The 56,935-nt window shown below is 59.4% G+C and overlaps 1 protein-coding gene across 1 annotated transcript; it reads right to left on the bottom strand.

The window, feature by feature from the left end:
- Positions 1–2,104: 2,104 nt before the first annotated feature.
- On the bottom strand, positions 2,105–31,372 carry ARHGEF40 (Rho guanine nucleotide exchange factor 40). Its single transcript, XM_065414834.1, has 23 exons — positions 31,337–31,372; positions 30,791–30,988; positions 28,809–29,945; positions 27,488–28,634; positions 26,247–26,364; positions 25,689–25,794; positions 25,115–25,192; positions 24,646–24,762; positions 24,325–24,423; positions 20,084–20,211; positions 19,349–19,475; positions 18,848–18,976; positions 13,048–13,200; positions 11,789–12,552; positions 11,150–11,390; positions 10,777–10,863; positions 7,955–8,188; positions 7,100–7,270; positions 6,511–6,688; positions 4,497–4,601; positions 3,983–4,213; positions 3,504–3,607; positions 2,105–2,200 (listed from the first exon to the last, which is right to left on the bottom strand). The coding sequence occupies exons 1-23, from the start codon at positions 31,370–31,372 to the stop codon at positions 2,105–2,107; spliced, it is 5,784 nt and encodes a 1,927-aa protein (XP_065270906.1).
- Positions 31,373–56,935: the final 25,563 nt, after the last annotated feature.

Genomic DNA, 56,935 nt, shown 5'->3' with positions numbered 1-56,935 from the left:
GCTGCCGGCACGGCTTTATTAATAAGCAGGATATAAATGGCCGGGAGTCTGTACAGTGACCGGCTTCCTGGCTCTAACTGCAGCCACCCCAGCCCCTACTCCCCACAGTCAGGGGGAGGCCTCAGTGCCAGGTCCTGAGGGCATGAGGCAGCAGCCTTCCAGTCCACCTCTGGCTCCTAGGCCTGGCCCCACAGGCTCCTGCTTCCCTGGCAGCCGCAGCCCCCACTCCTGCCGGCCCAGCTCCCTCAGTCAATATATTGTATATTATATACTCCTTAGTACTTGTATAAAGCTCCAGCCCAAAGAACTGAATCCCCATGATGCTCCAGTCTGTCAGGCAGAGAATTTCCCACAATGCTCGAGTCCCCCAGCACAGAATGTCCAATGATGCTCCAGTATCCCCAGGAGGGAATGTCCCAGGATGCTCGAGTCCACCAAGCACAGAATTTCCCATGATCCTCCAGTTGCTCCCAGCACAGTGTCTCACAATGCTCCAGTCCACCAGCCACTGAATTTCCCACAGTTCTCCAATCTCCCCAGCAGGGAATGTCCTATGATGCTCCAGTCTGCCACACAAAGACTTCCCATGATGCTCCTGCCCCCGGCTGATGGGGCTGGGCCACCCCAGTGCCCTTGTGGCTGCCTTGCAGTAACCCTGGTGGCTGCGGCTGCTCCGGGAGGGGAGTGGAAGAGGCACACACAGGTGTGCACGGGTGCGGGTCAACCCAGGAGCACAAACGGACATGTGCAGGCTGGCCTGTGGGTGCAAAAGGGGCCCATGCGTGTGCACATGTTGCGGGATCATTTCATGGGCAGACATGGCTGAGTGACACAGGGATCTCAGCACACTGCTCCATGCAGTGGGTGTGCATGTGCGTGTGGATGAGTCATTACATGTACAGGTACAGCTGGGGAGACAGGGCTCAGTGTGGTTGTATGGAGAGGTCATTACACGTGGAGGCATGGCTGGGTGACAGGAATCAGTGTGTGCATGGACATGTGCACGTGAAGGGGTCGTTGCTCATGGAGGCACGACTGGGTGAGACAGGGATCAGTGTGGGCATGGGCACGTGAAGGGCCCACTGCACATGGAGTCAAGTGTGGGTGAGACAGGGATCAGTCTGTGCGTGGGCGTGTGCATGTGAAGGGTTGTGGCACGTGGAGGCACTGCTGGGTGAGACAGGGATCAGTGTGGTTGTATGGAGAGATCATTACATGGGCAGGCACGGCTGGGTGAGACAGGGATCAGTGTGGGCATGGGCACGTGAAGGGCCCACTGCACATGGAGTCAAGTGTGGGTGAGACAGGGATCAGTCTGTGCGTGGGCGTGTGCATGTGAAGGGTTGTGGCACGTGGAGGCACTGCTGGGTGAGACAGGGATCAGTTTGGTTGTATGGAGAGATCATTACATGGGCAGGCACGGCTGGGTGAGACAGGGATCAGTGTGTCCGTGGGCACGTGAAGGGACCATTGCACATGGCAGCATGGCTGGGTGAGGCAGGGATCAGTGTGTGCGTGGGCACGTGAAGGGGATGTGGCACATGGAGGCATGGCTGGGTGAGACAGGGATCAGTGTGTGTGTGGGCGTGTGCACGTGAAGGGGTCGTAGCACGTGGAGGCACGCCTGGGTGAGACAGGGATCAGTATGCACATGAGTGGCAATCCTCATGGGGGCTCTGCTCTGCACGTGCGCGTAGGGCTCGGTGAGTGCGGGGCCAGAGGTGGGGACACTCGGGGTCCATGAGAGGGGGGACCTCATGCTATTCAGGTGCTGGTGCAGTCCCAGGCCGGACTCAGGGTGCAGCTCTCACTGCCCCTCTAGCCCCATGCCAGCCCTGCTGCTCTGACGCCCAGGCCAGATGGGTTTCCTGCCCACACCATCACTGTCCTTCCCCTCCCAGGCCATGGGGTGCTGTGCCCTCCACTGATACCCATCCCCCAGCCCGCATGGTAGCGACAGGGCCCTAGTAGTCCCATGAACGGTGAGGGGAGGACCCGTGGGGCAGTGGCTGGGGGTTGTCTGGTAGCTCCATGCAGTGGGTGGGGAGGGGAGGATCCGTGGGAAAAAGCCTGTGGGGTGCGGTGCCAGGGGTCTGCCAGGGGCTCAGACTGTCCTATTCCTGGTGGCCCCAGGGCTCCGATCCTGCCCCACGCGGCCACGCGAGGCAAACAGCTTCCTGTGCAGGCTCCAGACCCAGCTCTGGGGGAGAGAGAGAGCGGGGTGAGTGCCGGGGGAGGGGCGGACAGACACACGGGGAGGGGCGGACGGACAGCGACAGTGGGGGGCAGACGGACACAACGGGGACACGGGGGGGCAGACGGACACAGAGTGGGGGAGGGGGACTAGACAGACGGACAGAGGCAGTGTGGGAGGGGTGGGCGCCCCGCCCATGTGCTGAAGCAGGGCAGACGGACACACAGACTGACGGGCGCCCGGGGGGCGTCCCAGCCGCTGTACCTCGGTGCCAGGGTCAGAGCGGGGTCGCCAGGTCGGGGGGGGCGTGGCCGTCTCTCTGGCAAACAAATAAAACACCATTTGTGAGGGTGCCAGGGTCACTGCGGGGAGGGGGAGGGAATGGGGCTGGGAACGTGAAGCGGGGGGCAGGGTTGGAGCTGGGGGGTCTCAGGGGGAAGAGACCTTGGAGTGGAGCTGGGAGTGGGAAGGAGAGGGGGTATCTGTGGGCCAGTGTGGAGGGTGGAGCTAGGGGCAAGGGCATGGGCGTCAGGGCAGGGGTGGGAAGGCTGGGGGGTGCCCTGGTCCCATGTGGGGGACACAGATGGTGGCAGAAAAGAGCAGCCTGGTCCTGAAATGGCAAGTCCTGGGGCAGCCCCTCCTAGGAGCCAGCAGGCCTGGGGCCCCGCAGTGCCCATGTTTGGGGCGGGGCAGGGCAGGGCAGGGCTGGAGGGGGGGAACAGTAACCGGCCTGGAGCCCCGCAGTGCCCTGCCTACAGTGCTGTCCATCCCTGGCCACTTACCAGGCAAGACAGTAATGCCCCCCCCTCCCGTTATGTCGTCCGTTCCCCCTCACACTCCTGTGAATTCAAAGGCTCCCAGGAAAGATGCCAGCCCCTCCCAGACAGAACAGACAGACAGACAGAGAGAGACAGCCCACCAGGCAGACGCACAGCCAGACAGCCTGACACAGATAGAGAGACAGCCCGCCCACCAGCCACCCATGCAGACAGACACACAGAAAGCCAGAGACAGCCAGCTACGCACAGACAGACGTACAGACAGACAGAGACAGCCAGCCCACCAGCCAGCCCTGCACAGACAGACAGAGCCAGAGAGACACACATACACAGCCAGTAACATCCATGACTGATGGACGGACAGACGGCCGTCCGGACCCCGCTCTGTAGGACAGCCCCCACCCTGGGCAGCTCTGAGTGGGAAAAGTGAGGTGACAGCTGAGCCCCCTGGAGCCCCGAGAGCTGAGATGGGGATAGAGACAAAGACATACGCCTGCCCCACAGCCCCTGCTCTTCCCCCCTGTACTCACCGGCCGGCGCTGCACTGGGGCAGAGCCCCCTGGCGACTCTGCCCCCCTGGGGGACGGCTCCCCCAGAGCCGGAGCAGCTCCTGAGCCAGCGGCTGTCTCGGACGCTGCAAGAGAACCGGGGTGGGGGGTGAGGCCCCGGGACCCATGCCTGTGCCCGCCCACACGCATTGCTGGGCATCACCACAGTGACTGGGCTACAGACCATGGAGCCATGTGTCAACAACAGGGACCAGTGTTGCCCCAGCAGCCTCAGTGCGGGGGAGAGGCAGAGACCCCCCACGCGTCTACCACAAAGCCAGTCCACCACGCACTGGCCCCACAGAGCCCCAAACCCAGCTGCCTCTTTGAAGCAGCCACGCCTCCCTGAATGCCAGGTGCCAGCCATGTGTACCCTCCCCATGGAGCCAGCTGTGCCCCCACGGTTCCACTGAGCTCCCCAGAGACACCACCCCCGCAACCCCCCCGTCTTGTGGGCTCACCGCGGGGGATGTGCTTGACGTCCAGCTCCCACTCCTCCTCCTCCAGGTGCCCTGGCAGCGAGCAGGCCCCGGGGGAGCGCCCTGCCGCAGGGGGAACAGGGCTGGCATCGCAGAACAGGCCCAGGGGGGCAGGGCCGGGGCGGGGGGACGACGTGGCAGCCGGCGGGGAGCATGGGGCCCCGGCCCAGGGGCTGAAGGAAGAGAGAGCCACCGAGGCACGGGTGCGGGCGGCTGCAGAGAGAGGGGATGAGAAAGCACCAGGGAGAGACCCCCTGGGCCCACAAAGGAGACACCTCTCTACCCCCAGAGAGACAGACTGCTCCCAACCCTGCCCCCAGAGAGACAGCCTAAGGACCCCTCCCCTCCCCACCCCAGGAGACCCCCATCGCCCCTGCTGCTCCCAGAGCCCCCCCCCGAGAGACTCCCTGCCATGCCCTCAAGCCCCCCCCAAAGTGACTCTGCCATGCTGACAGCCCCGCACCCCACGGCACCCCTGCGACTCAGCCCCCCTCACCTCTGCCTGTGAGCAGGCTGCTCAGCAGGGCCTGGCTGGGGCCCTGGATGCTGACAAAGGGCTTGTCCCCGATGCCCATGGAGACCATCTCCTGCGTGCGCAGTTCTGGGCAGGACACAGAGAGAGATGTCACAACGGGGCCACGTGCCCCAATCTCATCCTGCTGGGGCCACTCTCCATCCCATCCCCTTCCTTCCCCACCCCATCACAACAGGGCCCACCCCCCATTCCCATCCCGCCGGGGCCACTCCCTCCATCCCATCCCCCTCCTCCTTCCCCACCCCATCACAATGGGGCCCACCCCCCAATCCCATCCCGCCGGGGCCACTCCCTCCATCCCATCCCCCTCCTCTCATCCCACCAGCAGCCACACCCTCCATCCCATCCCCCTCCTCCCATCCCACCAGCAGCCACACCCTCCATCCCATCCCCTTCCTCCTTCCCCACCCCATCTCAATGGGGCCCACCCCCCAAATCCCATCCTGCCAGGGCCACTTCCTCCGTCCCGTCCTCCTCCTTCCTCCCCACCCTGTGACATTGCACCCCATAATGCTTTATGGAAATATGCTTATGAATGTAAATATGACATAACTGGAATATGTTTTATGCTACATATGCCATGTAACATATCTTTGCAAAGGTTATGTTCTACTGAATGTATTCATCCTATTGGTATTCATGTATCATTTTTATATCTGAAGTTACGAGTGTTGGCTCTATGCTTGTGTTTGCTGTAGAAAGCACCTAAGGCAGATTTGGTCAACATAGCGTGAAGGGGTTATTTAAGTAATTGGGAGTACTTGGCCAACAATGGACCTTGGTAGACGCCAATCCACATCTGAGCTTTCCTGGGAACATTCGGGCTAACATGGCGTCGGCCTATAAAGAATGAAGTCATGCATGGACATGTGACTTGCCCATGTAACTCCAAAACTCCATCTTGTAGCTGTAATTCTACACGGGGGAGAGAGGGTTTCCACCCACAAGAGGGAGGCTATATAAGCCCCTGGGAAACCCCTCCATTTTGTCTTCAGCTGGCTCAAGAGATAGCCTCTCCACCCCAAAGGATGCCTGAAAGAAACTCGAACAAAGGCCAGTAACTACAGGGATGTGAGTGATTTCTGGACCCAGAATAGAAGGAGGCTAGTCTGTCAAAGAAGCTTATTGGAACATCTCTGAGGGTGAGATTTACCTGCATTCAGTTTCCTATTATATTAGGCTTAGACATGCGTGTTTTATTTTATTTTGTTTGGTAATTCACTTTGTTCTGTCTGTTATTACTTGAAACAACTTAAATCCTTTTTGTATTTAATAAAATCATTTTTACTTATTAATTAACCCAGAGTAAGAATTAATACCGGGGGGGGGGGGGGCAAACAGCTGTGCATATCTCTCTATCAGTGTTCTAGAGGGCGAACAATTTATGAGTTTACCCTGTATAAGCTTTATCCAGGGTAAAACGGATTTATTTGGGGTTTGGACCCCATTGGGAGCTGGGTATCTGAGTGCTGGAAACAGGAACACTTCTTAAGCTGTTTTCAGTTAAGCCTGCAGCTTGTGGGGGACGTGGGTCAGACTTGGATCTATGTTTGCAGCAGGCTGGTGTGTCTGGCTCAAACAAGGCAGGGCACTGAAGTCCCAAGCTGGCAGGGAAAACGGGCTTAGAGGTAGTCTAGGCACATGAGATGACCCCTTTGGGACTGCCACCTGAGCAGGGCCCATGCCCCCCATCCTCTCCCCTGCCTTGTCACAAGGTCCACATGTGTCCCCATGCGTTACACCAAGAGCCATGTCCCCCCACCAATCCCATCCCCTCATCTTGCCACGCTGCTGTCCGTGTCCTCTTGCTTCCCCCAACCCATCACAATGAGGGCTACCCTTTCCCCCCATCCTGACACGCCAGGGCCCATGTACTCACCCCACCACCTCATCCCTCACGCCCCATCTCACTGCAGCCCCAGATCTCGTCCTATCTGTTCCCCCCATTCCTGCCCACCATACCACCCCCGCCTACCCTTGCTGAGCGTGGCCTGCCTCCACAGCAGCTGGGCCACGGCACTGGTCCATTTGTGCTTCACCTCGGGTGAGGAGGCCTGCAGCGTGTAGGCCTCACGCAGCTTGCGACGCCGGAACCAGAGCTCGAATCGCAGCCCGCTCTCCCCAATATTCTCCGTCAGCCCCATATCTGCTGTCTGGGGGGCGGACAGCATGGCCAGGAGGTGAGACACACCTTGAAGGCCTGTTTGCAGTGCAGAGGGGGACCCATGGGGGAGGTAGTGCTAGGGGAGGAATCCTATGGGGCAGGGGAGGTGGTCCCCTGGGGCAGGGTGGGATGAGCCAGCACACCTTGAAAGCCTGTTTGCAGCGGGGGTGGATCCCCTGGAGTGGAGCAGGGTGGGATAGGGCAGGGATCCCATGGGGCAGGGCAGAACAGGGGGAACAAGGCAGGGGGAGGGGATCCCATGGGGCGGGGCAGAGCAGGGGGAACAAGGCAGGGGCAGGAGATCCCATGGGGTGGGGCGGGGGGAACAAGGCAGGGGCAGGAGATCCCATGGGGCAGGGCAAGGCAGGGGCAGGAGATCCCACGGGGGAAGGTGGCGCACCTTGTAGGCTTGCTTGTAGACGTAGACGTCCAAGCCGCCCTCGGTGCCCTTGCGCTTGCTGAAGAGCAACAGCTGCTCGAAGAGGAAGACGTGTCGATGGCACTTGCGGCGCCCACGCAGCACGGTGAACTCGTCCCGGTGCAGCAGCTGCCCCTGCACCTTCAGCTCCAGCTGCAGGGAGAGGAGACACCACGGGCAATGGGCAACCTCCCCCGGGCCAGGCTCGCCACCTCCCAGGGACAGAGCAGTGAATGCTGGGAGAGCCCCCGGCCGCTCCCTCGGGTAGGGATGGAGCAGTGCATGCTGGGAAAGCCCCTGGCTGCCCCTTCCCCATTAGGGATGGAGCAGTGCATCCTGGGAGAGCCCCTGGCACTCCTTTGGGGAAGGGACAGAGCAGTGTATGCTGGGAGAGCCCCTGGCCACCCGCTCAGGTAGGGACGGAGCAGTGCATGTTGGGAGAGCCCTCCCCTCACTTAGGGATGGAGCAGTGCATGCTGAGCGAGCCCCTGGGGTCCCGTCCCACCCAGGACCAGGGCCGGCTCCAGCATTTCTGCCGCCCCAAGCAAAAAAAAAAAAAAAAAAGCCGCGATCGCGATCGGCAGCGGCAATTGGAAAAAAAAAAAAAAAGCCGCAATGGGCGGCGGCAGTTCAGCGGCAGTTCCTTCGCTCCTAGAGGGAGTGAGGGACCTGCCGCCCCCGAATTGCCGCAGGTGCTGCCCCTCTCCCTTGGCCGCCCCAAGCACCTGCTTGTTAAGCTGGTGCCTGGAGCCGGCCCTGCCCAGGACACAGCAGTGCATGTTGGGATGGCCCCTGGGCAGAGCAGTGCATGCTGGGATGGACCTTGCCTACACTCACCTCACAGCCCCGAATCTGCTCCATGGCCAGCAGGTTCCTGCCGTGCTGCACCTGGGACTCCAGCAGCTGCTGCGCTGCCCGCAAGGCCTCGCGCTCCGGCGCCTGCTCCAGGTCCGTCTCCTGCAGCAGCTCCTCCAGAAAGCGCCCATAGCGCTCCAGCTGCTCCAGGGGCCTCTGCAGGGTACTTGCCAGCGCCGTGTCCTCCCAGGGACCTTCTAGGCTGCTGTGTGCTGTCTGGGGGGAGGAGAGGAGCTGAACATGGAGCCCACAAGCCGGGCTACTGCACCATCACTGGGGCTTCCAGATCCCAACAGCTGCCCAGACCAAGGAACGGAACCCACAAATCCTAGCTCCCCGACCCCAGCTCTAACCACTAGACCCCACTCCCTTCCCAGAGCTGAGGATAAGGACATAAGAAGGGTCACACTGGGTCAAACCAATGGTCCCTCTAGCCCAGTATCCTGTCTTCTAACAGGCGCCAGTAACAGGTGCTTCAGAAGGAATGAACAGAACAGGGTAGTTATTGAGTGATCCATCACGTCACCCAGTCCCAGCTACTGGCAGTCAGAGGTTTAGGGACACTGAGAGCATGGGGTTGCATCCCTGACCACCGTGGCTAATAGTCATTGATAGACAAGTTCATGGAGGATAGGCCCTATTCTTTTTTAAACCCAGCTATATTTAGGCCTTCACAACATCCCCTGGCAACAAGTTCCACAGGTTGACTATGCGCAGTGGGAATAATTACTCTCTTGTTTGTTTGTCTGAAACCTGCTGCCTATTAATTTCATCAGGTGACCCCTAGTTCTTGTGTTATGTGAAGGAGTAAATAACACTTTCTCCACACCATTCGTGATTTTATAGACCTCAATCATATCCCCTCTTAGTCATCTCTCTTCTAAACTGAACATTACCAGTCTTTCTAATCTCTTCTCATATGGAAGTTGTTCATTACCTCTAGTCATTTTTGTTGCACTTCTCTGTACCTTTTCCAATTCCAATATATCTTTTTTGACATGGGGCAACCAGAACTGCATGCAGTATTCAAGATGTGGGCGTACCATGGATTTATATAGTAGCATTATGATATCATATTTTCTATCCCTTTCCTAATGGTTCCTAACATTCTGTTCGCTTTTTTGACTGCGGCTGCACACTGAGTGGATGTTTTCAGAGAACTATCCACAATGACTCCCAAGATCTCTTTCTTGAGTGGTAACACCTAATTTAGACCCCATCATTTTGTATGTATAGTTAGGATTATGTTTTCGAATGTGCATTACTTTGCATTTATCAACATTGAATTTCATCTGCCATTTTGTTGCCCAGTGACCCAGTTTTGTGAGAGCCCTTTGTAACTCTTCACAGTCAGTGTTAGACTTAGCTATCTTGAGTAGTTCTGTATCGTCTGCAAATTTTGGCACCTCACTATTTACCCTTTTTTCCAGATCATTTATGAATATGTTGAACAGCCCTGATCCCAGTATAGATCCTCGGGGAACCCCGCTATTTACCTCTCTCCACAGTGAAAACTGAACATTTATTCCTATCCTTTGTTTCCTGTCTTTTAACCAGTTATTGATCCATAAGAGGACCTTCCCTCTTGGGTGAATACCAGCTGGTCCTGGTGACTTATTGTTGTTTAATTTATCAATTTGTTCCAAAACTGAACTGCTACAGGCTGGAGACCGACTGGCTAAGCGGCAGTTCCACAGAAAGGGACCTGGGGATTACAGTGGACAAAAAGCTGGATATGAGTCAACAGTGTGCCCTTGTTGCCAAGAAGGCTAATGGCATATTGGGCTGCATTAGTAGGAGCATTGCCAGCAGATCAAGGGAAGTGATTATTCCCCTGTATTCGGCATTGGTGAAGCTACATCTGGAGAATTGCATCCAGTTTTGGGCCCCCCACTACAGGAAAGATGTGGACAAATTGGAGAGAGTCCAGCGGAGGGCAATGAAAATGATTAGAGGGCTGGAGCACATGACTTATGAGGAGAGGCTGAGGGAACTGGGCTTATTTAGTCTGCAGAAGAGAAAAGAGTGAGGGGGGATTTGATAGCAGACTTCAACTACCTGAAGGGGGGTTACAAAGAGGATGGAGCTCAGCTGTTCTCATTGGTGGCAGATGACAGAACAAGGGGCAATGGTCTCAAGTTGCAGTGGGAGAGGTCTAGGTTGGATATTAGGAAAAACTATTTCACTAGGAGGGTGGTGAAGCACTGGAATGGGTTCCCTAGGGAGGTGGTGGAATCTCCATCCTTAGAGGTTTTAAAGGCCTGTCTTGACAAAGCCCTGGCTGGGATGATTTATTTGGGGTTGGTCCTCTTTGAGCAGGCGATTGGACTAGATGACCTCGTGAGGTCTCTTCCAACCCTAATCTTCTATGATTCTATGAAAACCTCCTTTACTCACACCTCAACCTGGGACAGTTCCTCAGATTGGTCACCTACAAAGAATGGCTCAGGTGTGAGAATCTTCCTCACATGCTTTGCAGTGAAGACCAATGCAAAGGATTTGTTTAGCTTTTCTGAAACCTCATCTGCCTTGAGTGCTCCTTTAGCACCTCAATCGTCCATTGACTGTTTGGCAGGCTTCCTGCTTCTGATGTACTTAAAAAAAGATTTGCTGTTCGTTTGTGTGTCTTTTACTAGTTGCTCTTCAAATTCCTTTTTGGCCTGTCCAATTACACTTTTACATTTGACGTGATAGAACCCAAGAGTCCTGAACTCCCAGCCCTGCCTTGCCTAACCACTAAACCCCACTCCCCTCCCAGAGCTCTGAGCTTCTCCATGGGTACATGCAAGCAGCACAGACAGTACCTTGTTGGCAGCTTGCTGAGAGGCCAGTGCTGCATCGAGCTTCTGCCGGTTCTTCACGTAGAGGGCATAGAGACTGAACTGGTCCGCCTGGCGCAGAGAGTGACGGGGGAATTAAAGCCAACTTCAGCGTCACCACCTCCCCACAGCACAGAGGACACGGGGAGACGCAGAAGGGCAGGGCCAATGCAATTAGAGCAGCATCCCAGGGCAGATGGGCTATGGGCTCCTGCAGGGGTCTGCTGGCATCTCCTGGGGAGATGACAGGGGTGCCAGTGAGCAGCACTCACGCCTTGGTGTGGGGAGGTGGCTGGGAGAGGGGAGTTCTGGGGGGAGAGTGGGGGTCCCCAGATGGGTCACGGGGCTGGACACTCACATATCGCAGGAAGCAGCCCCCTGCACGGAGGGGGTGGCTGGCGCAGCCCTGCAGCTCCTTCAGGAAGTAGGTGCGGTGGAAGCCCAGCAGCCGGTCACGGGTGCCCTCCAAGGCACTGCACTCGCGTTTCAGCTCGGGGGGTAGCTCCTGGCACCCCGACTCCAGGGGCAGCAACTCAGCCAGGCAGCCCAGATACTTCTGCTCCGAGGCGATCAGCTCTGCCACCAGCCGCTGCTGGGCGCTGGGCAGGAGAGGGGATGGGCATCAGCGAGGGGCCCTGTGCCCTACCCTGTGGGTGCTGACGAGCCTCCCGCCCTGGGGCTCCCCTACGTGCCGCCCATGGGTCACCCAGCTCAGTGCTCCCCTCAATCCCATGGGCATCGACAGCCCTCCCATGGGTACTGATGGGCCTTGCACCCCAGGCCCTCCCACACCCTCACAGGTGCCAACAGGCCCTCCACCCCATGGGCACCAACAGGTGGTGCCAGAGCACACTTCTCTCAGACTGGGCAATGGGTCCCAATGTATGGGGTACTCGGGTCCCAGTGCGTATGTGGGGTGGCAGTCATGGGAGGGGGCAGTGCCCAGAACCCCAGGGTCCTGGTCTGGTGCAAATACCCCTCCTCCAGAGAAACTCACCCCAGGCGGCGTTTCCGCTCAGTGCTGGGCGTGCCCCCCCATGGCGCCTCGGCTCTCTGGGCGCTGCTGCGAACCAGCATCACGTGCTCCCGGGGCGAGCAGGTCCTGTCCACTACCTCCTGGCTGCTCACTTCCAGCCCGCGAATGAGGACGCTGGGGCGGGGAGGGCCAGGCTCGCTCAGTGCCCTCTGCGTGCTGGGGGGACCCTTTGCAGGAGCCTGGCAGGGAGGCAGTGTGCCCAGAGGCAGCGTGGGTGCCTGGAAGAAGGCAGAGGTGGGGGTGCTGGTGGGAGGGGGGCTCCATTCTTCGTCGCTATTCTCCATGGGGCCCCTGGGGGACGCTAGTGAGTGGCAAGAGGGCACCTCACACAGGCCAGGGGAGAGGCTGCCGGGCGGGGGCAGCAGGCAGCTCATGCTGCGGGAGGAGCCCAGGCCAGTGCCCAGGCCCCTCACTGGGCGCTGCGGTGAGCAGGAGGCGCTGGTGCTGTCAGCCCGGCGCCGGGGTGGGGGTCCAGCCTGCAATGCCACCTCCAGCCGCCGCTGCAGGAGGCGCCCCAGCTCCTGGCAGCGGGCCCGGCAGCGCCCCAACTCCCGCAGCGCCCAGGGACTCTGCACCGCCAGCCCACGCATCTCCTGGAAGATGCTGTCCGAGATCTCGCCATGCTGCTGGCAGTACCGGCCCAGCGTCCCCAGCACCACCTCCGGCCCTGCGCCGTCCTCAATGGCCGACAGGCGCCGGACACCCTCCAGGGCCCAGTCCTGAGCCTACAAGAGAGCGGGAGAGACGAGGTCAGAATGACGTAGGCCAGGGGGGCAGGAAGCTGGTGCTGGGGGGGCAGGAAGCTGGTGCCGGGGGGGGGGGGCAGGGCACCAGAGTCAGAGTGATGCAGGCCATGGGGGGATGGGGAGATGGGGAGTCGGGGCCGTGGGGCCAGGGGCGACGGGGACGGGAGATGGGGACGGGGACGGGGACGGGGACGGGAGGGGGAGCCCTGTAATGGAAATGGGCAGGAATGACAAACGGACCCAGGAAATCACCCCCCCTCCAATGTGTGACGCTGCCCTGGGGGCATCCACACCCACCTCTGGCATGGATAGCGGGGCGGGGCGGGGCGGGGCGGGGCTGGGCTGCCTCTGATGTGGGTTCGGCTCCCCATGCCAGGAACACCCCCTGGGCTGAACTAAGCTGGATGCTAAAGGGGAAAGGAGGGATGGGGCAGGCACAGACAGACAGAGGGGGCACGCCTGAGCGGCTGGCACCTGCTGCAGGAAGCGGTGCAGCCGCAGGGCATTGTGCATGGTGTGCGCACAGCTCTCCAGCCGGCGCTCGAAGCTCTCCAGCTGCTGCCTCTCAGCTGCCAGGTCCCCATCACCAACCAGATGCAGAGCCTCATGCCCCCGGGCCAGCCATTCCTGGTAGAGAGAGGAGGAGACCGGGCAGTGCTGTCCCGCCTACACTCCAGACCCCCGCCAGCACAGAGTGCCCCACGGAGCTGATGCACCACACACACAACCCCCACCCACTCCCATATGGAGCACCCCATAGAGCACATATCCCCCCAGTATAGAGCACCCCGCAGACCCAATGCACACCCCACAGCATAGAGCCAACGCTCTCCCACTCTCAGTATAGTGCATCCTGCAGTGTCAATGCACCCCCTCACCCCCATATGGAGCACCCCGCAGAGCCCATGTCCCCCCACTATAGAGCCCCCTACAGACCCAATGCACACCCCACAGCATAGAGCCAACGCCCATCCAGCCTCAGTAAGGCTAGGTCTACACTGCAGCGGGGGTCCGACCTAAGATACGCAACTTCAGCTACGTGAATACCGTAGCTGAAGTTGCGTATTTTAGGTCGGCTTACCTAGCGGTGAGGACGCGGGAAAGTCGACCGCTGCCGCCGCCTCCGCTGCCGCCTCCTGCCGAGGTGGATTTCCGGAGTCGACGGCAGAGCGATCAGGGATCGATTTTACCGCGTCTTCACTAGACGCGGTAAGTCGATCCCCGAAAAACCGATTGCTACCCGCCGGATCGGCGGGTAGTGAAGACAAAGCCTAAGACATTGCCTGCAGAGCAGATATCCCCTCAGTACAGAGCGCCCGGCAGAGACACCATTTCCCACCCCAATACAGGGAGCCCCACAGACCCAAATACACACCCCACAGCATAGAGCAGGGGTCGGCAACCTTTCAGAAGTGGTGGGCCGAGTCTTCATTTATTCACTCTGATTTAAGGTTTCGCATGCCAGTAATACATTTTAACGTTTTTAGAAGGTCTCTTTCTATAAGTCTATAATATATAACTAAACTATTGTGGTATGTAAAGTAAATAAGGTTTTTAAAATGTTTAAGAAGCTTAATTTAAAATTAAATTAAAATGCAGAGCCCCCCGGACCGGTGGCCAGGACCCGGGCAGCGTGAGTGCCACTGAAAATCAGCTCGTGTGCCACCTTTGGCACGCGTGCCATAGGTTGCCTACCTCTGGCATAGAGCAACAGGAGAGCCAATGCCCACCCACCCTCAGTATGTCACACCCTGCAGACCCGATGTCCCCCAAATACGATGTGCCCCACAGAGCCGACGCACACACACCCCCACCATCAGTACAGCGTGCCCCGCAGAGTCAATGTGCCCCCACTACCCTCAGTATGGCGCGCCCCGCAGAGCCAACGTGCCCCCCCACCCTGAGTATGTCACACCCTGCAGACCCAATGTCCCCCAAATACGATGTGCCCCACAGAGCCGACGCACCCCCCCCCACCATCAGTAGAGCGCGCCCCACAGAGCCAACGCGCCCCCCATCCTCAGTATGGCGTGCCCCGCAGAGCCGACGCACCCCCCTCCCACCATCAGTAGAGCGCGCCCCACAGAGCCAACGCGCCCCCCATCCTCAGTATGGCGTGCCCCGCAGAGCCGACGCACCCCACCCCCACCATCAGTACAGCACGCCCCGCAGAGCCAATGTGCCCCCACACCTCAGTATGGCGCGGCCCTCAGAGCCAATGTGCCCCACTACCCTCAGTATGGAGCGCCCTGCAGAGCCAATGTGCCCCCCCACCCTCAGTATGTCACACCCTGCAGAGCCGATGTCCCCCAAATACGATGTGCCCCGCAGAGCCGACGCACCCCCCCCACCATCAGTAGAGCGCGCCCCACAGAGCCAACGTGCCCCCCCACCTCAGTATGGCGCGCCCCTCAGAGCCGACGCACCCCACCCCCACCATCAGTACAGCACGCCCCGCAGAGCCAATGTGCCCCCACAACTCAGTATGGCGCGGCCCTCAGAGCCAATGTGCCCCACTACCCTCAGTATGGAGCGCCCTGCAGAGCCAACACGCCCCCCCACCCTCAGTATGGCGCGCCCCTCAGAGCCAATGTGCCCCCCCACCCTCAGTATGTCACACCCTGCAGAGCCGATGTCCCCCAAATACGATGTGCCCCGCAGAGCCGACGCACCCCCCCACCATTAGTAGAGCGCGCCCCACAGAGCCAACGTGCCCCCCCACCTCAGTATGGCGCGCCCCTCAGAGCCGACGCACCCCCACCCCCACCATCAGTACAGCACGCCCCGCAGAGCCAATGTGCCCCCACACCTCAGTATGGCACGGCCCTCAGAGCCAATGTGCCCCACTACCCTCAGTATGGAGCGCCCTGCAGAGCCAACACGCCCCCCCACCCTCAGTATGGCGCGCCCCTCAGAGCCAATGTGCCCCCCCACCCTCAGTATGTCACACCCTGCAGAGCCGATGTCCCCCAAATACGATGTGCCCCGCAGAGCCGACGCACCCCCCCCACCATCAGTACTGCGCGCCCCGCAGAGCCAACGTGCCCCCCCACCTCAGTATGGCGCGCCCCTCAGAGCCAACGTGCCCCACTACCCTCAGTATGGAGCGCGCCTCAGAGCCAACGTGCCCCCCCACTCTCATTACGACACGCCCCGCAGAGCCGACACACCCCCCCACCATCAGTAGAACGCGCCCCACAGAGCCAGCGCGCCCCCCACCCTCACTATGGCGCGCCCCGCAGAGCCGACGCAACCCCCCCCCACCATCAGTATGGCGCGCCCCGCAGAGCCAACATGCCCCCCCACCTCAGTATGGCGTGCCCCTCAGAGCCAACGTGCCCCACTACCCTCAGTATGGAGCGCCCCTCAGAGCCAACGCGCCCCCCCACTCTAATTACGACGCGCCCCGAAGAGCCGACGCAATCCCCCAACCCTCATTTTGATGCGCCCTGCAGAGCTGATGCAATCTCCCCCCCCCCCCCCCCCCAGTATGGCGTGCCCCACAGCGCTGACGCCGCCAACATTCAATACATTGCACCCTGCAGATGCAACATGCCCTCCCTCATTACAGTGTGTCCCATACACCCAGCATACCCCAACTTTGGTACGGCGCATCCCACAGAGCCAATGTGGCCCCCCACTCTCAGTATGACGCGTCCCACAGAACCAATGCACCTCTCTCACAGAGTGTTCCGCAGACCCCACGTGCCACCCCTCAATGCAGCGTTCCCTGAAAAGCCAACGCTCCACCCCAATACAATGCACCCTGCAGAGCCAGTATCCCACCACCCTCAGTTTGGGGCACCCTGCAGACCCAACATACCCCCCCCCAATATGGCGTGCCCCGCAGATCCCATGTGGCCCTCCTCAGGATGGCGTACCCTGCACAACCCATGCAGTCTCCCCTCATTACAGTACATCCCATACAGCCAACACGCTGTCTCCCTTGATAAAGCATGCCCCACAGAGACAAGGTAGCCCCCCAACCTCAGCATGGTGCGTCCCGCAGAGCCGATGCAGCCCCCCCCATCTTCACTATGGCACACCCTGCAGAGCTACTGGACTCCCCTACCCTCAATACAGCTCACGCCAGAGAACCAACGCAAGCCCCACCCTCAATATGGCACGCCCCACAGAGCCGACGCAACCCCCCCACCCTCAGTATGGTGCGCCCCGCAGAGCCAACGTGCCCCTCACCCTCCCACCCTCAGTATAGTGCACCCCGCAGAGCCAATGCGCCCTCCCACCCTCAGTATGGCGCGCCCCTCAGAGCCAACGCGCCCCCCACCCTCAGTATGGCGCGCCCCTCAGAGCCAACGCGCCCCCCACTCTCAGTATGGCGCGCCCCCTAGAGCCAACGCAACCCCCCACCCTCAGTATGGCGCGCCCCCTAGAGCCAACGCAACCCCCCACCCTCAGTATGGCGCGCCCCTCAGAGCCAACGTGCCCCCCCACCCTCAGTATGGCGCGCCCCTCAGAGCCAACGCGCCCCCCACTCTCAGTATGGCGCGCCCCCTAGAGCCAACGCAACCCCCCACCCTCAGTATGGCGCGCCCCTCAGAGCCAACGTGCCCCCCCACCCTCAGTATGGCGCGCCCCTCAGAGCCAACGTGCCCCCCCACCCTCAGTATGGCGCGCCCCGCAGAGCCAACGTGCCCCCCCACTCTCAGTATAGTGCGCCCCTCAGAGCCAACGCGCCCCCCACTCTCAGTATGGCGCGCCCCCTAGAGCCAACGCAACCCCCCACCCTCAGTATGGCGCGCCCCTCAGAGCCAACGTGCCCTCCCACCCTCAGTATGGCGCGCCCCTCAGAGCCAACGTGCCCCCCCACCCTCAGTATGGCGCGCCCCTCAGAGCCAACGTGCCCCCCCACCCTCAGTATGGCGCGCCCCTCAGAGCCAACACGCCCCCCACCCTCAGTATGGCGCGCCCCTCAGAGCCAACGTGCCCCCCCACCCTCAGTATGGCGCGCCCCTCAGAGCCAACGTTCCCCCCACCCACAGTATGGCGCGCCCCTCAGATCCAACGTGCCTCCCACCCTCCCACCTCAGTATAGTGCACCTCTCAGAGCCACGCAATCCCCCCACTCTCAGTATGGCGCACCTCCTAGAGCCAACATAGCCCCCCACCCTCAGTATGGCGCGCCCCCTAGAGTCAACACGCTCCGCGCCCCTCAGAGCCAATGTGCCCCCCCACCCTCAGTATAGCGCGCCCCTCAGAGCCAACACGCCCCCCACCCTCCCACCTCAGTATAGTGCACCCCTCAGAGCCACGCAATCCCCCCACTCTCAGTATGGCGCACCTCCTAGAGCCAACATAACCCCCCACCCTCAGTATGGCGCGCCCCACAGAGCCAACACGCCCCCCACGCTCAGTATGGCGCGCCCCTCGGAGTGAACACACTCCGCCACCCTCAGTATGGTGCGCCCCTCAGAGCCAACGCAACCCCCCACCCTCAGTATGGTGCGCCCCACAGAGCCAACACGCCCCCCACGCTCAGTATGGCGCGCCCCTCGGAGTGAACACGCTCCGCCACCCTCAGTATGGTGCGCCCCTCAGAGCCAACGCAACCCCCCACCCTCAGTATGGTGCGCCCCACAGAGCCAACACGCCCCCCACGCTCAGTATGGTGCGCCCCTCGGAGTGAACACGCTCCGCCACCGTCAGTATAGCGCGCCCCTCAGTGCCAACACCCCCCCACCCTCAATATGGTGTACCCCACAGAGCTGATGCATTCCCCACACACCCTAAGTGTAGGACACCCTGCAGAGCCTACACTCCCTCACCCTCAGTATTGCGCACCCTGCAGAGCCAATGTGCCCCCCCAAGTATGGCATGCCCGGCAGACTGACCACACCCACCCCTCAGTATGGCGCGCCCTACAGAGCCAGTACAGCCCCCTACCCTGAGTATGGCACGTCCTGCAGAACCAATGCCCCCCGCTCAGTATGGCACGTCCTGCAGAGCAAACGCCCACCCTCTCAGTACGGAGCACCCCGCAGAGCCACTGCCCCCCCAGTACAGAGCATGCCGCAGAGTCTATGCCCCCCAGTGCAGACCACCCACGGAGTCTATGCCAGCCCCCCAGTACAGAGCACCCCGCAGAGCTGGCACCCCCCGATATGTAGTGCCCCACAGAACCAGGCAGTGCCCTCCCAGTATGCACCCACACTCTTCTCCTCAGGGTCCCAGCCCCCCATTCCTCCAACATGTGGGTGTGTCCCTGCAGATCCCTCCCTGCAGCCCTCAAGTGGGGGAGGGATGTGTGTGTCACCTTGGCGAGGGTGTGAAAAGCCTCAAACTTCGCCAGCGTCTCCTCCACGGCCAACACCGAATCCCCCACCTCCATGGGGGTGAATCCTGCCAGCGCCTGCTCCCCACGGTCAGCCAGCCAGCCCACCGCCTGCCAGGACAGAGGGTGAGAGCAACAAGAACGGGCAGGGGGGCAGGCATGTGGGGGTCAGCACCCCAGGCATGGTGGGGGAGAGGACATGGGGGCTGCTAGACTGCTGGACGCGGGAGTTGGGAGGGGATCTGGGGGAGGGGGGACAGAACCCCAGGCACAGGGGTGGCAGAGGGCAGGGAAGGTTTTGGTGCCAGATAGGGAGGGGCACGTGGGGCAGGCATGGGGTAGATGAGGCATGTGGGGGCAGCATGCAGCAGGTACGGGGGCTGTCAGTGCTCTGGGCGTGGAGGAAGGTGAAACACACAGCAGCACAGTGGGGGGGGGCAGTGAGGGGGGAAGGTCACCGTGGAGGTAACAGAGGGGTACTACCTGTGTCATCTGCCGGCGGCCCCTCTCCTGCTCCAGCTGCCCCAGGCGCCGATTGCTGAGCTGCACCAGCCTATGAATGGCATCGTCCACCTCCTGATACAAGCTGGCAGCCCTCACGGCCTGGGCACTGGGGACGGGAAAGGACATCAGCCCCTGCCCCACGTGCCACCCCTCGTGCCATACTGCCGCCCCTCGCGCCATACCGTTGCCCCATGCACCGTTCCCCCAGCCCCACGTGCTGCCCCTCGTGCCGTACTGCTGCCCCACGCGCCGCACCGCTGCCCCACACGCCGCCCCTCGCGCCATACTGCTGCCCCACACGCCGCCCCCCCAACCCCATGCGCTGCCCCCCCACTGCCAACCCCACACTTGCCCAGCCACCCCCATGCTGTCAACTCCATCTAGCCACCGCCCTGCCCCGCCAGCCCCCCACACTGTGGCCTGGGGACAGCAAATAGCATGTCACTCCCTGCCTCTCACATCACCACGCCACCAACCTCGTCACCCGCCCCCCCCCCGCTCCGCCAGGCCACAGGGTATGGGGCAGCTTCCCAGGCCAGCATGTGCATAAAGGGGGCAGAGACCACCTCTCCCAACTACAACAGGCGAACTCCGGCACAGGGGCCACCCCCCAGCATAGGTTGCAGGGACACCCCGCGTGTAGGCCCCGATCTCCTCCCACTGTTAGGCCTGGTGTCCCCTCCCCTCCCGTGTGGAATGTGGGACAGGTGTCACCTGCAGGTCTCTGGTGGGGGCAGTTGAGCCAGCAGGGACCCCCCGCTGCTCTGCAACTCCAGCAGCCGTGGGTCTGATAGCAGCTTCTGCATGGCATCCTTGTGCCCGGAGATCCGCACAGAGAGCGCCTGCGGGCACATAACAGTGAGCAATACAACACCCTCCCTGCACAGCCAGCCTGGCCCGGCCCAAACCCTCCAGCCCAGACAGCGCCTGGCCCAGAGCCACCCGAACAGCCGGTCCAGTCCAGAGCCCCCCGAACAGCCAGCCCAGAGCCCCCTGCCCAGCCAGCCCAGAGCCCCACAAACAGCCAGTCCAGCCCAGAGCCCCTGCCCAGCCACCATGGCCCTGTCCAGAGCCCCCCTGAACAGCCCAGGCCAAAGCCCCCCGAATAGCCACCCTGGCCCAGAGGCCCCTGCTTTGATGACCAAGCCTAGAGCCCCCTACCCAGCTGGCCCAGCCCAGAGCCTCCGCAGGAAGCTCAAGGGGGCCCTGCGGGGGCAGGAGAGTCACAGGGGAGAGCCAGGGAGGCCTGGAGGGCTGCATGGGAATACAGGGTGGCAGGAGACCTGTAGGGGGAGGGGAGGACAGTTGTAGCGGGGCTGGGGAACAGGGGAGACATGGGAAGTGCTAGGCAGAGATGGTCTCCACCTAACGAAGAGAGGGAAGAGCATCTTCGCAAGCAGGCTGGCTAACCTAGTGAGGAGGGCTTTAAACTAGGTTCACTGTGGGAAGGAGACCAAAGCCCTGAGGTAAGTGGGGAAGTGGGATCCCGGGAGGAAGCGCAAGCAGGAGAGTGCAAGAGGGGACGACTCCTGCCTCATACTGAGAAAGCAGGATGATCAGCGAGTTATCTTAAGTGCCTATACACAAATGCAAGAAGCCTGGGAAACAAGCAGGGAGAACTGGAAGTCCTGGCACAGTCAAGGAATTATGATGTGATTGGAATAACAGAGACTTGGTGGGATAACTCATATGACTGGAGTACTGTCATGGATGAATATAAACTGTTCAGGAAGGACAGGCAGGGCAGAAAAGGTGGGGGCATTGCATTGTATGTAAGAAAGCAGTATGACTGCTCAGAGCTCCAGTATGAAACTGCAGAAAAACCTGAGAGTCTCTGGATTAAGTTTAGAAGTGTGAGCAACAAGGGTGATGTCATGGTGGGAGTCTGCTATAGACCACCAGACCAGGGGGATGAGGTGGACGAGGCTTTCTTCCGGCAACTAACAGAAGTTACTAGATCACAGGCCCTGGTTCTCATGGGAGACTTCAATCACCCTGATATCTGCTGGGAGAGCAATACAGCAGTTCACAGACAATCCAGGAAGTTTTTGGAAAGTGTAGGGGACAATTTCTTGGTGCAAGTGCTGGAGGAACCAACTAGGAGCAGAGCTCTTCTTGACCTGCTGCTCACAAACAGGGAAGAATTAGTAGGGGAAGCAAAAGTGGATGGGAACCTGGGAGGCAGTGACTATGAGATGGTTGAATTCAGGATCCTGACACAAGGAAGAAAGGAGAGCAGCAGAATACAGACACTGGACTTCAGAAAAGCAGACTTTGACTCCCTCAGGGAACTGATGGGCAGGATCCCCTGGGAGAATAACATGAGGGGCAAAGGAGTCCAGGAGAGCTGGCTGTATTTTAAAGAATACTTATTGAGGTTGCAGGAACAAACCATCCCGATGTATAGAAAGAATAGTAAATATGGCAGGCGACCAGCTTGGCTTAACAGTGAAATCCTTGCTGATCTTAAACACAAAAAAGAAGCTTACAAGAAGTGGAAGATTGGACAAATGACCAGGGAGGAGTATAAAAATATTGCTCAGGCATGCAGGAGTGAAATCAGGAAGGCCAAATCACACTTGGAGTTGCAGCTAGCAAGAGATGTTAAGAGTAACATGAAGGATTTCTTCAGGTATGTTAGCAACAAGAAGAAAGTCAAGGAAAGTGTGGGCCCCTTACTGAATGAGGGAGGCAACCTAGTGACAGAGGATGTGGAAAAAGCTAATGTACTCAGTGCTTTTTTTCCTCTGTCTTCACGAACAAAGTCAGCTCCCAGACTACTGCACTGGGCAGCACAGCATGGGGAGGAGGTGACCAGCCCTTTGTGGGAAAAGAAGTGCTTCAGACTATTTAGAAAAGCTGGACGAGCACAAATCCATGGGGCTGGATGCACTGCATCGGAGGGTGCTAAAGGAGTTGGCAGATGTGATTGCAGAGCCGTTGGCCATTATCTTTGAAAACTCATGGCGATCAGGGGAGGTCCCGGATGACTGGAAAGTGCCCATCTTTAAAAAAAGGGAAGGAGGAGGATCCGGGGAACTACAGGCCGGTCAGCCTCACCTCAGTCCCTGGAAAAATCATGGAGCAGGTCCTCAAGGAATCAATTCTGAAGCACTTAGAGGAGAGGAAAGTTATCAGGAACAGTCAGCATGGATTCACCAAGGGCAAGTCATGCCTGACTAACCTAATTGCCTTCTATGACGAGATAACTGGCTCCGTGGATGAGGGGAAAGCAGTGGACATATTATTCCTTGACTTTAGCAAAGCTTTTGATACAGTCTCCCACAGTATTCTTGCCGGCAAGTTAAAGAAGTATGGGCTGGATGAATGGACTATAAGGTGGATAGAAAGCTGGCTAGATCATCGGGCTCAACGGGTAGTGATCAATGGCTTGATGTCTAGTTGGCAGCCGGTATCAAGCGGAGTGCCCCAAGGGTCGGTCCTAGGGCCAGTTTTGTTCAATATCTTCATTAATGATCTGGAGGATGGCGTGGACTGCACTCTCAGCAAGTTTGCATATGACACTAAACTGGGAGAAGCGGTAGATACGCTGGAGGGTAGGGATAGGATACAGAGGGACCTAGACAAATTAGAGGATTGGACCAAAAGAAACCTGATGAGGTTCAACAAGGACAAGTGCAGAGTCCTGCACTTAGGACGGAAGAATCCCATGCACTGCTACAGACTAGGGACCAAATGGCTAGGCAGCAGTTCTGCAGAAAAGGACCTAGGGGTTACAGTGGACGAGAAGCTGGATATGAGTCAACAGTGTGCCCTTGTTGCCAAGAAGGCTAATGGCATTTTGGGCTGTATAAGTAGGGGCATTGCCAGCAGATTGAGGGACGTGATCATTCAACTCTATTTGACATTGGTGAGGCCTCATCTGGAGTACTGTGTCCAGTTTTGGGCCCCACACTACAAGAAGGATGTGGGAAAACTGGAAAGAGTCCAGCAGGCAACAAAAATGATTAGGGGGCTGGAGCACATGACTTATGAGGAGAGCCTGAGGGAACTGGGATTGTTTAGTCTGCAGAAGAGAAGAATGAGCGGGGATTTGATAGCTGCTTTCAACTACCTGAAGGGGGTTTCAAAGAGGATGGAGCTAGGCTGTTCTCAGTGGTACAGATGACAGAACAAGGAGTAATTGTCTCAAGTTGCAGTGGGGAAGGTTTAGGTTGGATATTAGGAAACACTTTTTCACTAGGAGGGTGGTGAAGCACTGGAATGGGTTACCTAAGGAGGTAGTGGAATCTCCATCCTTAGAGGTTTTTAAGGTCAGGCTTGACAAAGCCCTGGCTGGGATGATTTAGTTGGGGATTGGTCCTGCTTTCAGCAGGGGGTTGGACTAGATGACCTCCTTGTCACGGAGTGTGGGGGGACACAAGGCCCTGCACCCCCAGCTTCCTGCGATTCACCATGACTCTCAGCCAGCCAGTAAAGCAGAAGGTTTATTTAGACGAAAGGAACACAGTCCAAGACAGGTCTTGCAGGCACACACAACAGGATCCCCCCCAGTTAGGTCCATCTTGGGGTCCCAGGGCCCCACAGCCCCCTTGGGAGGTCAGAGCCCTGTCTGCCTCCCAGCCATTCCACCAGCCAGCTCCTGAAACTCTCCCTTCAGCGACCCCTCCCACAGCCTTTGTTCAGTTTCCTGGGCAAAGGTGTCACCTGGCCTCTAACCCCTTCCTGGGTTCTCACGTTACATGCTCTGGTGTCTTCCCTCAAGGCCAGTCTCCCATCCCCCAATGCAGACTGTCCTAGCCAACCTCCCCTGCCTTCCCAGCCAACACTCCCCACTCAGCATTCAAAGACCACATTAAGAACAGTCCCAGTTCGTCACACTCCTGAGATCCCTTCCAACCCTGATATTCTATGATTCTATGAAGGCCAAGGGGCACCGAGCTGCAAGGGGACCGGGGTGTGGGGGTGGTGAGCTGCATGGGGGTGTCACGTACCTCGTCACTCTCGGCCAATTCTGATGCCTCCAACTCGGCACTGGCCACTTGCACCGACTGGATCACGCCCTGGCAGAGCCCGCAGAGCTGCTCCAGCGCCTGCAGGGAGAGACATCGGGCAGCGAGGGGGACACAGACCCCTGGAAGAGATGGTGGGAAGGGGGCCTGGGGTTCAGCCAGGGGTACTGCGGGGGGGAATGTGCCACCCCTGGTTATGTGGGAGGTTGTGTGACACAGTTTGCTGCAGGAGGCGGGGGTTGTGGAGGTGTTGGGGTGCTGCAGGGGTGCTGGAGGGCTATGGGGGTCACTCCTAGCTCTCACCTGGCACATCTCCACCCACTGGGTCTGTGAGTGCTGCAGGGTCCCGCCCAGAGTCGGCTGCAGCTGCTCCGGGTCCACGAACTGAGGCAGGTCGCCTGGGGAGAGCACGAGTGCCTCCTGGGGAAAGGAGCAGGGAGTCACCAAGCAGGGAACCCCCACTGCCTCCCCCAGCTAGGGGAAAACCTGCCACCCCATTATCCCCTCCCTTCCCTGACAGGGAACCCCCTTCCATTATCCCCCCCCACACCCTCCCACCTGCACCTGCCAGGCAGGAAACCCCTCCCATTATCTTCCCCCCTCCCAGAAGGGAATCCCCCACACACCCTCCCAGCTGCTCCTTCCAGGCAGGAAACCCCTCCCATTATCTTCCCCCCTCCCGGCCGGGAATCTCCCCCACACCCCCTCCCAGCACTCTCACTCTAGTTCAGGTGCTGTCAGTCCTTCCTACCCCACCCCTGACGCCCCCTACCTGAGTGAGGGGCAGCTCCTCGCGGCCCTCCAGTGGGGCCAGCACCAGCAGGCGGCTCACAGGAGCTGGTGAAGCCTCCTGCAAGGCAAGAAGAAATCAGGCTGTCACCCCAGTGCCCAGAGCAGGGGGATGGGGGGGGGGGCAGGCAGGGGGCAAAGGTGTTCCTTGGAGTCCTTGCAGGGCTGGCAGCAGGGTGGGGAGGGGCCATGCATAGACGGTGCAGGCAGTGAGGGGAGCTTTGCACCATGAGGGGGGGAGGAGTTATTGTGGGGCAAGGAGCAGCATGGGGCCATGTGGGGGGCAGTGCAGGCTGTAGGCAGGGAGCCATGCGCTGTGGGGCAGGGCAGGAGGAGCAGCATGGTACCATGTGGGAGGCAAGCAAGGGGTGGGGAGGGGTCATTGCAGGGGAAGCTGGGTGGCTGTGTTGGGTGCTTGCAGGATTGGCAGCCGTGCAGGAGGTGGTGAGGCAGGGCTGGGCTCCGCAGGGGGGAGAACCAGAGAACTGTTAGAGGGGGTAGGAAGGGGGCTGTGCAGGTGGGGGTGGCAATGCTGGGGGGTCTGTCTGGGGCGGTACCTGCAGCTCCTGCAGGGCTGGCAGCAGTGCAGGGGGGTGGGGGGACAGAGCCCCCCCTTGCCGCAGATCCAGCAGCACGGTCAGCCCCAGCTCCTGCTGCTCCTTCCTACAGGGGAGAGGACAGTGAGGGGTTAATGGGGTGACAGTTCTCACCCCCCGGTAGGGGATGGGGCGAGGTGTGCAGCATGGTGCAGTTGTGGGGGTGTATGGGGGACAATGTGGGGTTGGTGTTGGGAGCATGGGGGTTTATGTAGGGAGGACGGTGTGAGAAGTGGGGATGAGGCTGTGGGGGAAGGAGGAGTGCGGGCTGTGCGGAAGGAGCTAGTGTGGGGGAAGACGTGAAAAGTGGGGGGGATGTATGTGGGAGGACTGGGGTCTCCCCATTGGTGTTACCTGAGCAGCGAATGCAGGAATTGCAGGGCCTGGCTCAGCTCCCCCTGCGCCGGGAGGGATTGGCATAGGGATGGGGAGGGTCGGCAGGGATCCATGGGGGAGGTGGTGTAGGGATGTGGGGGGATGGATGTGGGAGGACTGGGGTCTCCCTGGTGCTGGCATTACCTGAGCAGCGAATGCAGGTACCGCAAGGCCTGGCTCAGTTCCCCCTGGGCTGGGGCCGGCTCCCCTGGGGGCTGGGGGGTGACGGTCAGTAAGGCCCTTCCCATCCGGTCTACTCCGCCTGCAGGGACGAGGCAGGGTGAAGGAGGCCGTGAGCCTGGGCAGGGCCCATGACACACACCCCCCCCCCACAGGAGCAGGCAGAGGGAGGACAGCTGTGGGGCAGCCCTAGGGCGGTGGGAGTCAGCAGTTCTATTCTGTGCTCCCAGAAGCTGGGCCAAGCAGGAGGAGTGGCTGCTTGGGGTCTTCCCTGCGCTTGGTGTGAGCTAGCAGGTGGCAGAAGGGGAGTCTCTCTCCCCGCCACCCCGCAAAGGGGAGCAGAGGATCCCAGAGGAAAACGCTCCTCCATGATCCCTACAGGACCCTTCCTCGCTGTACTGCACTCTCCCCACCCCCCAGCAGGAGCCCCCATTCCCCCCCCCGCCCTTGCTCTGTTCCCCTGCGGTGCCAGGCACTCTAGCTCTGCCCCTTGGGAGATGCCCAGCTGTAGAAAACCCCTGCCCCAGACAGCCAGGCCACTGCACTGAACCCAGGAGCAGCCTTTCCCTCAGGCAGCCACGGCCTCCTTCCCATGCCACGGCTCTCCACGAGGCCGCCAGCCCCATACCACGTGGGGCACTGGGCAGAGGGGCACACAGGGCTCGCATGCTCTGTTCAATTGCCCCAGTAGCTGAGGGCCGAGCCCTGGCTCTGCCCCCTGCCCCATGGGCTGCCCCCACATTACCATATCTGCCTGTAAAGGAGGGCCTGAGGCCAGGCTGCCTGGGAAGGGAATGGAAACAATGAACAAGAAGCACGAGGGTGCAACTCAGGAGCCCCAGCCAAGGGTCTCCGGGCCCCTTGGGCACATTCTGCCCAAGAGCAAAGCAGCTCTAGACCCCAGGACCTCCTAGTTCCCAGCCAGCGCCCTCTCTGCTGGGCCACAGTCCAGTCGGCCAGCAGCCCTGCATCAGCGCTGGGCTTTCCTTGGCCTGGCCGGCTCCAGGACGCCGAGCTTGTCCAGGCAGCTCCCTCAGCGCACTTAGGCCGACAGGGCACCAGGCCCAAGCGGAGGAGGGGCGTGGCCCGCATTAAGGCGACAGGAGGGACAGGAGGGTGGGGGTACTGCTACACCAGGCTCCGGGGTGCCAGCCCTCCCCCGTCCACGTGCCTAGCCGCTAACCAGCATAGGCCCGGGCACTCACCTGTCAGTTGAAAGATGCCTGAGCGCAAAAGCTCCCAGTCTACATCTTGCCCCACAGGGGCTGAGGTGGGGGGTAGGGATTCCACGGGGCAGCAGGTTCCTGCACCCCCCGTGAGGGGCAAAACACTCTCCACAAAGGGGGCTGCACCAGCACCAACAGCCTCCGTCCTCTCCAGCGATCCGGGGGCAGCCTCTTCCTCTGCGCCGGTGGGGACTGCAGCCTCTGCCGGGGCGGCTGTGAGGGCCCCCTGCCCGAGGCAGTCAGCACAAGTCTCTTCCTCTTGGCTTGGGGGGATGGCCTCCTCTCCTGGGGTGGGGGCATCCGAGAGTCTGGTGACAGAGGGGCTGTCCGGCTCCATGCTGCTGGGGGGGATGCCCTCCTCTCCTGGGGTGGGGGCAATGGGGAGTCTGGTTCCAGAGGTGTTGCCCCCCTCTGTGCTGCTGGGGGGGATGCCCCCCTCTCCTGGGGTGGGGGTAATGGGGAGTCTGGTGCCAGAGGCGTTGCTCCCCTCTGTGCTGTTGGGGAGAACACCCCCTTCTCCTGGGGTGGTGGCAACAGGCTGTTTGGCGCCAGAGGGGCTGCCCCCTTCTTTGGTGCTGGGGGGGACACCCCCCTCTCCTGGGGTGGAGGTAATGGGCAGTCTGGTGCCAGAAGGGCTGCCCTCCTTTTTGGTGCTCGGGGGGATGTCCCCCTCTCCTGGGGTGGGGACAACAGGGAGTCCGGTGCCAGCAGGGATACCCCCCTCTTTGGTGCCAGCCGGGGCGTCCCCCACCCCTGCCCCAGGAGACCCAGGCTCCTTCCAATCCACACTGGTGGGGCAGCCTCTCCCTCCCCACTTTCTCCTCCTGCGGTTGCCCTTGGCAGCCCGGTGTGGCAGCCCTGGAGCAGAGTCCCCAACGGCCCCTTGCTGGGGGCTAGTCCTGGCTCCTGGTGGTTCTGCTCTGGCTGGCCTCAGGTCAGGGCTGGGAGCCTCGTGCCGGGGGCTGCTCGGCCTTGGAAGGCCCTGGCTCTGTTCCCGCTGCCCAGGGCTAGGCCATGCAGCTGGCCAGACCGCCTGCCCCCCTCCCTCACTGAGACCCTGCACCTCAGCCACAGTGCTGGGCTGGGGAGAGATGGCTGGGGGGCCAGGGTCCCTGCTCCGCTGTACCTTCCAGAGGTTGCAATCCCCTCCTTGCTGCCTCTCCCCAGGGACCCCATCCCACTGCTTCTCCTCAGGGTCCCCGCTCCGCTGTACCTCCCCGAGGCTGCAATCCCCTCCTTGCTGCCTCTCCCCAGGGACCCCATCCCACTGCTTCTCCTCAGGGTCCCCGCTCCGCTGTACCTCCCCGAGGCTGCAATCCCCTCCTTGCTGCCTCTCCCCAGGGACCCCATCCCGCTGCTTCTCCTCAGGGTCCCCGCTCCGCTGTACCTCCCTGAGGCTGCAATCCCCTCCTTGCTGCCTCTCCCCAGGGACCCCATCCCGCTGCTTCTCCTCAGGGTCCCTGCCCCGCTGCACCTCCCCGAGGCTGGGATACCCTCCCCGCTGCCCCTCCGGAGGGTCCCCACCCTGCTGCTCATCCCCCAGGCTGGGATCCCCTGCCCTCTCCCCAGGCAGACGCCCCTCTTTGCCCCGACTCTGTGCTGCCACTTTGTGTGCAGGGCCCCCCCGATCCTGCCCATCCCTGTGGCTGGCCCTCAGCCCTCCAGTCTCCCCATATGGCCTCTGTAGGTCCCAGCCCCGGAGGAGCCCTGCTTGGCCGGGATCCGCCCCTGGCCGCCCCCCTTCCCAGGTCCTGCGGGGCCGGTTCCTGGGCAGAGTCTCCTCCCGACTGGGCTTGTGGTGCAGCCAGGCACGGTGGCGCCGGTTGCGGCCCTTGCCCTGGCCCTTGCGGGCGGGCAGGGTGCGGCTCTGGGAACTGGGGGACACTGGGGTTGGGGGGGCGTCGTGCTGGGGTGGGCTGATTTCCAGGAGCTGCACATACTCCCCCTCCAGGCCCCCACCCTCCGCCTCCTGGCTCTCCCCGCCTGAGTGGCCCCCGTCCCCAGGGCTGCGAGCCCCCAGCACCTCAGGGCTGGGGCCCGGCAGGCAACGCCGCCCCACCATGAAGCTGCCCTGGTGCACGAACTGCGGGCAGATGAGTTCGGTCCAGGGCAGGCGCAGAACCCGCTCTTCAGCTGCCAGCAGGCAACGCTCCAGCCGCCCGGCCCGCCGGTCTTTGTTGATGCCGTTCAGCCACTCGGCAGTGAAGAGGAAGGGGTAGGCGTCAGGCAGCACCGGCAGCTCCTGCACGCTGCGCCCGTCCGGCGACAGGCACTTGAGCACCAGGCGGGGCGCACGGGACAGGTAGGGGGCCACCTGCAGGTAGAAGTCACCAGGACACAGCTGCTGCCAGGGCAGGGAGCTGAGCTGCACCACCACCTTCTCATGCAGACAGAGCGGCCAGCCCTCGTGACAGAACACAAACCCGCTGTACTGGGCCTGACGGGAGAGAGAGACAGAGTCAGGGGGCAGCACAACCTGAGGCACCCGGTCCTGTGCCTGGGAGGCTAGATGCGCCTCTCCATGCACTGAGCCTGTAGCTAGGTGCCGGGCCTGTAGCCGCACACCCCTCCACGCGCCGGGCCCGCGGACAGACACACGTCCCCTCCACGCGCCGGGCCCACGGACAGACACATGTCCCCTCCACGCGCCGGGCTCGCGGAAAGACGCCCCTCATGCACCAGGCCCACAGACAGACGCACACCTCTCGACGCACCAGACCAACAGACAGACACACGCCTCCTCCATGCACCGGGCCCACGGACAGACGCACACCTCTCGACGCACCAGGCCCATGGACAGACGCACACCTCTCGACGCGCCAGGCCAACAGACAGACACACGCCCCCTCCATGCACCAGGCCCACGGACAGACGCACGTCCCCTCCACACGCTGGGCCCACAGACAGACGCACGCCCCCTCCACACGCCGGGCCCACGGACAGACACACGCCCCCTCCATGCGCTGGGCCCACAGACAGACACACGCCCCCTCCACACGCCGGGCCCACGGACAGACACACGCCCCCTCCATGCGCTGGGCCCACGGACAGACGCACGCCCCCTCCATGCGCTGGGCCCACAGACAGACAGACAGACGCCCCCTCCATGCGCCGGGCCTGCAGACAGACACACGTCCCTCCATGCACCAGGCCCAACCCACAGACACATACCCCTCAACACGCTGGGCCCACACACACCCCCGCCTTCGTGTACTGTGCCAGACAAACATCCTTGCACACACATACGCATGGATGGACAGATGGAGGCACAGACAGACTCACACAGGCCTCCTGTTGAATGCGTGCCAGGATGTGCTTGGCAGGTATAAGGAACTCAATGGTGTAGCGCAGGGCATCCTCCCGGTACGTCCGCTCCACCACCTCGAACACCTGCCCCAGCAGCGTGGGTGCTGTGGCCGCAAAGGGCGGGTACAGGGCTGAGAGCGTGTTCTGCACACAGTCCTCCACTGGCTCGGGCTCCTGTGGGGAAGGGCGACATGGCACTGCCCTAAAGATTAGCCACACTCCCCTCCCAGCTCAGAGATAGAACCCAGGAGTCCTGGTGCACAGCTCCCAGATCCCCTACTCTACCCCACTAGACCCCACCGCCTCTCAGCTCAGAGAGAGAACCCAGGAGTCCTGGCTCCTAGACCCCCTGCTCCACCCCACTAGACCCCACCGCCTCTCAGCTCAGAGAGAGAACCCAGGAGTCCTGGCTCCTAGACCCCCTGCTCCACCCCACTAGACCCCACCGCCTCTCAGCTCAGAGAGAGAACCCAGGAGTCCTGGCTCCCAGACCCCCAGCTCTAACCCACTCCCCTCCCAGACCTTGCCCAGCTGAGGCCCTGAGGCATGGGACGGCATTGTGCAGCCCGTACTAAGCAGCACAGCTCCTGTTATGGGCCAGGGCCCTGCCCACGCAGAGGTGCCAAGCCCAGTCTGAGCTAGCGACTGCGTGAGCACAGCTGGGCTGGGCCAGGGGGCTGGGAGCCGAGCACAGGCCCCCGCACCAGCTGCAAGCCATTAACGGCACTGAGCTCATTCCTTCCGCAGCACACAGGGCCAGGAAACTGCTGCGGGGAGGGGAGAGCTCTGTCTAGACTCTGCTCCTCACACCCCACCAGCTGGCACCAGTGTCCCGTGAGGGCGGGGACCAGCTCTCGGCATCTATCCCCAAGTCCATATCCAACTCAGAGGGGGCCTGCCCCGCACAGACATCACCTCAGTCCTCTGCCCCCCATAGGGCAGGCACTGGTTAGAGTTGGGGAGCTGGCCCCTGGCCATCTAGCCCCATCGCCATACCCTGCTCAGGACAGCCCCACAATGCCCCAGCCCCCTGCTCCCCACAGCACTGGCCATGAGTGGGGGAATTGGAGAGGAAAATCTCTACTGTAGACGGAGATACACAACTTCCCAGTGCTGCGAGCTTTCTTGTGACAGTGCCCAGCTGGGAACTCCAGGTGATGCGAGCTTCCCCACACAGTGCCCAAATGGGGACCCCTGTGCTGCAAGCTTCCCCGTGACAGTGCCCAGCCAGGGACCCCTGGCCCCAGGGCGATCCCCACCACCCAGCCCCCACCAGAATGACTCTCTATCAGACAGACAAACGCGCCCCTTCCAGTGCCCCCCCATCCATCTCCTATACAAACACAGCTCACAGGAGTGTCTCCTCCCAGGACTTGACATTCCCTGTGTGTGGGACGGGAGCAAGGACAACCAGAGAATCCAGTGAAATCCTGGGATAGACATGGGGGGGGGAACAGGGGGAGGCAGTGGACCCTTGATAGCCGGAGAGTTCTGGCCAGAAGAGGGGTGGATGGGGGGTACCTACGGAGCCCTGGCCGGGCGGAAGGGATGGAGGGGAGTAGGGGTGCTGAAACAATTTTTATACTGGGGGTGCTGAGAGCCATTGAACCAAACTGTAAACCAGGTATATAATGGAAACCTCTTCAAGCCAGAGGGTGCGGCAGCACCCCCTGCACCCCTAGTTCCATCACCTATGGAGGGAGGCACCCGGGAAACCCTGGCCAGGCCGAAGGGATGGAGGGGTGGGCACCCAGTGAGCCTTGGCCGGGAGGGGACTGGATGGGGGATACCCGGGGGCCCATGGCTGGGAATGGGGGCTGGGTGAAGGATACCCAGGGAGCCCTGGCCGGGTCAGGGCTGGGTGGAGGATATCCAAGGGGCCCTGACCAGGTTAAGTTGGATGGAGGGTATCCAGGGGACCTGGCTGGGCAGGGGCTGGGTGGGGAGTACCCAGGGGGACCTGGCTGGGGGGAGGATGGGGGGGTACCCGGGGAGCTCTGGCCGGGCAGGGACTGGGTGGGGGGTCCCTGAGGGGCCCTGACCAGGTTAAGTTGGATGGGGGGTACCGGGGGCCCTGGCTGGGCAGGGGCTGGGTGGAGGATATCCAAGGGGCCCTGACCAGGTTAAGTTGGATGCGGGGTATCCAGGGGCCCTGGCTGGGCAGGGGCTGGGTGGAGAGTACCCAGGGGGACCTGGCTGGGGGGCGGATGGGGGGGTACCCGGGGGGCCCTGGCCGGGCGGGGGCTGGATGGGGGGTACCCGGGGGCCCCGGCCAGGCGGAGGATACCCGGGGGCCCTGGCCGGGCGGGAGCTGGATGGGGGGTGCCCGAGGGGCCCTGGCCGGCCGGCGATACTGACCATGGCGCGCCCCGTGCGCTCCCCGCGCTCGGGCTCAGACTGCTCCCCGTGCCGGGCGCTGGGGCTCGGCCCCCCATGGGCCGCAGCGACTCGGTCCCGCTAGACGCCTCCGACCACCGGGCTGGACTGGAGCCGCTCACGCAGGACGGGGCCCCGCCAAGGGGGACGCCGAGACGCAGGCGGCGCCGGGCGGTGCCGGGCAGGGGAGCCGAGCCCCGCGCGACCGAAGCATGTCCGGACCGGGACCCCCCAGAGCCCCAATCTGCCCGGAACACCCCTAACCTGGCCTGGGGCCCTCCGAACCCCGATCGGCGCTCCCATGCACCCCTGCCACGGGAATAACCCTGATTCCGCCTCGGACCCCCAATGCACCCCAAGCCAAGAACCTCCAGCCCTAACTCCACCTGGAGACCCCCAAACCCACTGTGGACAGAGCCCACCAAGGGAGCCCCCAACCCTTACCCCACCTGCCCCCCTACAGCCCTGCATGGAGCCCCATACCACCACCCTGGGGAAACCCTCAACATCAGCCCCACAAGAGGATCCCCTACCTGTGGGTAGTCCCTCATCCTCTCTGTCACCACACAGACCCTGCCCCATCCAGGGACCCCCCCTCCCAACACACACCCTGTCCTATCCAGGGAATCCCCCCCCACACACACACACACACTCACGCTGCCCTTACCAGGGATTGCCACACACACTACACCCAGCCTAGGGATCTCCCCCCACCCCAGATTAGGAATTCTCAGCCCCCACCCCCGCTTCTCTTTCTATCTCATCCCCAGCCCCCAGTTTCAGGCATCTGTAAAAAACCCCATGATCTATTATCTGGCCCTACCAGAAAATGGTGCCAGGGAATGTTTCCCCAGGGTGCTGCCCCACAGCTGGGGCCTGTCTTCCCCCAGGGACCTTCACCCCAACCAGGAGACAACATAGCTCAGACCTCAGAGGGGAAATAATCTGGAATAAGCTACAAAAGAGGAGAGCAGCAGGAGCGTGTTTGAAGTGGCAGGTGTAAGGAAGTGTCAGCTGAAGTAGTTTCCTGTTCAATGCTGTCTGACACCATGTTCCAGCTTCTTGCTGGTGCAAAATACATCACCTGGGACTTGCTCTCACCCCAGGCACTCTGGGTGAGAAAGGCAGAGGCACCCTGCTGAGGGACAGGGGTCCAACTGAAGCCGCTTTGTGCTTCGCCTCTGAGTTTGGCCCGGTCTGTGACTAGAATCAGTAAACAGCTTATGGCGTCTGTGTGGCGGTCGGTGGTGGGTCCCTTTAGAGCAGCCCTATCCATGGACAACCTAGAGAAAGCCTCAGCCCAAGCAGGCCTGTTGACAATGCAGACGTAACTGTCACGGAAATGAGACAATGTGGGAATATTTAGTAATTTTTTTATGAGTCCTGTTTCTGCCTTAGTTGTGCATTGTTACCCAGTGAGCGGAAGGGGGCTGTTTGCTCTCCAAGCAGGCAGAGATACCGGTGTGGGTATCATGTAGCTGTCTGGGCCTTAGTCTCCATATCAAGTAATCGGTCTTCACTGTTGAGGATGTGAGGGAGATTCCCAAACCTGAGCCATTCTTTTTGGGTGACAGATCTGAGGAACTGTCCCAAATTGAGGTGTCCTTAGGGGAGGTTTTGGAACAAATTGATAAACTAAACAGTAATAAGCCTCCAGGACCTGATGGTATTCACCCAAGAGTTCTGAAGGAACTCAAATGTGAAATTGCAGGACTACTAACTGTCATCTGTAACCTATCATTTAAATCGGCTTCTGTACCAAATGACTGGAGGATAGCTAACGTGACACCCAGGAGCGGCGCCAGGGTTTTTGGCGCCCTAAGCAGGGGTCCTTCCGCGCTCCCGGTCTTCGGGGCACTTCGGCCGCGGGTCCCGGAGCGAGTGAAGGACCCGCCGCAGAATTGCCACCGAAGACCCGGAGCACGGAAGGACCCCCCTGCCACCAAATTGCCGCCCCCCCAAATCCTGGTGCCCTAGGCAACCGCCTAGGTTGCCTAAATGGAAGCGCCGGCCCTGGTGACACCAATTTTTAAAAAGGGCTCCAGAGGTGAGCCGAGCAGTTACAGGCCGGTAAGCCTGACTTCAGTACCAGACAAATTGGTTGAAACTATTGTAAAGAACAAAATTGTCAGACACATAGATTAACATAATTTGTTGGGAAATAGTCAACATGGTTTTTGTAAAGGGAAATCATGCCTCACCAATCTACTAGAATTCTTTGAGGGGATCAACAGGCATGCAGACAAAGGAGATCCAGTGGATCTAGTATATTTAGATGTTCAGAAAGCCTTTGACAAGGTCCCTCACCAAAGGCTCTTAAGCAAAATAAGCAGTCATGGGAGAAGAGGGAAGGTTCTCTCATGGATTGGTAACTGGTGTGACAGACCCAGACCAGTGGGGTACAGGAGTCTGGTAGAGGGCAAATATACTGGTCACTGGATGAGTAGTTTTCTGTTCCCTGAGTGACCAGAGAAGGGGCTGCACTAGAGTAATCAGGAACCTGCTAGAACCAGTTAAGGCAGGCAGGCTAATTAGGACACCTGGAGCCAATTAAGAAGAAGCTGCTAGAATCAATTAAGGCAGGCTAATCAGGGCACCTGGGTTTTAAAAGGAGTTTGAGGAGCTGGGAGCAAGAGGTGCAAGGAGCTGAGAGAGAGGGTTTGCTGCTGGAGGACTGAGGAGCACAAGCGTTATCAGACGCCAGGAGGAAGGTCCTGTGGTGAGAATAAGGAAGATGTTTGGAGGAGGCCATGGGGAAGTAGCCCAGGGAGTTGTAGCTGTCATGCAACTGTTACAGGAGGCACTATAGACAGCTGCAGTCCACAGGGCCCTGGGCTGGAACCTGGAGTAGAGGGCGGGCCCGGGTTCCCCCCAAACCTCCCAATTGACCTGGACTGTGGGTTCTTCCAGAGGGGAAGCTCTCTGGGCTGTCCCCCAACCCACATGGTGAATCTCTGAGGCAAGAAAATCCGCCAATAAGCGCAGGACCCACCAAGATAGAGGAGGAACTTTGTCACACTGGTGTCAGGGGTGGGATCTTGGGGTGCACAGCGCGGCGGAAGAAGGAGGGTGATTTAAAAAAAAAAAAAAAAAAAGGGAGAGGGTTTATTTTTTTTCACCACCATGGATGACGTAGTGCGGGCACTGATACAAGCTACGGCGGCCCAGCAGGAGGCTACCCGTGTCCAGGCAGCCACCCAACAGGAGGCAGTGCGGCTGCAGCAAGAGACTAATCGCCTGCTGATGGACCAGGCTGCTCAAGACCGAGCTATGTTACGGGAACTAGTAAACCAGGTAAAGTCCCTTACAGAGCTGAATCGTGGCCATGATGGGACGCGGCTCATGCGGGCCAGCCATTGGCTGCAGAAAATGACACGGGAGGATGATGTAGAGGCATACCTTCTGGCCTTTGAGAGGACAGCCCTACAGGAGGCCTGGCCTCGAGATTAGTGGTCTGGCATCCTTGCCCCATTCCTGTGTGGGGAGGCCCAGAAGGCCTACCATGATCTGCCTGAAGAGGCTGCGGCAGACTACCCCCAGCTGAAAGCAGAGATCCTGGCCAGATCTGGGGTAACGACAGCAGTGCGGGCCCAGCAGTATCACGGTTGGAGGTACCAGGAAGACAAAACCCCGCGGTCCCAATTGTATGACCTCATCCATCTTGCACGAAAGTGGTTGCAAACAGAGTCCCGGAGTCCGGAAGAGATACTAGCGGTTCTGGTCATCGACCGATACATGAGGGGACTACCACCAGACCTTCGTACCTAGGTAAGCCAGAACGAACCCTCCACCTATGACGAGGTTGTCGCCCTGGTAGAGAGGCGAAGGACAGCGAGGGAGCTGACCCGACCAGTTAAGGAAGAGGCACCCTGGGTTAAACTAGCAGCACCAAGCCCTAAAGTTCAGGTGATTGGGCCACCAGGAGGGCCCAGGTGGAAAAAGAGAGAGGCTGAAGGCCCATCAGAGGCAAGAAAGAATCGGAGCACTGAGGGAGAAGAGGAGCGTGATGTTAGACTGCCCAAACCAAGAGACCGGGGAACGCCTAGGGCTCCATACAGATGTTATGCCTGCGGGGAGTGGGGACACATAGCTGCACAGTGTCCCAATGCTGAGGAGCCTATGCAGTGTAACCTGGGGAACTGGGCAGATCCATGCTCCCTAATCCACCTTGTGGGGGTCTCACTAACCCCACATATGTATACCAGACCAGTGAAACTAAATGGGGTAGGGACCATGGCACTGGTTGACTCGGGGAGTGCTATCACGCTTATCTCAGGGAAGCTCGTGAAGCGTAGTCAGCTGCTACAGGCTAAACGTACGGGGATAACATGTGTCCATGGGACAGTTAGCTACTACCCCACCATCCCAGTAAAAATAGAGATCCAAGGGAACACTACTGAGGTAGCAGCAGGTGTAGTCCCTAAACTCCCATACCCGGTGCTCATAGGGAGGGACTTCCCAGGGTTTGGAAACTTACTCCCAGTAGAGGGATTGGAGAAAGATGGGGACCCAAAAATTGGTGAGGCATCCACAGCAGACTGTCAACCCCCAATCTTCTCTGAAATATCCCCAGATTTGTTCTCCACTCCCAGACAGGGTAGAAAGACAAAAAGGGAAAGAAGGGCAGCTAAGGCCTTGGGAACCCGAATACTGACCCAAAGCCAGAGGATCGCTCTTGTAGGTAGGCGGACCCGCACAGCTGAAAAGGAGGCCACGCAGGAGGGAGAAGCACCTGAGTCTGACCCCCACCCTAATGCTTCTGAACCAGTAGAGGCAACAGAGACTGGGCCCCTAGATCTTGGGCAGATTAGCCCCGGGAGAGGAAATTTTGGACGGGACCAGGCAGAAGACCCAAGGTATGACAACATTAGGAAGGAGGTGACTGAAATAGATGGGGTCCCCGTGGAAGGGAAAACCCAGGGACCAGGACCCTACTTCATAATGAAGAAGGATCTCTTATACCGGGTTGCACCAGTACAGGGGCAGAAGGTACAGCAGATCCTAGTACCTCAAAAACACCAGAACGCTGTATTAAGTCTTACTCATAGTCATCTTTTTGGGGGGCATTTGGGGGTAGAGAAGACCCTGGCACAAGTCCTACGACGGTTCTTCTGGCCTGGAGTACATGAAGAAGTGCGGAGGTACTGTGCCTCCTGCCCGGAGTGTCAGCTGCACAGTCCCCGTCCCCACTTGAGGGCACCTTTAGTACTCCTTCCCATCATAGAGATCCCCTTCGAGCTAATAGCCATGGACCTAGTGGGACCCCTGGAGAAGACGGCTCGGGGCCACCAATATATACTTGTTGTTTTGGACTATGCTACTTGCTACCCAGAAGCCGTCCCCCTGTGGAACACGGCCTCTAAAACTATAGCCAAAGAGCTGGTGGGGATCTTTGCCCGAATGGGGCTACCGAAGGAGATATTAACAGACCAAGGAACCCCATTTATGTCAAAGCTAATGAAGGACCTCTGTACGCTGCTCCATATACATACCCTGAGAACTTCGGTCTACCATCTGCAGACTGATGGGTTGGTAGAAAGGTTCAACCAAACCCTCAAGGCTATGATAAGGAAGGTGGTAAGTCGGGACGGGAAGGATTGGGACACCCTACTACCCTACCTTATGTTCGCTATCCGGGAGGTACCTCAGGCCTCAACTGGGTTTTCCCCCTTCGAGTTATTATACGGGCGTCACCCCCGTGGCATACTAGATATCGCCAAAGAGATCTGGGAAGAGGAACCCAATGAGGGGAGAAATATAATAGAGTATGTAATGCAGATGCGAGACCGGATAGCCCAGGTTACCCCTATTGTACGGGAACATTTGGAGAAGGCACAGGAGGCCCAGCGAACCCATTACAATTGCCAGGCAAAAGTGCGACAGTTCCAACCAGGGGATCGGGTTATGGTGTTGGTACCCACGGCAGAAAGCAAGCTTCTGGCCCAATGGCAGGGGCCCTATGAGGTGGTTGAACCTGTGGGGGAAGTAACCTACAAGGTGCAGCAGCCAGGACGCAGAAAACAAGAACAGATTTATCACGTTAACCTTCTGAAACCCTGGCATGCACAAGAGGCATGCACAACGGTCCAAAAAGACCTAACCCAGGAAAACAAGCCTTCCAAAGAGGTGAGAGTGTCTCCTGATTTAACACCAGACCAGAAGAATGAGGTGTCTGAGATGATCTTCCAGAACCAAGATGTGTTCTCAACAAAACTGGGTCGAACAACCGAGACATATCACCACATCGTCACGAACCCTGGGGCCAGAGTAACAATGAGGCCCTATCGGGTGCCAGCGGCAAAAAGGGAGGAAATAAAAGCAGAAGTAAAAAAAATGCTGGCATTGGGGATCATCGAAGAATCCCACAGTCAGTGGTCCAGCCGAATCGTGCTGGTGCCCAAACCTGATGGCACCACAAGATTTTGCAACGACTTCCGGTGACTAAACGAAGTATCCCAGTTCGACGCGTACCCCATACCTCGCATAGATGAGCTAGTGGACCGTCTGGGTAATGCCCGGTACTTGACTACCCTAGACTTGACAAAGGGGTACTGGCAGATTCCCCTTGCAGAAGACGCAAAGGAAAAGACTGCGTTCTCTACACCAGAGGGTCTTTTTCAATATACTGTCCTCCCTTTTGGACTACATGGGGCCCCAGCTACCTTCCAGCGCCTCATGGACAAGCTATTACGCCCGCATAACAGTTATGCTGCTGCCTACTTGGACGATGTGGTCATTCATACCCCAGACTGGGAAACCCACCTGGAGAAGGTGGAGGCAGTCCTCGATACCTTCAGGCGAGCTGGCCTTACAGCAAACCCTGTCAAGTGCGCTGTAGGGTTTACAGAGGCCAAATATCTTGGCTACATTGTGGGAAAAGGTCTGGTAAAACCCCAAGTGAACAAGTTAGAGGCCATCCAAAATTGGCCCTGACCAAGTCACAAGAAACAAGTCCGGGCATTCCTAGGTGTGGTGGGGTATTACCGACGATTTATCCCCCACTTTGCCACAAGGGCAAGCCCCCTGACAGACCTAGTGAAAGCCCGTGGACCTGATCTGGTGAGATGGTCTGATGCAGCAGAGGAAGCGTTCACAGATCTACGGACTGCCCTCTGCAGTAACCCTGTACTGATAGCCCCTGATTTCACCAAGGAGTTTATACTGCAGACGGATGCATCGGAACTAGGGTTGGGGGCCGTTCTATCACAGATGGTCAGGGAGGAGGAAAAGACGGTTACTTACCTTCTGTAACTGTTGTTCTTCGAGATGTGTTGTTCACGTCCATTACACATTAGGTGTACGCGCGCCGCGTGCACGAACGTCGGAAACTTTTCCCCTCAGCGGCTCCCGTCGGGCCCGCAGGGTCTCCCTTCCCGCCAGAGCGGCGCCCCGCCCCAGCATATATATATCCCTGCTGGCCCGACCCTCCCTCAGTTCCTTCTTGCCGGTGACTCCGACAGAGGGGAAGGAGGGTGGGAAGTGTAATGGACGTGAACAACACATCTCGAAGAACAACAGTTACAGAAGGTAAGTAACCGTCTTTTCTTCTTCGAGTGCTTGTTCACGTCCATTCCACATTAGGTGACTCACAAGCTTACCATTGGAGGAGGGTAGGAGTCAAGGAATAACTGATTGAAGCACCGCCCTGCCGACCATCGCGTCATCTCTGGTCTGATGGTGGATCGCGTAGTGGGCTGTGAAGGTATGAACCGACGACCAGGTGGCTGCCTTGCAGATCTCCTGAAGCGGGACCTGCGCCAAGAAGGCCGTCGAGGACGCTTGGGCCCTAGTAGAGTGAACCCGGATCTGAGGTGCAGGCACGTTGGCGAGCTCGTAGCACGTGCCTATGCAAAGCACGATCCACGCCGACAGGCGTTGCGTCGAAATAGGCTGGCCCTTCATCCGTTCCGCAATGGCCACGAATAGTTGAGTCGACTTGCGGAAAGGCCTGGTACGGTCCAGATAGAAAGCCAACGCCCGCCGCACATCGAGGGTATGCAGGCTACGATGGCGTGGGTCCGTATGGGGCTTGGGGAAGAACACCAGCAAACAGATGTCCTGCCCCATGTGAAAACTCGTGACCACCTTAGGGAGGAATTTAGGGTGAGGTCTAAGCTGCACCTTATCCTTATGAAAAACAGTATAAGGAGGCTCCGAGGTGAGGGCCCTCAGCTCCGACACCCTCCTAGCCGAGGTGACGGCCACGAGGAACGCGACCTTCCATGAAAGGTGCATGAGGGAGCAAGAGGCCAGGGGTTCAAAGGGGGGCCCCATGAGCTTAGTGAGGACCAGATTGAGGTCCCACGGGGGTATAGGTGGGCGAGTGTAGGGGAACATCCTTTCCAGCCCCTTGAGGAATCGGACCACAGTGGGGTTGGAGAATACGGACAGCCCCAATCCCCCCGGGTGAAATGCCGATATGGCGGCTAGATGCACCTTAATAGAAGCGGGGGCAAGGCCTTGGCGCTTAAGGTGCAGCAAGTAGTCCAGAATCAGTGGTATCGAGGCCTGCAAGGGCTGGACGCGCTGAGGCTCACACCAGAGGGAGAAGCGCTTCCACTTGGCAAGGTAGGTTGCCCTTGTGGAGGGCTTCCTACTACCCAGGAGGATTTGCTGGACCTCCTGAGAGCACCTGTGCTCCACCTCACTTAGCCAGAGAGAAGCCATGCCGTGAGATGCAGCGATGGCAGGTTCGGGTGGAGTAGGCGACCTCGGTCTTGTGTTATGAGGTCGTGATGGAGGGGGAGGGCTATCGGAGAGGCCACGGACAGCTCTAAGAGAGTTGTAAACCAGTGTTGACGTGGCCATGCCGGGGCGATGAGAATGACCGTCGCCCTGTCCCTGCGGGTCTTTAGAAGGACCCTGTGGATGAGTGGGAACGGGGGGAAGGCATACCGCAGGCTCCCGCCCCACGGGATTGCAAAGGCGTCCGCCAGAGAGCCCGGACTGCGGTTCTGGAAGGAGCAAAACTGCGGGCACTGGCTGTTGTCCATGGTGGCAAACAGATCCACCTGGGGAAACCCCCACCTCAGGAAGATTGAACGGAGGATGTCCCGCCTCAGCCTCCACTCGTGTGTGAGATAGGACCGGCTGAGATGGTCCGCCAATCCGTTCTGGACCCCGGGGAGATATGCCGCCCGAAGGTGCACTGAATGGGCTATGCAGAAGTCCCAGAGGAGGAGAGCCTCGTGACAGAGAGGAGAGGACCGGGACCCGCCCTGCTTGTTTATGTAAAACATAGCGGTAGTGTTGTCCGTCAGAACTGACATGCCGTGCCCTCTTATGGTGGCGTGAAAGGTCTGGCAGGGGAGGCGAACCGCCCTCAGCTCCTTCAGGTTGATGTGAAGCAACTGTTCCTCCCTGGACCACAAGCCCTGAGTGCGTAGGTCCCCTAGGTGCGCCCCCCAACCCAGGTCCGACGCGTCTGTCACTAACGTCAGAACTGGTTGTGGGGCGGCGAACGGGACCCCCGCACAGACCTGCTGTTGGTCGAGCCACCAACAGAGGGCGCTCGATACCCGAGCCGGGATCGTGACGACCATGTCCAATGGGTCGCTGTTGGGGCGATATACTTGGGCCAACCACAGCTGCAGAGGCCGGAGCCTGAGGCGGGCGTGTCCAACCACGTGGGTGCATGCCGCCATGTGCCCCAAGAGCTGTAAGCAACGTCTGGCCGTGGTCGTGGGGAATCTCTGAATGGAGGTCACGGCCTCCTGGATCGCCAAAAACGCGATACGGGAAGACTCGCCTGTGCCGCCACCGAGTCCAGGACTGCCCCTATGAACTCCAGTCTCTGTGTGGGGACTAGTGAGGACTTGGGCACATTGACCAACAGGCCGAGATCGCGGAACACTTGTAGCGCCAATGTCACATGGGCGTGAACCTCTGCCTCTGACCGGCCCGCCAGGAGCCAATCGTCTAGGTATGGGTAGACGCGCATCCGTCTTTTTCGAAGGAAGGCCGCCACCACGGACATGCATTTCGTGAAGACACGTGGGGCCGTTGTCAGGCCGAAGGGCAAGACCGCAAACTGAAAATGGCGCTGCTGGATAGTGAAGCGCAGGAACCGCCGGTGGGCCGGGCAGATAGCGATGTGAAAGTAAGCGTCTTTCATATTGAGGGCAGCGTACCAATCCCCCGGATCCAGGGAAGGAATGATGGTACCAAGGGAGACCATACGGAAACGTGGTTTTTGCAAGTACTTGTTCAGCTTGCGAAGGTCCAGGATAGGACGGAGGCCCCCTTTCGCCTTGGGAATGAGGAAGTATCTGGAATAGAACCCTTTTCCTCTGAGGTCTGGAGGAACCTCTTCCACCGCCCCTACAGCGAGGAGGGTCCGTACCTCCTGCATAAGAAGTTGCTCGTGAGAGGGGTCCCTGAAGAGGGACGGGGGAGGTGGGTGGGAGGGAGGGGGCGAGGAGAACTGGAGGGCATATCCTGACTCTACCGTGCGCAGTACCCAATGGTCTGATGTTATATGGGACCAGGCACGGAAAAAACGGGATAGGCGGTCCCTGAAACACAAGGGAGGATCCGGGGAAGAGATAGGTACGCTGTCCTCGATCGCATCTTCAAAATCCTTGCTTATTTCCCGGCTGCGGCTTATTGTTGCCCTGGTTTTGGCCCTGGTTAGGCGTATTGTTGCGCCTACGCCTATTGTCTCTGCCCCGCCTACGGTAAGGTTCGTGTCGAGGGCGAGGCTGGTACTGCCTCTGTGGAGGCTGCGGTTTAAAGGGCTTCCTCTGTGTCACAGGGGTATGCATCCCCAAGGACTTGAGGGTAGCCCGCGAGTCCTTGAGGCCATGGAGCCTGGCATCTGTCTGCTCCGAAAACAACCCCGTCCCTTCAAACGGAAGGTCTTGGAGGGTGTTTTGCACCTCGGGGGGAAGACCAGACGCCTGCAACCACGCTGAGCGTCTCATCACCACGCCGGACGCGATAGTCCTAGCGGCCGCATCAGCCGAGTCGAGCGAGGCCTGTAACGAGGTCTTGGCCACCGCCTTTCCCTCGTCCACAATGGCCGCAAACTCGGGTTGCGATCCCTGAGGCAAGGCATCCTTAAATTTAGACACCGATGCCCAGGAGTTGAAATTATGTCTGTTGAGGATCGCCTGCTGGTTCGCGATCTGCAACTGGAGGCCTCCGGACGAGTAGACCTTTCTGCCGAACAAGTCTAATCGTTTCGCCTCCTTGGCCTTGGGGGCTGGGGCCTGCTGGCCATGCCGCTCCCTCTCGTTGACCGCCGAGACGACCAGCGAACATGGGGCTGGATGGGAGAAGAGGAAGTCAAACTCTTTGGATGGGGCAAAGTACTTCCTCTCGACGCCCCGTGCCGTCGGTGCAGAGGAGGCTGGCGTCTGCCACACAGTCTTATAATTCGACTGTACAGTCTTTATTAGTGGAAGAGCAATCCTGGAGGGACCCTCCGGGCTGAGAATGTCTACCATGGGGTCCTCCTGCTCGACCGTCTCCTCCGCCTGCAACCCCAAATTGAGGGCCACCCGGCGGAGCAAGTCCTGGTGTGCCCGGTGGTCAATCGGGGGAGGGCCGGACACTGTTGTGTCCGCCACAGCTTCATCCGGTGAGGAGGAGGAGGTCATGGCCTTTTGAGCGTCCTCATCCTCCTGTAACTCCTCCTCAGCGGGGTGGCCCTCCGGGGTGTGTCCCCTGCCCTGAGTCAGGGACGGTGCCGGGCTCGGTGCCGAGTCCGCCCTTTCTGCATCAGGTGGTCTGGAGACCGTGGCCTCCGCACGGGAGGTGGGGCGGCACCGTGGGGAGCGGGACCGGTCTCCTGAAGGGCCCGATCTCGAGGTTCTGGACGGAGGGCCTTGCTGATGATAGGCCCACGGGGTCCAGAACGGCCACTGACCCGGATGGCTCCAATGCGGTTGCCAAGAGGCCTCGTGTCCTTTAGCGGCGTGCCCTTTGCGGGCATATCTCGAAAACCCCGAGCTCTCTTCCGACGCAAGCGACGGTGACCTAGAGGGCCACGGCGGTGCTGTGGGGCGGTGCCGGTCCGGTGTCGGGGAGCGGTGCCATCGGGACCGGGACCGTGAGTAGCGCCGTACCGATCTGGACCTAGAACGGTACCGTTGACCGCGGGACCGGGAACGGCTGCGGGAGGATGGTCTGGGGGCCCTCGCCATCGAAGCGTCCCGGTGCCTGCTCAAGCCGGGCTGCTGGGACGGTGCCTCGCTCGCGTCGGGGCCTGTCTGTTTGGAGGCCCGTTGCGCGGCGGGAAGCTGGGAGTCCACCGAGGCGGAGCTCGACCGGGACCGGCGCCGTGAGCGGTGCCGAGATGGCGACCGCGATGGGCGCATCATCGCCGGCTTGCCCTTGGAAGGCAGTCGCGGCGGAATGTCTTTGGCGCGGAGTGTGTTGACGGAGGACAATTCAATGAGGTCCTTTGCCGCCTCAAATGTGTCCGGGGTGGAGGGCTGTTCCAACAGTTCCTCCAGCCCTTCCTCCTCACTCAACGCGCTTGTCCCGGGGCTCGACGGGCCTTTCGGCGCCGGAGCCACTGGTACCGGGACCTGTATCGGGGCCGGCACGGCCTTGGTCGCACTAGCGGTCTTTGCTGGTGCCACCTTCTTGTGCGGGGAGCGACCCCGGGCCTTGGGCTGGCTCTTGGGCTTGGCCGGCGAAGCAGACCGGTGCCGGGCGTGATCTCGCCGAGGCGGCACCGTAGGCTTAGTGTGCACCGCCGGTGTCGGGTCGCGGACCGATGCCGGGGCACTCCGCACCGAAGCCGACGGTACCGTGGAAGCGGAGGCCATCTCCATGAGGAGCTGTTTTAGACGAAAGTCTCTCTCCTTTTGTGTGCTTCCCCCAGGCAACGGAGACACGACTCGTGCGGGTCGCTCACTGGCATAGGCCTGCGGCACGCGGCACAAGCCTTGAAGCCTTGGGCGTGCGGCATGCCCCGCCGCCCAGGGCCGGTGCCGGGGTTGACCAAACCCCTATCACCAAGACTTTTTTGGTCTTTGTGAAACTAAATAACTACTTAACACTAACACTTAACTAAACAATGAACTGATAACTATTGCTAATGGCTATGCTAAGGGACACTCTCAAGCGAGAGATAGAGTTGTTCCAACGTCGCCACGGGCGGTAAGAAGGAACTGAGGGAGGGTCGGGCCAGCAGGGATATATATACGCTGGGGCGGGGCGCCGCTCTGGCGGGAAGGGAGACCCTGCGGGCCCGACGGGAGCCGCTGAGGGAAAAAGTTTCCGATGTTCGTGCACGTGGCGCGCGTACACCTAATGTGGAATGGACGTGAACAAGCACTCGAAGAAGAACACCCAATTCTATACCTCAGTCAGAAACTCCTTCCAAGGGAACAAAAATATGCAGTGGTGGAGAGAGAATGCCTCGCTGTAAAATGGGCCATGGAAACATTGCGCTACTACCTGCTCGGGCGCAGGTTTGTCCTCGTGACCGACCATGCCCCTCTTCAATGGATGCAGCGGAACAAGGAGACGAACACAAGGGTGACCAGATGGTTCTTATCCCTCCAACCTTTCCAGTTCCGTGTGCAACACAGAGCAGGGAGCCGTCATGGCAACGCCGATGGCTTGTCACGTGTGCACTGTCTGGCGTCCCAAGCTGCCCAACCCCTTGGTGTTGAGCAGGGGGGAGGGATATTTGACAGACCCAGACCAGCGGGGTACAGGAGTCTGGTAGAGGGCAAATATACTGGTCATTGGATGAGTAGTTTTCTGTTCCCTGAGTGACCAGAGCAGGGGCTGCACTAGAGTAATCAGAAACCTGCTAGAACCAGTTAAGGCAGGCAGGCTAATTAGGACACCTGGAACCAATTAAGAAGAAGCTGCTAGAATCAATTAAGGCAGGCTAATCAGGGCATCTGGGTTTTAAAAGGAGCTCACTTCAGTTTGTGGGGCGAGTGTGAGGAGCTGGGAGCAAGAGGCGCAAGGAGCTGAGAGTGAGAGGGTGTGCTGCTGGAGGACTGAGGAGCACAAGCGTTATCAGACGCCAGGAGGAAGGTCCGGTGGTGAGAATAAGGAAGGTGTTTGGAGGAGGCCATGGGGAAGTAGCCCAGGGAGTTGTAGCTGTCATGCAGCTGTTACAGGAGGCACTATAGACAGCTGCAGTCCACAGGGCCCTGGGCTGGAACCTGGAGTAGAGGGCGGGCCCGGGTTCCCCCCAAACCTCCCAATTGACCTGGACTGTGGGTTCTTCCAGAGGGGAAGCTCTCTGGGCTGTCCCCCAACCCACATGGTGAATCTCTGAGGCAAGAAAATCCGCCAATAAGCGCAGGACCCACCAAGATAGAGGAGGAACTTTGTCACACTGGTTAAAACGTACTTCTGCTGAGTGAGACCCTGATCGGAGCCATGCGGTGGGGGGTTGGGGAGGGAACCCAGCCGCGCTGGGCTGTTCGCGTTTAGTTTAAAGGACTCATCCCTGCTCAGAGCCTCATCGGAGCCACGCGGTGGGTGCGGGGATGTTGTGTGAAGCGATCATCCCGGAGAGCCCGCAGGCCCTCCTTTTATATGGCAAACCCACCAGGCATGGTTTGCTATGGGAAAGGGGGCCCAGCAGTTTGAAAAGGACAGTTACCTGTTCCGTAACTGGCGTTCTTCGAGATGTGTTGCTCAGGTGTATTCCACTATAGGTGTGCATGCTCGCCACGTGCACCGGTGCCGGAAGTTTTCCCCTTAGCAGTATCCGTAGTGGGGGAGCACCGCTGCGACCCCTGGAGTGGCGCCGACATATCGCGCCAGAAAGGGGGCTGCGTGCTCCCCCCACCCTCAGTTCCTTCTTGCCAGACAACTCCGACAGAGGGAAAGGAGGGCGGGATGTGGAATACACCTGAGCAACACATCTCGAAGAACGCCAGTTACGGAACAGGTAACTGTCCTTTCTTCTTCGAGTGATTGCTCCTGTGTATTCCACAGTAGGTGATTCCAAGCTATACCTGATGGAGGCGGGTAGGAGTTTAAATGTAAAGTTTTAAGGGTTACCCGGGCGGAGCATCACCCTACCAAACCCGGCGTCATCCCTCGTTTGGGAGACAATCGCATAGTGTGATGAAAAGATGTGGACAGAGGACCACGTAGCAGCCCTACAGATGTCCTGGATAGGGACATGAGCCACATAGGCCGCAGACGAGGCCTGGGCTCTCGTCGAATGCGCCTTCACAATAGGAGGCGGGGGAACCCCTGCCAGGTTGTAACAGGTGCAAACGCACGAGGTGATCCAGCGGGATATCCACTAGGTGGACACCAGCCATCCCCTCATACGCTCGGCCGAAGCCATAAAAAGCTGGGAGGACTTCCTAAATGACCTGGTTCTGTCCAAGTAAAAGGCCAGCGCTCTGCGCATATCCAACATGTGCAGGCTGCGTTCCTCATTGGAGGAATGGGGTTTAGGACAGAGGACCGGTAGGAAAATATCCTGATCCATGTGAAAAGCCGAGACTACCTTTGACAAAAAAAGCGGGGTGAGGGCGAAGTTGAACCTTGTCCTTATGGAAGACCATATACGGTGGTTCAGAAGTCAGGGCCCTGAGCTCCGAGACCCGGCGGGCTGAGGTGATGGCCACTAGGAATGCCACCTTCCACGACAGGTGGGACCACGAGCACGTGGCTAAAGGCTCAAAGGGAGGCCCTGTGAGGTGGGACAGCACCAGGTTCAGGTGCCAGAGCAGGACCGGGGGTCTGGCGTAAGGGAATGCCCGATCTAACCCTTTCAGAAACCGGGCCGTCATGTGATGTGAGAACACAGACAAGCCCTGCACCGGGGGTTGGAAAGCTGAAATGGCTGCCAGGTGCACCCTGATCGAGGAGGGCGCCAGCCCTTGGGTCCTAAGGGACAGGCGATAACCGAGGACAAGCTGGATAGACGCGGAGGAGGGAGAGGAACCTCTATCTCTCGCCCACATAGAGAACCTATATCACTTAGCCAGGTAGGTTTGACGCGTGGAGGGTTTCCTACTTTCCAGCAGGACCCTTCTCACATCCTCAGAACACCTCCCTTCCTCCTCATTTAACCACAGAGCAGCCATGCTGTCAGGTGGAGCGCGGCTAGGTTGGGATGGAGGAGACGACCTTCCTCCTGGGAGAGGAGGTCCGGGCGGAGCGGCAGCCTGCACGGAGGGGCCGCTAAGAGTTGCAGTAGGGACCCGTACCAATGCTGACGGGCCCAGTCCGGAGCTATGAGGATAATCCTCGCCCCGTCTGACTTCACCTTCTGTAGGACCCTGCCTATTAAGGGGAAGGGCGGGAAGGCGTACAACAGGGGCCCTGACCATGGGAGCAGGAACGCATCCGATAGCGCCCCGTCACCCTCTCCCGCTCTGGAGCAGAATCGAGGACACTGACGATTCTGGGCAGTGGTGAACAGGTCTACCTGGGGAGCACCCCACTGTAGGAAGATCCACCTGGCTACCTCCCTGTGCGGGGACCACTTGTGCTGTTCGGAGAACACCCTGCTCAGGCGGTCCGCGAGCGTGTTGCTCTTGCCAGGCAGGTAAAAAGCCCACAGGAGTATATTGTGGGCTATACAAAACTCCCACAGGAGTTGGGCTTCCTGGCATAAGGCCCAGGAACGCGTGTCCCCCTGTTTGTTGACGTAATACATGGCGGTCGTGTTGTCTGTGAGGACTCTGACCACCTTCCCCTGTATGTGCTGGCAAAATGCCATGCACGCCAGGCGTACGGCCCTGAGCTCCCTGACATTTATGTGCAGGGTTAGTTCCTCTGGTGACCACATGCCCTGGGTCCTGAAATCCCCCACGTGGGCTCCCCAGCCCAGATCTGAGGCGTCCGACACTAGATCTAGTGAGGGAGGGGGCTCTCGGAAGGGGATACCCCGGAGCATGTTGCTCGGGAGGGACCACCATTGGAGGTCTGCCAGCACCCTGGGTGGCACCGTGACAACCTTGTCCAGGCCGTCCCTGGCCTGGGAATACTGGGAGGCCAGCCAGAGCTGAAGGGGCCTCATCCGAAGCCTGGCATGTTGCACCACATAGGTGCATGCTGCCATGTGGCCTAGGATTTGCAGGCACACCCGTGCCGTGGTTACCGGGCGATGAGAGCTCTGAGCATCTCGAATCTGTCCCGTGGGAGGGAGGCCATGGCCACCCGGGAATCCAACAGCGCCCCTATAAAGCTTATGTGCTGAACTGGGATTAACGTGGTTTTCTCCTTGTTTACCAGTAGGCCTAGAGCTGCGCAGGTGTTTAGCAGGAAGCTCATCTGCTGCTGCACCAGAGACCGAGATCAGCCCTTGAGCAGCCAGTCGTCGAGGTAGGGGAAGATCTGCAGCCCTTTCCTCCTGAGGTGGGCAGCCACCACCACCATACACTTTGTAAATACCCTGGGGGCAGTAGAGAGGCCAAAGGGGAGGACCGTAAACTGGAAGTGGTCCTGACCCACCAGGAAACGGAGGAAACGCCTGTGACCCTCGAAAATGTGGATGTGAAAGTACGCATCCTGGAGGTCCAGCGCCATAAACCAATCCCCCTGGTCTAGAGATGGAATAATAGAGGCCAGGGACACCATGCGGAATTTGCAACGAACCAGGAACTGGTTGAGATTCCGCAGGTCGAGGATGGGCCGAAGCCCGCCCTTCGCCTTCGGGATGAGGAAATACCTGGAGTAGAAACCCCTGCCCTGGTATTCCCGAGGTACCCTTTCCACCGCTCCCAGGGAGAGGAGGCGCTCTACCTCCTGGCGGAGGAGGAGGGCATGCTCCGGGACCCCGGCCGGCTGCCCAGATGGGAGACAGTTGGGAGGGGTTGAAACAAACTGCAGCCTGTATCCTTGGGAGATGGTGCTGAGGACCCATTGGTCCGACGTTATACAGGACCATTGCAGTCGGAAGGCCGATAAACGGTTCATAAAAGGCAACTTTATTAACTGGGTGGGGGGTGCACTGGCAACAGGCCCGGTGACCCCCCTCAACAAGTCAAAAACGCCGTTTTCCCGGCCGTTTGGCCTTCGAGGCCCCAGGCCGTGGGGTCGAACAGGATTGGCGTTGGGACCGACGCCTTTGTTCCCTCTGCCGCTTAGGTGGGAGTTCGTATCTGCCCTTAGCCGGAGGAGCAGAGGTTTGAGGCCTGGGCTTGTCCTTAGGGGGCGGGACGTAGAGGCCTAGTGTCTGCAGGGTGGTGCGGGAGTCCTTCATCCCGTGCAGACGGGTGTCTGTCTGTTCCGCAAATAGGGCCTTGCCATCAAATGGCAGGTCCTGCATTATGGATTGGGACTCGACCGACAGCCCCGAGAGCGAGAGCCACGACGCCCGTCGCGTGGAGACTGCGGAAGTCATCGAACGAGCGGCTGTGTCCGCTGCATCCGAAGCTGCCTGGCGAGCTGCTTTGGCCGCGGCCGCACTCTCGGCGATCAGAGCCCAAAACTCCTTTCCGTCCTTGTCCTGAAGAAGGGGCTCAAACTTGGGGAGGGATCCCCAGAAATTAAACTCGTACCGGCTCAGCAGTGCCTGGTGGTTAGCCACTCTGAGCTGGAAACTCGCGGACGAATAAACCTTTTTTCCAAAGGTATCCAGTCTACGAGCGTCCTTGTCTTTTGATGTGGGCGCGGGCTGGCCATTCCGCTCACGGTGGTGGACCGACTCTACCACCAGGGAGTTCGGAGCTGGGTGGGTGTATAGGTACTCGTGACCCCTTGTGGGGACGAAGTACTTCCTCTCGGCCTTTTTGGAAATAGGCCCAAGAGAGGCCGGGGTCTGCCAGAGGCCAGTGGTGATGTTGGCTACTCCCTGATGGAATGGGAGGGCCCCACGCCCCGGTACCGAGGAGGAGAGGACATTGAATAGGGTATCGGAGGGCTCCTCCATCTCCTCGGCCCGGAGCTCGAGGTTTGCTGCCACCCTCCTAAGCAGCTCCTGGTGCGCTTTGAAGTCCTCTTGGGAAGAGGGAGGCGGCACCGCAACTGAATCACCCTGCGCCAAAGAGGTGGATGGTGCGGTGCCTTCAGCAACCGACGGCATCGTGGGCTCGACGTCCGGGTCCAGTGCCGGAGTTGGTGCCGGGGGTTCGGCGCCCACGGTCTGATCCCGGTGTTGGGGAGGCGACGCAGGGCGGCCCTGAGAGGCTCCCACCACGGAACGAGGTCCCGGCTGCGCAGGTGCCCGAGGCCACGGTGCCCACTGGCACCATTGTCCTTGCCAGGGAACGGCCTGGAAATGAGATGCATCGGGCGCCGGCAGGGCTGGTTGCTCCTGCAGTGCGGTGCGGCCCAGGGAGAGACGGCTGCACGCCGACGCCGAAGTCCGGGAGGAGCGCACGGTGCCGTAAGAACGACTGGAGCAGTCTCTATCGTGACGGCTCCTGCCCCGAGACTTCGACCTGGAGGAAGTCAAGAGTTAAATGTCCGAAGAGCTGTCTCTGGACTCCCTGCGGCGCCTGTGGCCACAGCGCCGCGGTGCCGGGGACTCTCGGGACGCACCCCGAGCATGGCCTCTGTGACGGCGGGTGCTTGAGTACGAGCGTCGGTGCCGACGGCGTCGCGACCTGTTCCTCTCGGACTGGCTGGAGGAGGAACGGCGCCACCTCTTGTCACCTCCTTGACGGCATCCGAGACCGGAGGAATGGGATCCGCTCACCAAAGAGCCGGGACACGGAGTCGACGTGCGTCGTGGGGCTCTGCTCGGCCCCTCGACCCGGGAAGGTACCTCGACCCTCCGACTACCTCCGGGGAGGGCTGATGGGTGCCCAGGGGTGGCTTCCCACGGGACCGGGGGCCTGACTGAGGCGGCGCTCCCGGCACCGGAAGCGCTAGGATATCACGCGCAGCCTGAGCTGCCTCTGGCATCGAAGGCATGCGTACCTCAGGCGAGGCTTTCACGGACAGGACTGGACTACTCCGCTCAGCGCGAGTCGTAGGTCTCTGTCCCGGTGGGGATCGCGGGCTGCCCAACTCGGGTCTGGCCTCACCCCTCTCCTTCTCTCGGCGCCGCTGAGTCTTCCCTTGTTTCTTAGCAGGGGAGCGGTGCTGGCTTGTCGACAGCGCCTCGCTGCGCACTGAGGACGCGGTACCGGGCGCGGAATCAGGACGGCGCACTGGAGGCGCTTCGCTACGCGCCAAAGACGAGTTGCCCGGCGCGGGGTCTGCTCAACGCGCCGGTGCCGGGGACAAAGCCGACTCCGTTAGGAGAGCTCTGAGTCGGATCTCACGCTCCTTCTTTGTTCGCGGCTTGAAGGAGCGGCAAATTTTACATTTCTCACTAATGTGAGCCTCGCCCAGACAGCAAAGACACTGAGTATGTGGGGCGCTTCTGGGCATGGAGTTGCGACAGGAGTCGCACGACTTGAAGCCTGGGCCACGGGGCATGCCCCGAGCCAGGCACTAGCGAAAGAAAGTTCAGCAAGGAAAGTTTTCAGTGAAACTGGATACCACTAAGGCTATAACGCTGCAGCCAAGGCTGGAGCACAAAGTTCCGACTACCTTCACTGGCGGCAAGAAGGAACTGAGGGTGGGGGGAGCGCGCAGCCCCCTTTCTGGCGCGATATGTCGGCGCCACTCCAGGGGTCGCAGCGGTGCTCCCCCACTACGGATACTGCTAAGGGAAAAACTTCCGGCACTGGTGCACGTGGCGAGCACGCACACCTATAGTGGAATACACCTGAGCAATCACTCAAAGAAGAAGCATTGAAATGAATGTAGAAGAAGCAAAGAACCCCACGTGCCTCTAGGCTGCCTGCAAGCTGAATTCTGTTGCCCGGCCATGTGTGATGGCTTACTCACACCAAAGTAGCAGGCACTTCAGTATAAGAGGCAAAATGCTAACTTGTACAGAAAGAACATGTGCTGTGTACTATGAATTGCCTGTTTCACTGAGAAGGAGTGTCCCCTTTGTTCTCTGAAATGTATCTTTTAAAATACTACCCTCCCTTTTTCTCCTCCCGCAGGTGCAAATGTTTCAACACGGCCCCTATCTACTCCGTCCCAGAGGCTGATCCAGATTAGAAGGCCGAAAAAACGAACTCGGGACGACATGTTCGCCGAGCTCATGCAGTCCTCCCGCACTGATAGGGCCCAGCTGAATGCGTGGAGGCAAACAATTGCGGAGTCCCCTAAAGCAATACAGGAACATGAAGAGAGGAGGGACGCGCGCGATGAATGCAGGCAGGACGCTATGGTCAAGCTCATGGGGGAGCAAACTGACATGCTCCGCTGTATGGTGGATCTAATGCGGGAAAGGCAAGACCACAGACTGCCGCTGCAGCCCCTGTATAACCGCCCTCCCTCCTCCCCAAGTTCCATAGCCTCCTCACCCAGATGCCCAAGAACACGAGGGGGGAGGCTACAGGGACCCACACACTCAACCCCAGAGGATCGCCCAAGCAGCAGAAAGCTGGCATATGCAAACTTTTGATTTGGTTCTGGACTTGTCCTTCCCTCCTCCTCCTCCTCCTCCTCCTCCTCCTCCACCCCCGTAACCCAATACCCCCCATCCCCCGGTCTACCTTCTGATTTCTCTCAATGAGTTGTGCAACAAATAATAAAGAACAGTTTTTAAACAATTTTGACTTTATTTCCTTTGATATATATAGGGGGTGGGTAACTTCAAGAGAAACAATCACAACTGTCACACCGTACCCTGGCCAGTCATGAAACTGGCTTTCAAAGCTTCTCTGATGCGCAGCACGCCCTGCTGCGCTCTTCTAATCGCCCTGTTGTCTGGCTGTGCGAAATTGGCCACCAGGCGAGTTGCCTCAACCTCCCACCGCACGATAAACGTCTCCCCTTTACTCTCACAGATATTGTGGAGCAGACAACAAGCAGCAATTACAACTGGAATATTGGTTGTGCTGAGATCTAACCGAGTCAGTAAACGTCCAAAAGCACATTCTACTACCATTCTGTACTTGCTCAGCCTATAGTTGAACTGCTCCTTACTACTGTCCAGGGTGCCTATGTACAGCTTCATGAGCCCTGCCATTAAGGGGTAGGCTGGATCCCCGAGGATAACTATAGGCATTTCAACATTCCCAACAGTAATTTTCTGGTCTGGGAAGTAAGTCCCTTCCTGCAGCTGTTCAAACAGACCAGAGTTCCTGAAGATGTGAGCGTCATGCACCTTTCCCGGCCATCCCAAGTTGATGTCCGTGAAACGTCCCTTGTGATCCACCAGTGCTTGCAGCACCATGGAAAAGTACCCCTTGCGGTTTATGTACTGGCTGCCCCGGTGTGCCGGGGCCAAGATAGGGATATGTGTTCCGTCTATCGCCCCGCCGCAGTTAGGGAACCCCAGCGCATTAAAGCCATCCACAATGATCTGCACATTTCCCAAAGTCACTACTCTTGATAGCAGCTGGTCAATGATTGCATTGGCTACTTGCAGCACAGCAGCCCCTACAGTAGATTTGCCCACTCCAAACTGATTCCCGACTGACCGGTAGCTGTCGGGCGTTGCAAGCTTCCACAGTGCTATGGCCACTCGCTTCTCAACTTGAGGGCTGCTCTCATTTTGGTGTCTTTGCGCATCAGGGCAGGGGACAGTAAGTCACAAAGTTCCATTAAAGTGGCCCTACGCATACAAAAGTTTTGCAGCCACTGGGAATCATCCCAGACCTGCAACACTATGCGGTCCCACCAGCCTGTGTTTGTTTCCCTTCCCAGAATCGGTGTTCCATGGCATGAACCTGGCCCAATGCCACCATGATCTCCCAATCGCCACATGCCGTGCTTCTAGGAACATCTGTGTCCATGTCCTCATCAGTATAGTAATCGCACTGTCGTCGCTTCCTCGCCCGGTTTTGCAGGTACTGCACGTACTGCTGGATAATGCGCGAGGTATTTACAATGGTCAAAACTGCAGCGGAGATCTGAGCGGGCTCCATGCTTGTTGCGCTATGGCGCCTGCACGGGTAATCTTGGAAAAAGAGTGCGAAACGTAGGAGAGCTGTTCGGTTCAAGATGGCCGATAAAAGGCGGTAAATGGTTGTCTTCTGTAGCTTTCACGGAGTCAGGAAGCTTGCTAGAGCTGCAAGAGTGGGAGAGCAGAGTTTGCGGCGGAAGCAAGAGCAGACTTTGCAGCGGAAGCTGTGCAGCTCAGTTCACGATGGCCGAAAAACGGCGGGGAATTGTTGCCTTCTGTAGCTTCCACGGGAGCCCAGGACTGACAACATGGAAAAATTAGCTAGCAATGCAAGAGTGGGAGAACAGAGTTTGCGGCGGAAGCTGTGCTGCTTGGCTCACAGTAGCCGAAAAAAGGCGGGAAATGGTTAGATAAAAGAGTAGATAGAAAGATGGGAGGACATGCGAGGTGGATTCATAGTACCAGGAGACAGGCGGTGCACCGTACTGCACCATCTGCTGGCAGTATGGCGTCTGCCGTAGCTTTCACGGAGGGAGGAGCGAGTGACGGCACACACCCAGAAACACCGTCACATTGATTTGAACTGGGACCGTATAGAACATGGTTGCAACCAAAGTCCTGTAGCGGCACCACATCTTATATAAAGGGGGTCAAATGAGGTGTCTAAGACAAGGTTATGGTTGGCTGGTTATGATTATGCTGTCTATATGTGTGTATCAATTTTGTAGTTGAAGTTATGAATATTGCCTCTATACTGTCTGTATTTCAAACTTATGCTATGCTTCTGGGAGACTTCCCAGACAAGTTGGTGTTAGCTCTGCCTAGCCTGCTTGATGGCCCATTAAGGACCATCAGCTATACAATTGACCCATTGAGAGAAGGCAGATACGCCTTGCAACTCAGCAAAGTATGCAGGAACTGGCCCGTGTGACTCCAGA

Source organism: Emys orbicularis, chromosome 12 (genome assembly GCF_028017835.1).
Source record: "Emys orbicularis isolate rEmyOrb1 chromosome 12, rEmyOrb1.hap1, whole genome shotgun sequence".
NCBI lineage: Eukaryota > Metazoa > Chordata > Testudines > Emydidae > Emys > Emys orbicularis.
Note: the sequence above shows the minus strand (reverse complement) of the source record. Positions and strands in the feature narration are given on the sequence as shown.

What these genes read in the sequence shown, in the direction of transcription:
- ARHGEF40 (XM_065414834.1), bottom strand. Translation starts at nt 31,372, where the DNA reads ATGCCGTCCCATGCCTCAGGGCCTCAGCTGGGCAAG. An exon ending in AGTGGGTGGAGATGTGCCAG is followed by an intron (nt 24,424 to 24,645) that starts GTGAGAGCTAGG and finishes CTCTCCCTGCAG; the next exon opens with GCGCTGGAGCAGCTCTGCGG. An exon ending in CCCCAGTGCAGCGCCGGCCG is followed by an intron (nt 2,201 to 3,503) that starts GTGAGTACAGGG and finishes TCTCTCCCCCAG; the next exon opens with AGCTGGGTCTGGAGCCTGCA.